The sequence below is a fragment of the Arachis hypogaea genome, chromosome 14 (assembly GCF_003086295.3).
Source record: "Arachis hypogaea cultivar Tifrunner chromosome 14, arahy.Tifrunner.gnm2.J5K5, whole genome shotgun sequence".
Lineage (NCBI taxonomy): Eukaryota > Viridiplantae > Streptophyta > Magnoliopsida > Fabales > Fabaceae > Arachis > Arachis hypogaea.
The window spans coordinates 112,468,598-112,540,686 of record NC_092049.1 but is presented as its reverse complement, the minus strand read 5'-3'; the positions used below and the strand labels follow the sequence as shown (position 1 = coordinate 112,540,686).

General features: G+C 36.5%; 1 protein-coding gene and 2 non-coding genes across 3 annotated transcripts; all 3 read left to right on the top strand.

Annotated features, from left to right (window-relative positions):
- The first annotated feature begins 27,108 nt into the window (after window positions 1–27,108).
- On the top strand, window positions 27,109–27,216 carry LOC112746726 (small nucleolar RNA R71). The gene has a single exon (XR_003174594.1). It is a non-coding gene; the product is annotated as a small nucleolar RNA R71 (small nucleolar RNA).
- A 25,865-nt stretch (window positions 27,217–53,081) lies between these two features.
- LOC112746601 (small nucleolar RNA R71) lies at window positions 53,082–53,189 on the top strand. The gene has a single exon (XR_003174477.1). It is a non-coding gene; the product is annotated as a small nucleolar RNA R71 (small nucleolar RNA).
- Window positions 53,190–61,475: 8,286 nt separating this feature from the next.
- On the top strand, window positions 61,476–64,772 carry LOC112742943 (LRR receptor-like serine/threonine-protein kinase EFR). Its single transcript, XM_072216108.1, has 3 exons — window positions 61,476–63,505; window positions 63,549–64,157; window positions 64,354–64,772. Exons 1-3 carry the CDS (start codon window positions 61,501–61,503, stop codon window positions 64,749–64,751), a joined length of 3,012 nt encoding a protein of 1,003 aa, XP_072072209.1. The 5' UTR covers window positions 61,476–61,500; the 3' UTR covers window positions 64,752–64,772.
- The last annotated feature ends 7,317 nt before the right edge of the window (window positions 64,773–72,089 follow it).

The window sequence follows — 72,089 nt, the reverse complement described above, 5'->3', positions numbered from 1 at the left end:
CTCTCATGGCTCAAGAAAATGGTTGTTAACTAAAAAATGAAACTTCATTTCCATGTTTGAACCAAATCAAAGCCACCAAACCAGTTTTATCTCTTCTTTCTTCTCTACCCTCTCACCCACGTGAAGCATAACTAAAGGAAGCAAGAAAGAGGAAGTCTAATTATGGTTCAAATCAAAAAAGAAAAAGTGGATTACTAAATTCAAGCAAGTCAGAAACTAGAGTTCAGAAAGCTAAGGTTAAATCAAGAGGCAAATCAAAAAAAAAAATTCATCTTGGTGTTTCATTGGTAACTTGAATTTAATATGATGGCAAAAGAAGATGCACTTACTTCTTACAACATTAAGAATGGCATATGTTCTTACTATACCAAGACCACCAGAAGTTGAAGGAGAGGCCATTGCAGAATGAGCCAAACAAAAATGGAACAACTATGACTATATATGCACTGGGCACATACTCAATGGCAAGGATGATGCACTGTTTGATGTCTACCAAAATATTGGGGGTGCAAAAGAACTATGGGATAAATTAGAGGTAGAATATATGGCCGAGAACGCAACAAGTAAGAAATTTCTTGTCACTCGCTTTAATAAATATAATATGGTTGATGGTAGATCTGTCATGGAACAACTACATGAAATTGAGCATATTTAAATAATTTTAAGCAACATAATATGCACATGGATGATACCATTATTGTATCTTTAATTATTGATAAACTCCCTTCATCATGGAAAGAATTCAAGAGAACCAAACATCTCTTGAGAAATTAAGCAATCACCTTCATCTTGAAGAAGTGTATCGTAAACAAGACAATACTAAAGAGCAAAATACTCATACTAATCTTCACGTAATGGAAGATGGAAAATCTAACAAGTCCAACAAGAAAAGATACCGAGATTTTAATAAATCTCAAGGTAACAATGGTAATATCAAAAAGAATAAAAAGAAAAATTGTTTTCATTATAGAAAACAAGGACATTTTAAGAAAGAATGTTGTTTTTTAAAAAAGAAGAAAGAAAAAAATGACACAGCAATCTTATTGCTGTTATTTCTGATATCAACATAATTGAAGACATTAGATCATGGTGGATAGACTCTGGTGCAACTCGACATGTCTGCAAGAATAAAGATTTTTCAAGATATTCAAAGAAGAGAAAGAGACTATTCTGTACATGGAAAATGCATCAACTGTTCAAGTAATGAGCAAAGGAACTGTGGAACTTGAATTCACTTCTGGAAGAGTACTTACTCTTACTGATATATATTCTGTACCTGAAGTCAGAAAAAAATTTAGTTTCTGTACCTTTACTTAATAAGTATGTGTTTAAGTCTGTATTTGAAGGAGACAAATTTAATCTGTCTGAGGGTGGAGTGTTTGTGGGTAAAAAATATCTATGTGAGAATATGTTTAAATTGAATATTGTAAATAATAATAATAATAATAATAATAATAATAATAATAATAATAATAATAATAATAATAATAAAAAAAAAATAATAATAATAATAATAATAATAATAATAATAATAATAATAATAATAATAATAATAATAATAATAATAATAATAATAATAATAATAATAATAATAATAATAATAATAATAATAATAATAATAATAATAATATAATAATAATAATAATAATAATAATAATAATAATAATAATAATAATAATAATAATAATAATTGATAGTTTCAGTGGCTAAGAGAAGGGGGTTGAATCTTAGCCCCTCTTTCACTTGATAATACTTGCTGGTCTTTTAAAATAACTTCTGAAGACTTTTTGATTTTTGTCTCGTACCCAGCCACGAGACTTTTCTTTTTATCTCGTGACCCGACACGAGATATTTTCCACTTTTATCTCTTGTGCAGCAGAAACAGAAATTGAGTAGAAGAGAGAGAAAATTACACCCAGATATATCCTGGTTCAGCTGCTAAGTGCAGTGCAGCCTACATCCAGTCTCCATCACAACAATGATGGAATTTCACTATAATCATCTTTGATTACAGATACAATTCTCCCTAGGAACTACCTTTCCTATCCGGGACAAGTCCAGAATCTAAAACCCCAATCCTGAACTTGACTTGGTTACTGCCAAGCTTTCAATCTACTAAGTACTAATCCAACTTGCAAGGGGATTCCCACAGAATCATGAAACACAACACAGATGTACAAAGGACCTCTAAGGACATCTATGGCTTTTTTTTTAATTTTGCACTCTCTGCCTTTTTCCGCTCTATGGCTTTTTCTTTACAAATCTCACTTTTTCCTTTTTTCCATGAGACTCAAAGACATACAAAATTAAACAGAAAAATTACAAAATGAAAACATTGAAGGAGAATAAATTCTGTTAGCTTAGGTAGCTCTGAGAACTTTGTGCCTTGCACTCTCACTCCTTGCTTCAAACCCTGGCTGTTCACCCTTACTTATAGGAAGAAGCCTCCATGGTTGAAACCAAAGAAACCAAGCTAATCTTCTTCTTCTTCTTCATGCAAACCAGTTCGGCCAGAGAGAGAGGAGAAGTAACCGAATGCAATAACCAACATGCAATTACCTCTGGTTCTTCCTTGGTCACCAACAATCATCAATCCGAGCCTTCCATCTTGCCTTACTCTCCAAGATGAACTCTTAGCCCTTGATGCATGCTTGATGATGACAGCTTCATCTGCTCCAATCTCTGCCTCTTCCATCACGTAGCCACTGTAGCTACCTTCTGTGGTGGTTGAGCAGAATCAGAGTCAAGCCATCCCTCCAAGGATCTTCTTCTCTGACCGAGATCTTTTTCAACCATTTTTGGTATGGAGAAGTCAAGATCTCTTCACCAAATCTTACCATAAGTGATGAGAATCTTAGCCACAGCATACTTTTTGTTTTCTTTTTCCTGCCATTATTGTGATGGTCTTGTTACTTGCATCTTCATCTCTTCGGTAGCTAGCTTTAGCTTCCATGCTTTCTCTGTTGAAATGACCGAAGGAAGAAGAAAGAGTAGAGAGAGAAGAAAGGAAATATTCAATAGATTTGAGCAACAATTAATGCAACAAAGAGGGAGAATAAAAGTAAAACTCAAGTTTCCCACTTCCTTTTGCTGAATAGCGTGTAGAGTCATTAAAGCTATCAAATCAATTTCTCTCTCTCATTTATGTTTCCAATGCTAGCAAATTAAATTTTGAAATCCATCTCACAATAAGAAATGGATTCCGTTGGAAGCATGAAGCAATTTTGCTTTCTTTCTCATTTTGGTTTCGGATCAAGCATTGGAGTATCCAACCAAGATTTGAGTTGGGCTAATGATAATGTGAATTGAATCTAGCCCATCCAAGAATAATAATTTAGCCACACTTCTTTGATTGTTTGTATCAAAGCTAATGATAAAATCTATTGGACTTATTTCACACATTCTGGCCCAACTAACACAACCATGATTTCAGCCATATAAATTCAATACCAAGGCTGAGTATATGAATTGGGCTAGCCAATATTTTTCGACCCAACACCAAAATCTGCATTGCAAAACTATTTATCAATACATATGAATTAGAATCAAATTAATAATTTTGTATTTTAATTAAATCAATAATTTTTGTTCATCATCAAATTAAATTTAGAGTTTTCTAAACTCATCAATCTCCCCCTTGATGACAAATATTATTAAAATTGAAATGGAAAGAAATTAGAGTGTAGAATACTCCCTTTGCAGATTAGTATTTCTTTCCTTTCCAAATGTTACAAGGCTCCCCCTTAATATATGCTATTTTACCAAGGGAAGCTGTATACCTGTAACTTTAAAATCAAGCTTGAGGCTACTATGTTATTCAACAAATTTTGAAATTGTTGAATGCTTGATTTATGAGCAGAATTGGATGACAAACAAAACTCTTTTGTTATCATAAAAGTGATTTTTTTGCTCAAACTCATATAAAACAATTGGGTACAACAAAAAATTGTTGTTTCCTGAAGCTGCTTTTCAAACTATTTTGAAAATATTTTCCAATTAACAAATCAGAGCAAATTAATCATAGCAAGGAAAATATTTATAATCAAGCATGATCATCTCAAACCATAGCAACTATCAAACTTTATGTTTACATCACAGCTTAAAGGAACTGCCAAAAATAAATCCAAAACAACATGCATTTTATCAAGGTAAGGCAAATGTATCACAATCATAACAATCCTCATTTTACCAAGATAAGTCAAAATAAATTACAAACATTAAGCAACAGCAATCAAGGTGGAACAGGTGCATTATCAACATTAAACATATCATCACAACAAGATATTGAAACTTGAAACAAGGGAGATCATGAATCCTCAAAAGGATTTTATCCCTGTTTTGTTAATTTCAATTTTCCTGCACCATTCCTCCCCCTTTTGGCATCAAGGGGCACCTGCAAAAAATGACATAGAAAACAAAATATCCAAAATATACCTAAAATGTTAAAAGTGTATCACCAAGTCATAGGTCCAACAGTATCCAAACAGACAAAATAGAGTATCAAATTGAGCCTAAACATGCCAATATCAAATATAAGAAAAGAAACTGATTAATCATCAGATAAATGGAATTCAGATTCATCATCCTCCTCTGTACTAGCAGCACCCATTACTTCCTCAAGATTCTGTAGCATCAGGCTCACCCTCTCTTGGCACTTCCCCCATGCCCTTTCATTTTCAAATGCTTATTTTTGGGCAGCCTTGTATGAATCCACCATTAATTTAGACATATTAGAAAACTTAGTAAGGATGTCTCTCATGGATTCGGCTGTCTTGGAGTGCTCCGGTGGCCTGCTCTCAAATTCGCTATCTGAGGCTACTGATCTGTTCCCCTTGGTTCCCTTCATAGCTCCTCCTCCTTTGATCATAGATACCTTATTTTCTACAGCTTCATTTAGGAGATTAATTTTAAAATATTCAAAAATACTTGTTAAAAACATGCCATAAGGCAGATTCGCCTTTTTGGTGCTCTTAACTGATTCCCACATGTGTCTGATCATCAGGTAACCAAATGAAATAGGAGTAGATGTAACAAGAGCAAAAATTATGAGAGAGTCAGAAACAGTTACTCTATTATGAAAGCCACTTTGAGGGGTTAGGATGTGAGTGATGATCCTGTGAAGCAGAGAGTTGGTTGGTCCGAGAGCTTTGTGGGTCGGAATTGTGCCGTCCAAGCCAGATAGGTTTTCACAAATGTGTTGCAGGGCAACCTTGTATGTGACTCCAACTTGGGAGTCCCACTTCTCAGTCATATAAGCCCTTGGCCCTGCGTCCGTATAGCCTAGGGCAGTTCCAATTGTCTCAGTGTTCAATGTCATGTAAACCTTCTTGACATAGGAGTGGATTGTGCCATCAATCAGTCACATGTTGGCATAGAACTCACGTACCAAACCGGGGTAGACCAGTTTCTGAATGTGAAGCAGTGGTGTCCATTGAAGAAGTTCAAACATAGGAGCAATGTTGATCCCTTTGTTAGTGAGTGAGTCGAGATTGACTAGATAGGTGGCATAGAGATGGCGCTTTTCCAGAACCTCCTTATGGAATTCATAGGAGGCACATGAGTTGAACCTGGCCGGATCAAAGTGAGAGTGTGGTTTGTTGAACTTGTTCTTGAAGTCTAATGACTCCAGGTTTGCTGGCTCCCTGGTGTTATGCAACACGAACCCTTTTGTCTTCTGAGTACTCCTTCCAGGTGTGGCCTTCTTTGGTGGTGATTGCGGCGGTGATGGAATGGGTGAAGTATGTGATTCTTCTTCTTCCTCCACGGGAACTTTTTCTTTCTTTTTTCTTGAAGATGTCTTCATAGCTATTACCTTCCTCCTCATTGTGTCTATGTGTTTGGATGGTGGTGAGGGAGAGGACGAAGAGGTAGAATGGATATGTATGTGGGTGTGAGATTGAGGAGTGGCAGGTTTTTGAGAGAAGAAAAGTCTTTCACTTTTTCTAGGGGCGGTTTTCTTTTTCATGATAAAGAAAAAAATGGAGGAGTGGAAGAGGAAGAGTTGAAGAGAACCGAATTGAGTGAGGGAGGAGGGAGGTTAGGGATGCAATAAATGTGGAGTGGAGAGAGAATTGGAGGGAGTTTAATGACCATTTATGAGCGGTTATTACCCAAGGGAGATTCTCTTTTATTTGAAATAAACTGAAAAGTGGTTTCCTAGAATCAAGGGATTAGATGAAAGAGAAAGATTTGATTTGACAATAACCACTTCTAATAAGATTTGATGAGACAACAAGAAGAGATTGTGATTTATACAAAGAGAAACTAACAAAACGGTCAGAGCGGGGTCAAAAAAATTTGGTGGGGCCCATAAGGATTAATTTCTGCGCAGTCTCCCCCTTGATCATAGCCCTTCCAACACACCTTGATTTTTATCTCCTGCTTTCCTATGAGACAAAACTAAGTAGAATCAAAATTTCACAAGTCATCAACAGAACTTAAATCAATCATTCCCAAACTTTTTCTCAAAGTGCAGAATCTGTCTTCACAGAGAGGTTTTGTAAAAATGTCAGCAAGTTGGTCTTCAGATTTTACAAATTGAATATCAATAGTACCCTTTTGCACATGTTCTCTAATGAAATGATATTTAATTTCAATGTGCTTGGTTCTTGAGTGCATAACAGGATTTTTTGAGATGTTTATAGCACTTATATTATCACAAAATAAGGGTATACTATTGATTGTTAATTTGTAATCTTCCAACTACGTTTTTAACCAAATTAATTGTGAACAACATGCAGATGCAGAAATATATTCAGCTTCAGCTGTGGATAGAGCCACTATGGCTTGCTTTTTGCTTGACCACATGTTGAGTGAGCTTCCAAGGAAGCAACACATGCCGGAGGTGCTCCTTCTATCCACCCTATCTCCCGCATAATCTGCATCACAAAACCCTACTGCACAAAAGTCATCAGATTTAGGATACCACAAGCCATAATCACTAGTTCCCTTAATGTATCTAATGATGCGCTTAACGGCTGAAAGATGGGATTCTTTTGGGTGACATTGAAACCTTGAGCATACACCCACACTTTGAACAATGTCCGGTCTAGAGGAAGTAAGGTACATAAGTAAACCAATCATTCCTCTATACCTTGTTTCATCCACATCTTTGCCATCATCATCCTTTTCAAGTTTTGTGTTTGGATGCATTAGTGTTCCCATTGGTTTGGAGCTTTCTAGGCCAAATTTTTTGATAAGTTCCTTTGCATATTTTCCTTGGTGAATAAAGGTACCACTAGGAATTTGTTTAATTTGGAGGCCAAGAAAGAAAGTTAGCTCTCCCATTAAACTCATCTCAAACTCACTAGTCATGAGTTTTCCAAACTCTTCACACAAGGACTCATTGGCCGATCCAAACACAATGTCATCCACATAAACTTGAACTAGGAGGATATCATCATTAGATGCTTTAATAAATAAAGTAGTGTCAGTGGTACCCCTTTGAAATTGATTTTCCAACAAGAAGGCACTAAGCCTTTCATACCAAGCTCTTGGAGCTTGTCTAAGACCATAAAGAGCCTTAGAGAGTTTAAAACATGGTTTAGAAATTCTTTATCTTCAAAACCGGGGGGGTTGTGCCACAAACACTTCTCTATCAATAAAGCCATTAAGAAAAGCATATTTTACATCCATTTGAAACATTTTAAAACCTTTATAGGCAGCATAGGCAAGAAGCAACCTAATTGCTTCCATTCTTGCTACCGGAGCAAAAGACTCATCAAAATCTATTCCCTCTTCTTGATCGTAACCTTGGGCCACTAATCTAGCCTTGTTACGAATGACTTTACCATCCTCACTTAACTTATTTTTGAACACCCACTTAGTATCCATAACTTCCTTACCATCCGGATGGGGTACTAGTGTCCAAACCTCATTCTTGTCGAATTGAACAAGCTCTTCTTGCATGGTTTTGACCCATGATGGATCTTCAAGAGCTTGTTTTACATTGTTGGGCTCCTTTTGTGACAAGAGGGCAAGGTTGTTTGGTTTAGATTGCTTTTTGGTTGAGGATCTTGTTGTTACACCTTGAGAGGGATCTCCAATGATGAAGTCATGGGGGTAACCCCTCATAGACTTCCATTCTCTAGGCTTCCAGAGTGGTGTTGAACTTTGATGAGCTTCGGTGGGTCTTACTGTTTCAGTTTCTCTTGCTGGCTCAGGAGACAAAATGGAAATGTCTCCTCCAATCTGACGAGACAAAATTGGACTGGCAGATTCTTCATTTTGAGCAGACTTGGGATTTTTTTCACTGGTTTCTTTATTGACAACATCTTCACAATCTGTATCATCTTCTATCACAGCACTGGGAATTGAATTAGAATCACAAAAAGAGACATGTATAGATTCTTCTATGTTCCTTGAGATAAATCCTATAGGCCTTGTTAGTGGTGGAGTATCCAACAAACATCCCTTCATAGGATTTTGGATCAAATTTACCAAGGTTTTCTTTATTATTAAGTACAAAACATTTGCATCCAAAAACATGAAAATACTTAAGATTTGGAGGGGTTCCTTTCCATAGCTCATAAGATGTTTTCTTCAACCCTTTTCTAATAATTGTCCTATTCAAAATGTAACAAGCTGTATTTACAGCTTCAGCCCATAGAAATTTAGGAATCTCATTCTCACAAAGCATGACCCTAGTAATCTCTTGAAGGCTTTTATTCCTTCTCTCAACCACTCTATTTTGTTGAGGGGTTCTAGGGCATGAAAAGTTATGAGCAATTCCAAAGTCATCACAGAATTTTTCAAAGTCTTGGTTTTCAAATTCTCTTCCGTGATCACTTCTCAAATGGGCAATTTTTAAATCTTTTTCATTCTGAATTTTCTTGCAAAGGGTTGAGAAAGCATGAAAAGCATCATTTTTATGAGCAAGAAAAAGTACCCAATCAAATCTAGAGTAATCATCTACCACCACAAGACCATAGTGATTACCTCCTAAACTTTGAGTTCTTGTTGGACCAAAAAGATCAATGTGTAACATCTCTAATGGCCTTTTGGTTGAGATTCCATCTTTTGATTTAAAAGAGGATTTTACTTGTTTGCCCAATTGGCAAGCATCACAAGTAAGATCCTTATCAAATTTGATATTTGGAATTCCTCTAACTAGATTTTTCTTGACTAGCTTAGAAATTTGGTACATGCTAGCATGACCCAACTTTCTATGCCATAGCCATTTTTTAGATTCAAGAGAAGCAAAGCATGTTACATTTTGTTCTTTCAAGTCTTCAAGAGTCAATCCATACACATTATTGCACCTTTTAGCCTCAAATAAAATATCCCTAGTTTTTTCACAAACAACCAAACACACAAATTTTCTAAAAATAACTTCAAATCCTAAATCACACAATTGGCTTACACTAAGTAAATTATGCTTCAAACCATTTACAAGAAGAACATCATTTATATAAGATGAAAAGCTTTTACCAACTTTTCCAACAGCCACTATTTTTTCTTTAGCATCATCACCAAAAGTGACAAATCCTCCATCATATTTATCAAGCTTTATGAAGAAGGTTGTCGTTCTGGTCATATGCCTAGAGCATCCGCTGTCCATATACCACATATTCTCCTTCCGTTTGGATGCTAGGCACACCTACAAAACAAGCTCAAGTGACCTTAGGTATCCAAATTTTCTTGGATCCTTTCACGTTAAACCATCTCTTATGTCCTAAACCATTATAATAAAAAATAACTTTGTAAACTTTATCACCAATCATCCTCTCACCAAAAAAACATTAAATGGAAAAGTGTCCATTTCGGTTACATAGCCTACAAAACCTTGGAGTTGCTGTTTTGTTAAAGCTTGTTGGGTTTTAAAACCTTGTATTATTAGAAGATGAGGCCATGTTTTCAAAATAAGGTTTCTCAACTGATTTATAGAACCCCAAGCCAGCTTTATCATAAAGAGGTTTTTGACTAGCCAAGATTTGATTCAGATTTTTAGAACTTTGAGTGAACTTGGCTAAGTCCTCTTTAAGCCTTTTGATCTCTTTGAGTAACTCTTCATTTTCCTTAAAACAGTTTACATATGCAACAACAGAATGATCACTTTCACAGTGGTGCACGAAATTGTGATCTCAGGCAACAGCGCCAAAAACTCTGTGCGCACGTCTTAATAAATTGTTTTTCATTCACAACTTCGATACAACTAACCAGCAAGTGCACTGGGTCGTCCAAGTAATAAACCTTACGTGAGTAAGGGTCGATCCCACGGAGATTGTTGGTATGAAGCAAGCTATGGTCACCTTGTAAATCTCAGTCAGGCGGATAATGATTGATTATGGAGTTTTCAAAAATAATACTAATTAAACAGAAAATAAAGATAGAAATACTTATGTATATCACTGGTGAGAATTTTAGATAAGCGCATAGAGATGCTTTCGTTCCTCTGAACCTCTGCTTTCCTGCTGTCTTCATCCAATCAATCCTACTCCTTTCCATGGTTGGCTTTATGTAAGGACATCACCATTGTCAATGGCTACTTTTGATCCTCTCTGGAAAATGGTCCGATGCGCTGTCACTGCATGGCCAATCGTCTGGAGGCATCACCGTTGTCAATGGCTGCATCCCATCTTCTTGTGAAAATGGTCCAAATGCTCTGTCACAGCACGGATAATCATCTGAGGTTCTCGATCATGCTGGAATAGGATTCACCCTCCTCTTGCGTCTGTCACTACGCCCAGCAATCGCGAGTTTGAAGTTCGTCACAGTCATTCAATCCTAGAGTCCTACTCGGAATACCACAGACAAGGTTTAGACTTTTCGGACTCTCATGAATGCCGCCATCAATCTAGCTTATACCACGAAGATTCTGATTAAGAGATCCAAGAGATACTCATTCAATCTAAGGTAGAACGGAAGTGGTTGTCAGGCACGCGTTCATAGGGAATGATGATGATTGTCACGTTCATCACATTCATGTTGAAGTGCGAATGAATATCTTAGAAGCGGAATAAGTTGAGTTGAATAGAAAAATAGTAGTACTTTGCATTAATCTTTGAGGAACAGCAGAGCTCCACACCTTAATCTATGGAGTGTAGAAACTCTACCGTTAAAAATACATAAGTGAAAGGTCCAGGCATGGCCGAATGGCCAGTCCCCAAAACGAGATCATAGGATCAAAAATACAATCCAGGATGTCAAATACAATAGTAAAAGGTCCTATTTATACTAAACTAGTTACTAGGGTATACAGAAGTAAGTAATTGATGCATAAATCCACTTCCGGGGCCCACTTGGTGTGTGCTTGGGCTGAGCTTGAATGTTACACGTGCAGAGGCTCTTTTTGAAGTTGAACGCCAGGTTGTAACGTGTATCTGGCGTTCAACTCTGGTTTGTGACTTGTTTCTGGCATTTAACTCCAGACAGCAGCGTAGAACTGGAGTTCAACGCCCTTTTACATCATCTAAACTTGGCCAAAGTATGGACTATTATATATTGCTGGAAAGATCTGGATGTCTACTTTCCAACGCAATTGGAAGCGCGCCATTTTGAGTTCTGTAGCTCCAGAAAATCCATTTTGAGTGCAGGGAGGTCAGAATCCAACAACATCAGCAATCCTTCTTCTACCTCTAAATCTGATTTTTGCTCAAGTCCCTCAATTTCAGCCAGAAAATACCTGAAATCACAGAAAAACACACAAACTCATAGTAAAGTCCAGAAATGTGAATTTAGCATAAAAACTAATGAAAACATCCCTAAAAGTAACCAGATTCTACTAAAAACATACTAAAAACAATGCCAAAAAGCGTATAAAAACAATGCTTGGCATCTATAGGAACTCAGAGTTCAGATAGTGTTATTGATTCTCCTAGTTCAGTATGATGATTCTTGAACACAGCTATTTTATGAGTCTTGGCCGTGGCCCTAAGCACTTTGTTTTCCAGTATTACCACCGGATACATAAATGCCACAAACACATAATTGGGTGAACCTTTTCAGATTGTGACTCAGCTTTGCTAAAGTCCCCAATTAGAGGTGTCCAGGGTTCTTAAGCACACTCTGTTTTTGCTTTGGACCTTGACTTTAACCGCTCAGTCTTAAGTTTTCACTTGACACCTTCACGCCACAAGCACATGGTTAGGGACAGCTTGGTTTAGCCGCTTAGGCCAGGATTTTATTCCTTTAGGCCCTCCTATCCACTGATGCTCAAAGCCTTGGGATCCTTTTTATTTACCCTTGCCTTTTGGTTTTAAGGGTTATTGGCTTTTTTCTCTTGCCTCTTGGTTTTAAGAGCTTTTGGCTTTTTCTGCTTGCTTTTTCTTTTTATTTTTTTTTTGCCTATTTTTTTTCTGCAAGCTTTGTTCTTTGCTGCTTTTTCTTGCTTCAAGAATTATTTTTATGATTTTTCAGATTATCAAATAACATGTCTCCTAGTCATCATTCTTTCAAGAGCCAACATATTTAACATTCATAAACAACAACTTCAAAAGACATATGCACTGTTCAAGTATTCATTCAGAAAACAAGAAGCATTGTCACCACATCAATATAATTAAACTAAGTTCAAGGATAAATTCGAAACTCATGTACTTCTTGTTCTTTGAATTAAAACATTTTTCATTTAAGAGAGGTGATGGATTCATAGGACATTCATAGCTTTAGGACATAGTTACTAAATACTAATGATCATGTAATGAAGACACAAACATAGATGAGCACTTAACATAGAAAACAAAAAACAGAGAAAGTAAGAACAAGGAATGAGTCCACCTTAGTGATGGTGGCGTTTCTGTTGCACGAATTGTGAATCACACTTTTCACAACTAGTACCACTAGTAATACCGGGACTAGTAGCTTTTTGCTTCCGAACAGTTTTGGCATCTCACTTTATCCATTGAAGCTCAGAGTGATTGGCATCTATAGGAACTTAGAATTCAGATAGTGTTATTGATTCTCCTATTTCAGTATGATGATTCTTGAACACAGCTATTTTATGAGTCTTGGCCGTGGCCCTAAGCACTTTGTTTTCCAGTGTTACTACCGAATACATAAATGCCACAGACACATAATTGGGTGAACCTTTTAGATTGTGACTCAGCTTTGCTAAAGTCCCCAATTAGAGGTGTCCAGGGTTCTTAAGCACACTCTTCTTTTTTGCTTTGGACCTTGACTTTAACCGCTCAGTCTCAAGTTTTCACTTGACACCTTCACGCCACAAGCACATGGTTAGGGACAGCTTGGTTTAGCCGCTTAGGCCAGGATTTTATTCCCTTAGGCCCTCCTATCCACTGATGCTCAAAGCCTTGGGATCCTTTCTATTACCCTTGCCTTTTGGTTTTAAGAGCTTTGGCTTTTTCTGCTTGCTTTCTCTTTCTTTCTCTCTTTTTTTTTCTGCAAGCTTTGTTCTTTGCTGCTTTTTCTTGCTTCAAGAATCATTTTTATGATCTTTCAGATTATCAATAACATGTCTCATGTTCATCATTCTTTCAAGAGCCAACATATTTAACAGTCTTAAACAACAAATTCAAAAGACATATGCACTGTTCAAGCATTCATTCAGAAGACAGAAAGCATTGCCACCACATGTTACTAATTAGAATTTTTTTTATTAAAAACTCAAATTTTATTGCCTCTTATTCAAAAGATCTACTATTTTATTCATGTTTGCTGATGATGAGAAAAATAGACTATAACTTAATTGGAGGTAAAATCAAAATAGACACTAATTACTACTATATGACTCCTAAGGTAAACTCTTATAACGACAACTATCACAGAGTTAAAGCAGAAATTGGAATTTAACAACCTTTGTTCTGGGAAGTGGATGTTCCTCGGATCTGTGGGGTGCTTGGTCCTTCAAGAGATAACTTCTGGCGCTTCAATTCCCTCAAGTCACGCCCTTGCTCTTCCTGTTCTTTAATCAGATAGCAAAGAATTTGACTTTGTTCCTTCTGTTCCTTTATTATTTGTTCCATAGCTTCTTGCATCTTGGTAACTGATGTTTCAAGATACTCCCAATATTCAGATTGAGGGATTTCTGGGAGAAATTCCTGTGTTTTCTTCTTGATGGGGTCATCCTGTGCTTGTTGTTTTTCCATTGATGCTTTGGTGATTGGTTTCTCAATTGAGATATACTCATCTATTCCCATCCTTACTCCAGCGTCCTTGCAGAGCAGAGAATTTAAGCTTGGGTAAGCCAACCTGGCCTCTTTAGAATTTTTATTAGCAATTTTGTAGAATTTAGTTGAAATCAGTTGTTGAACTTCCACTTCTTTTTCCATCGTGATGCAATGGATCATCACTGCTCTTTTAACAGTGACTTCAGAACAGTTGCTGGTGGGCAGCAGAGAATGCCCAATGAAGTCCAGCCATCCTCTGGCGACTAGTTTGAGATCTTCTCTTTTGAGTTGATTTGGGACACCCTTTGTGCTAGTGGTCCACTGGCTCTAGGGATACATATATCCTCTAGAATCTTATCCAGGCCCTTGTCTGTTCTCATCATTCTCCTGTTGAAAGAGTCTGGATCATCTTTCAGCTGAGGTAGCTTTAAGATCTCCCTGATCTTGTCAGGGTTGGTATGAACAATCTTTCCTCTGACCACGGTCCGATATTCATAGAAAGCAGTTCCAGATAGTTTTTGCTTGTCTGTCTGCCACATGTTAGCATAGAACTCCTGGACCATATTTCTTCCCACTTTCGTCTCAGGATTAGCTAGGACCTCCCAATTCCTGATTCGAATTTGCTCCTGGATCTCCGGATATTCGTCTTCTTTCAGATCGAATCTAACTTCCGGGATCACTGATCTTAGACCCATTATTTTGTAATAATGGTCTGAATGTTCTTTAGATAAGAACTTCCCTTGATTCCAAAGTGGTTTTGAAACACTCTCTTTCTTGCCTCTTGAAGTGGGTTGTTTTCCCTTAGGAGCCATGATCTTAGTGATCACGGATAAACACACCAAACTTAGAGGTTTACTTGTCCTCAAGCAAAAGAAAAGAAAGGAGAGGGATAGAAGGAGAGCTAGGTGCAGTTGTTGATGGATGGGGGGGGGGGAGAGGCCGAACCCATATTTAAAGGGAGGGGGTGGGTTCGAAAATTTAGAAAAGATATGATAAAAAAGATTGATTTGGAAAAGATAAGATAGAAGATATGATAAGAGAGGATATAGTTTAAAATTGAAAAGATATGAAAGATTTTTGAAAAAGATAAATCTAGATTTTGAAAAAGATAATGTGGAGATTTGAAAAAGATATTGATGAGTTGAAAAGATTTTTGAAAAAGAGTTGAATTGGATTGAAAAAGAGGATTTGTGCTTATGGATTAAGATACATTTGATATTTTTAAAGTAGGATTTTTAGAAATTAGGGATTTTAGAAATTAGGGATTTTAGAAATCAGGGTTCTTAACATGTTTATGCAAAAAAAATCATGAATTGAAAACATGGAAATTAAAATTAAAATGAAAAATATGAAGAAAAAATGAAATTACCTCATCCCCACCATCCTGGCATTTGAACGCCCAAACGCTGCCTGTTTTAGGCGTTCAACGCCCAAATGCTGCTCTTCTGGGCGTTCAACGCCCAGTTGTTGCCCTTTTCTGGCGTTGAACGCCAGATAGCTATCCTTACTGGCGTTCAGTGCCCAAAACAGGCTCTTACTGGCGTTTTCTTGCCAGTGAGCTCTTTTTCTCTGTTTTGTGTGCAGATTCCTTCTATAACCTTGTGAACTTATGCAATTGATTCTTTACCTTTTTATCAATGAACTTTATATAAACAAATAAAAATAAAAATATGGCAAAATGCTTAGAGGATTGATGCCCCATGGCTGGGTTGCCTCCCAGCAAGCGCTTCTTTATTGTCTTTAGCTGGACCTTGCTGAGCTTTTAGTCTAGCTTCAGCCTTGAGCACTCTTGCTCAACATTGCCTTCAAGATAGTGCTTGATTCTCTGTCCATTGACAATGAATTTCTTATCAGAATTAATATCTTGAAGCTCCACATAACCATATGGTGATACACTTGTAATCACATATGGTCCCCTCCACCGGGACTTCAGTTTCCTGGGGAATAGCTTGAGCCTAGAGTTGAACAACAGAACCTTTTGTCCTGGTTCAAAGATTCTAGATGACATCTTTCTGTCATGGCACTTTTTTTATTTTTCTTTATAAAGCTTGGCATTTTCGAAAGTAGTGAATCTGAATTCCTCTAGTTCATTTAGCTGGAGCAATTTTTTTTCTCCAGCTAATTTGGCATCAAAGTTTAGGAATCTGGTTGCCCAGTAGGCTTTATGTTCCAGTTCCACGGGCAGGTGACATGCCTTACCATAGACCAGTTGGTATGGAGAGGTCCCTATAGGAGTCTTGAATGCTGTTCTGTATGCCCACAGAGCATCATCCAAGCTTCTTGCCCAATCCTTTCTACGGGTATTTACAGTCCGTTCTAGGATTCTTTTTAGCTCTCTGTTAGAGACTTCAGCTTGTCCATTAGTCTGTGGATGATATGGAGTCGCCACCTTGTGGCGAATCCCATACCGGACCATGGCAGAGTAAAGCTTTTTGTTGCAGAAGTGAGTGCCCCCATCACTGATTAGTACTCTAGGGACCCCAAACCTGCTGAAGATATATTTCTGGAGGAACTTCAGCACTGTTTTAGTATCATTGGTGGGTGTGGCAATGGCCTCAACCCATTTTGATACATAGTCAACTGCCACCAGAATATAAGTGTTTGAGAATGATGGTGGGAAAGGTCCCATGAAGTCAATTCCCCATACGTCAAACAACTCAATCTCCAAGATTCCTTGTTGAGGCATGGCGTAACCATGAGGCAGATTACCAGCTCTTTGACAACTGTCACAGTTACGTATAAACTCTCGGGAATCCTTATAGAGTGTGGGCCAATAGAAGCCACATTGGAGGACCTTGGTGGCTGTTTGCTCACCTCCGAAATGGCCTCCATATTGAGATCCATGGCAATGCCATAGGATCCTCTGTGCTTCTTCTCTAGGAACACACCTACCGATTATTCCGTCTGCACATCTCTTAAAGAGATAGGGTTCATCCCACAAGTAGTACTTTGCATCAGTGATTAATTTTTTCTTTTGTTGCCTGTTGTACTCTTTGGGTATGAACCTTGCAGCTTTATAGTTTGCAATATCGGCAAACCATGGTGTTTCCTAAATGGCAAATAAATGCTCATCCGGAAAAGTCTCAGAGATCTCAAGAGAGGGGAGGGACGTCCCTTCTACTGGCTCTATCCGGGACAGATGATCAGCCACTTGGTTCTCTGTCCCTTTTCTGTCTCTTATTTCTATATCAAACTCTTGCAGAAGCAACACCCATCTGATGAGCCTGGGTTTTGAATCATGCTTTGTGAGTAGATATTTAAGAGCAGCATGGTCAGTATACACAATCACTTTTGATCCTACTAAGTATGATCTGAACTTGTCAATGGCATAAACCACTGCAAGTAATTCTTTTTCTGTGGTTGTGTAATTTTTCTGGGCATCATTTAAAATGCGACTAGCATAATAAATGACGTGCAGAAGCTTGTCATGCCTCTGTTCCAATACTGCACCAATGGCGTGATCACTGGCATCACACATTAGCTCAAATGGTAATGTCCAGTCTGGTGCGGAAATAACTGGTGCTGTGACCAGCTTAGCTTTCAGCGTTTCAAACGCCTGCAGACACTCTGTGTCAAACACAAATAGCGTGTCAGCAGCTAGCAGATTACTTAGAGGTTTTGCGATTTTTGAAAAATCCTTTATAAACCTCCTATAGAATCCTGCATGCCCCAGAAAGCTTCTAATTGCCTTAACATTGGCAGGTGGTGGTAATTTTTCAATTACCTCTATTTTTGCTTGATCCACCTCTATTCCCTTGTTTGAGATTTTATGCCCAAGGACAATCCCTTCAGTCACCATGAAGTGACATTTTTCCCAGTTTAAGACTAGGTTGGTCTCTTGGCATCTCTTCAGGACAAGTTTCAGGTGATCAAGACAGGAGCTGAATGAGTCTCCATATACTGAGAAGTCATCCATGAAGATCTCCAGAAATTTTTCCACCATATCAGAGAAAATAGAGAGCATGCATCTCTGGAAGGTTGTAGGTGCATTACACAGCCCAAATGGCATCCTTCTATAAGCAAACACTCCAGATGGACATGTGAATGCTGTTTTCTCTTGATCCTGGGATCTACTGCAATCTGGTTATAGCCTGAGTAGCCATCCAAAAAGCAGTAATAATCATGACCTGCCAGTCTTTCTAGCATCTGGTCTATGAATGGTAAAGGAAAATAATCCTTTCTGGTGGCTGTATTGAGCCTTCTGTAGTCAATACACATGCGCCACCCTGTAACTGTTCTTGTAGGAACCAGTTCATTTTTTTCATTATGGATCACTGTCATGCTTCCCTTTTTTGGGACGACTTGGACAGGACTCACCCAGGGGCTATCAGAAATAGGATAAATAATCCCAGCCTCTAGTAATTTGGTGACCTCTTTCTGCACCACTTCTTTCATGGCTGGATTTAGCCGCCTCTGTGGTTAAAACACTGGTTTAGCATTATTCTCCAATAAGATTTTGTGCATGCATCTAGCTGGGCTTATGCCCTTAAGGTCACCTATGGACCACCCAAGAGCTGTCTTGTGTGTCCTTAGCACTTGAATAAGTGCTTCCTCTTCCTGTGGATTTAAAGCAGAGCTTATGATCACTGGAAAAGTGTCACCTTCTCTCAGAAATACATATTTCAGGGATGGTGGTAATGGTTTGAGCTCGGGTTTAGGAGGGAAGAGGAAATTTCAGAGGCTCTTTCATCTCCTCTGAATTCTCCAAATCAGGCTGAACATCTTTAAAGATGTCTTCCAACTCTGATTCGAGACTCTCAGCCATGTTGATCTCTTCTACCAAAGAGTCAATAAGATCAACTTTCATGCAGTCTTTTGATGTGTCTGGATGCTGCATGGCTTTGATAGCATTCAACTTAAACTCATCATCATTGACTCTCAGGGTTATTTCCCCTTGTTGGACATCAATGAAGGTTCGTCCAGTTGCTAGGAAGGGTCTTCCTAAAATGAGAGTAGCACTTTTGTGCTCCTCCATTTCCAGCACTACAAAGTCAGTGGGAAAGGTGAATGACCCAACTTTGACAATCATGTCTTCAATCATGCCTGATGGGTATTTAATGGAGCTATCAGCAAGTTGGAGACATATCCGGGTTAGTTTAACTTCTTCAGTTAAGCCAAGCTTTCTGATAGTGGATGCAGGTATTAGGTTGATGCTTGCCCCAAGATCGCACAAAGCTGTCTTGGTGCAATTACCTTCTAATATGCATGGTATCAGAAAACTCCCAGGGTCTTTAAGCTTTTTAGGAAAGCTTTTTAGAATGACTGCACTGCATTCTTCAGTGAGGAGAACTCTTTCTGTTTCTCTCCAATCCTTTTTATGACTCAAGATCTCTTTCATGAACTTGGCATAAGAAGGTATTTGCTCAAGTGCCTCTGCAAATGGAATCTTTATTTCAAGAGTCCTGAGATAATCTGCAAAGCGAGCAAATTGCTTATCCTGTTCCTCTTTCCGGAGTTTTTGAGGATAAGGTATCTTGGCTTTATATTCCTCAACCTTAGTTGCTGTAGGTTTATTGCCTACAGAAGTGGTTGAAGAAGCCTTTTTAGAGGGGTTGTCATCAGCACTTGTGTGTGTCTGATCCCTCACTGGCAATTGAGTGCCAGAGTTAGAAGCTGGAGTGATGTGAGACGCCAACTCCTTGTCTGTTCCTGGCGTCTGAACGCCAGAACTGTGCCCATTTTGGGCGTTTAGCGCCAGATCTTGCCCATTTTGGGCGTTCAACGCCAGATCCTTGCTTGTTTCTGGCGTTGAACGCCAGTCCTTGCTTGTTACTGGCGTTGAACGCCAGTCTTGGGTATGATCTGGGCGTTCAGCACCAGCCTTCCACCAGATTGCTGGCGTTTTAACGCCAGAATTACTTTTCCCTGGGCTCTTACTGTCCTCAGGTGAATTTTGGGTGGTTTGCTCATTCCTTAACTCTTTGCTGCCTTGAGGTGGGGTATTTAATGTTTTTCCACTTCTTAATTGAACTGCTTGGCATTCTTCTGTTATTTGTCTTGACAGCTGCTGCTTTGTTTGCTTCAATTGTTCTTCCATATTTATATTAGCCATCCTTGTCTCTTGTAGTTTATCCTTGAATTCGGCTAACTGCTTTGTTAGAAAGTCCAATTGCTGATTGAATTCAGCAGCTTGTTTTACAGGGCTGAGTTCAGCAGCTACTATTTTAACCTCTTCTTTCATGGAAGGGTCACTGCTTAGGTACAGATGTTGATTCCTGGCAACTGTATCAATGAGCTCTTGAGCTTCTTCAATTGTCTTTCTCATGTGGATAGATCCACCAGCTGAGTAATCTAGAGACATCTGAGCTCCTTCTGCAAGCCCATAATAGAAGATGTCTAACTGGACCCACTCTGAAAACATTTCAGAGGGGCATTTTCGTAGCATCTCTCTGTATCTCTCCCAGGGATCATAAAGAGATTCATTATCTCCTTGTTTGAAGCCTTGGATGTCCAGCCTTAGCTGTGTCATCCGTTTTGGGGGAAAGTATTGATTCAGGAATTTTTCTGTCAGCTGTTTCCATGTCCTTATGCTGGCCTTAGGTTGGTTATTTAACCACCTCTTAGCTTGATCTTTTACAGCAAACAGAAACAGTAATAGTCTGTAGACGTCCTGATCTATTTCCTTATCATGTACTGTGTCAGCAGTTTGTAAAAATTGTGCCAGAAACTTTGTAGGTTCTTCCTTTGGAAGACCGGAATACTGGCAGCTTTGCTGCACCATGATAATGAGTTGAGGATTCAACTCAAAGCTACTGACTCCAATGGAGGGTATGCAGATACTACTCCCATATGAAGCAGTAGAGGGGTTAGCATATGACCCCAGAGTCCTCCTGGACTGTTCATTTCCACTTAGATCCATGATGGAGAAAGGGAGATGATGTCAAATAAAAAAATTTATTTTTGTTTATTTATTTATTTATTTATTTCGAAAATGAAATAAATTAAAATAAAATAAACAAAAATGGTTGAAAATTTTCGAAAAAATGAGGAGAGAGAAAGTGGTTAGGAAGTTTTGAAAAGGATATGATGATTTTTGAAAAAGGTTTTAAATTTTGAACAAAAAAATCTAAGTTTTAAAGGTAAATTTCAAAAATTTGCTTTAAAATAGAGAGAAAAGATATTTTTGAATTTAAAGAGGAGAGAGAAAAACAATAAGATAGCACAAGATTTAAAATTTTTAGATCTAATGCTCCTTGTTTTTGAAAATTTTGGAGGGAAAACACCAAGGAACACCAAACTTAAAAATTTTAAGATTAAGACACAAGGAAAACTCAAGAACACTTTGAAGACTCATAAGAACACAAGAACATGAAGAAAGAACACCAACCTTAAAATTTTTAGAAAACCAAACTAAAATTTTCGAAAACCAAAGGAAAATCAACAAGAAAACACCAAACTTAAAGTTTGGCACAAAATTTAATAGAGAAATTATTATTTTTGAAAAAGATTTTAAAAAGAGTATACCAAACTGCCACGGACTTAGACCAACGCTCTAGCCAATTGGACAGTAAATGTAACACTTGTTTTGAAGGAGTATATTTAAAAATTTTCTTTTTTTTTTTTGAAAAAGAAAATAAGGATTCTAAAATTTTAACCAAAAACAATAATAAGAGACTCTAAACCAAAAAGAAAAATTTTTTCCTAATCTAAGCAACAAAATAAACCGTCAGTTGTTCATACACGAACAATCCCCGGCAACGGCACCAAAAACTTGGTGCATGAATTGTGAATCACACTTTTCACAACTAGTACCACTAACCAGCAAGTGCACTGGGTCGTCCAAGTAATACCTTACGTGAGTAAGGGTCGAATCCCACAGAGATTGTTGGTTTGAAGCAAGCTATGGTTATCCTGTAAATCTCAGTTAGGAGGTCAATTATAATTATCAGTTGACTTGCAAATGAACAAGGGAACATAAAATAAATACTTGGTATGTAATAATGGAGAATGTGTTGGAGTTTTGGAGATACTTTGTCTTCTGAATCTCTGCTTTCCTCTGCCTTGTTGTTCACGCACGCACGTTCCTCCTATGGCAAGCTGTGTGTTGGTGGATCACCGTTGTCAATGGCTACCATCCATCCTTCCAGTGAAAAGGATCCAAGTGCGCTGTCACCGCACGGCTAATCATCTGCAGGTTCTCAATCGTACCGGAATAGGATTTACTATCCTTTTGCGTCTGTCACTACGCCCAGCATTCGTGAGTTTGAAGCTCATCACAGCCATTCAATCCCAGAATCCTACTCGAAATACCACAGACAAGGTTTAGACTTTCCGGATTCTCATGAATGCTGCTATCTATCTAGCTTATACCACGGAGATCCTGATTAAGGAATCTAAGAGATATTCATTCAATCTGATGTAGAACGGAGGTGATTGTCAGACACACGTTCATACATTGAGGAAGGTGATGAGTGTCACAGATCATCACCTTCTCCATAATTAGGCGCGAATGGATATCTTAGATAGGAACACGCATGTTTGAATGGAAAACAGAAATACTTGCATTAATTCATCGAGACACAGCAGAGCTCCTCACCCCCAACAATGGAGTTTAGAGACTGATGCCGTCAAAGAGTACAAAGTTCAGATCTAAAAATGTCATGAGATACAAAATAAGTCTCTAAAAGTTGTTTAAATACTCAACTAGTAACCTAGGTTTACAGAAAATGAGTAAACTATGATAGATAGTGCAGAAATCCACTTCTGGGGCCCACTTGGTGTGTGCTGGGGCTGAGACTAAAGCTTTCACGTGCCTGGGGCTGTTTTGGGCGTTCAACGCCAGCTTTGGATCCTATTCTGGCGTTGAACTCCAACTTGCAACTTGTTTCTGGAGCTGGACGCCATAATTGGGCAGAGAGCTGACGTTGAACGCCAGTTTACGTCGTCTATCCTTGAGCAAAGTATGGACTATTATATATTGCTGGAAAGCCCGGGATGTATACTTTCCAACGCAATTGGAAGCACGCCATTTGGAGTTCTGTAGCTCCAGAAAATCCATTTTGAGTGAAGGGAGGTCAGAATCCAACAGCATCAGCAGTCCTTTTTCAGCCTGAATCAGATTTTTGCTCAGCTCCCTCAATTTCAGCCAAAAAATACTTGAAATTACAGAAAAATACACAAACTCATAGTAAAGTCCAGAAATATGAATTTTGCCTAGAAACTAATGGAAATAAACTAAGAACCAACTAAAACATACTAAAATCTATATGAAATTAACCCCAAAAAGCGTATAAAATATCCACTCATCAGTTTCCTTCTTGAGGAACCAATGATGTCCTTGAGCTCTTCTATGTCTCTTTCTTGTCTTTGTTGCTCCTCCATTATTGCTTTTTGATCTTCTCTAATTTCATGAAGGATGATGGAGTGCTCTTGATGTTCCACCCTTAATTGTCCTATGTTGGAACTTAATTTTCTTAAGGAGGTGTTGATTTGCTCCCAATAGTTTTGTGGAGGAAAATGCATTTGAGGCATCTCCGGGATCTCATGGTGATGAGCTTCATGCGTCTCTTGAGCTCCATGAATGGGCTCTCTTGCTTGCTCCATCCTTTTCTTAGTGATGGGCTTCTCTTCCTCAATGGGAATGTCTCCTTCTATGAAAGCTCCAGCTGAGTAACATAGATGGCAAATAAGATGAGGAAAAGCTAGCCTTGCCCCAGGAGAGGGCTTTTCGGCTATTTTGTAGAGTTCAAGAGAGATGACTTTATGAACTTCTACTTCCTCTCCAATCATGATGCTATGAATCATGATGGCCCGATCCACAGTAACTTCGGATCGGTTGCTAGTGGGGATGATGGAGCGTTGTATGAACTCTAACCATCCTCTAGCTACAGGCTTGAGGTCCAGTCTTCTTAGTTGAACCGGCTTGCCTTTGGAGTCAATCTTCCATTGAGCTCCTTCCACACATATGTCTATGAGGACTTGGTCCAACCTTTGATTAAAGTTGACCCTTCTAGTGTAGGGGCGTGCATCTCCTTGCATCATAGGCAAGTTGAACGCCAACCTCACATTTTCTGGACTAAAATCTAAGTATTTCCCCCGAACCATGGTGAGATAATCCTTTGGGTCCGGGTTCTTACTTTGATCATGGTTCCTAGTGATCCATGCATTGGCATAGAACTCTTGAACCATTAGGATGCCGACTTGTTGGATGGGTTTTGTTAGAACTTCCCAACCTCTTCTTTGGATTTCATGTCGGATCTCTGGATACTCATTCTTCTTGAGCTTGAAAGGGACCTCAGGGATCACCTTCTTCTTGGCCACAACATCATAGAAGTGGTCTTTGATGGGCTTTGGAGATAAACCTTTCCATCTCCCATGACTCGAAGGTGGAAGCTTTTGTCTTCCCTTTCCCTTTTCTAGAGGATTCTTCGGTCTTAGGTGCAATCAATGGTAATGGAAAAACAAAAAGCTTATGCTTTTACCACACCAAACTTAAAATATTGCTCGCCCTCGAGCAAGAGAAGAAAGAATAGATGAAGAAGAAGAAGAAAATATGGAGGAGAGGGGGGATAGGTGTATTCGGCCAAGAAGAGAAGAGAGGGTTGTGTTGTGTGAAAATGAGGAGGACTGGAGGGCTATATATAGGGAAGGGGGGGTAAGGTTTCGGCCATATAGGGTGGGTTTGGGTGGGAAATTGATTTTGAATTTTGAAGGTAGGTGGTGTTTATGAGGTAGGTTTATGGGGAAGAGTGGATGGATGTGAGTGGTGGAGTGGTGATAGGGAAGAGAGATTGAGGTGATTGGTGAAGAGTTTTGGGGAAGAGTGTTTATGGGATTATGTGAAAGAGGGGTGAGAAGAAGTGAGTGGAGGTGGGTGGGGATCCTATGGGGTCCACAGATCCTGAGGTGTTCAAGGATTTACAACCTTGCACCAAATTAGGCATGCAAAATGCCCTTGCACACAACTCTGGGCGTTCAGCGCCAGATTGGTGCTTGTTCTGGGCGTTGAACGCCCATTTGTTGCCCATTTCTGGCGTTGAACGCCAGAACCATGCTTGCTCTGGGCGTTCAGCGCCAGCCCTTCTCCAGGGTGCAATTCTGGCGTTCAAACGCCCAGATGCTGCCCATTTTGGGCGTTCAGCGCCAGAACCATGCTCTGTTCTGGCGTTGAACGCCAGCCAGATGCTTCTTACTGGCGTTTAAACGCCAGTAAGGTCTTCCTCCAGGGTGTGATTTTTCTTCTGCTATTTTTTATTCCGTTTTCAATTTTTATATTTATTTTGTGACTCCACATGATCATGAACCTAATAAAACATATAACTAATAGAAATATAGTTAAATAAAAATTGGGTTGCCTCCCAACAAGCGCTTCTTTAATGTCAATAGCTTGACAGTGGGCTCTCATGGAGCCTCACAGATGTTCAGAGCATTGTTGAGACTCCCCAACACCAAACTTAGAGTTTGGATATGGGAGTTCAACACCAAACTTAGAGTTTAGTTGTGGCCTCCCAACACCAAACTTAGAGTTTGACTGTGGGGGCTCTGGTTGACTCTGTTTTGAGAGAAGCTTTTTATGCTTCCTCTCCATGTTTACAGAAGGGTCACCTTGAGTTGTAAACACAAGGGAGTCCTCATTCAATTGAAGGACTAGTTCACCTCTGTCAACATCAATCACAGCTCTTGCTGTGGCTAGGAAGGGTCTTCCAAGGATGATGGATTCATCCTCATCCCTCCCAGTATCTAGGACTATGAAATCAGTAGGGATGTAAAGGCCTTCAACCTTTACTAACACATCCTCTACTTGTCCATAAGCCTGTTTTCTTGAACTGTCTGCCATCTCTAATGAGATTTTAGTAGCTTGCACCCCAAAGATTCCCAGTTTCTCTATTACAGAGAGGGGCATGAGGTTTATCCCTGAACCAAGGTCACACAGAGCCTTATCAAAGATCATGTTGCCTATGGTACAAGGTATTAGGAAATTTCCAGGATCCTGTTTCTTCTGAGGCAATGTCAGTTGATCCAGATCACTCAGTTCATTAGTGAACAGGGGAGGTTCATCTCCCCAAGTCTCATTACCAAATAAATTGGCATTCAGCTTCATGATTGCACCAAGGTACTTGGCAACTTGCTCTTCAGTAACATCCTCATTCTCTTCAGAAGAGGAATACTCATCAGAGCTCATGAATGGCATAAGGAGGTTCAATGGAATCTCTATGGTCTCTAGATGAGCCTTAGATTCCTTTGGTTCTTCAGAGGGAAACTCCTTATTGATCACTGGACGTCCCAGGAGGTCTTCCTCACTGGGATTTACGTCCTCCCCTTCTTCCTTGGATTCGGCCATGATGGTTATATCAATGGCCTTACACTCTCCTTTTGGATTTTCTTCTGTATTGCTTGGGAGAGTACTAGGAGGGATTTCAGTGATCCTTTTACTCAGCTGGCCCACTTGTGCCTCCAAATTTCTAATGGAGGACCTTGTTTCATTCATGAAACTTACAGTGGCCTTAGATAGATCAGAGACTAAGTTTGCTAAATTAGAGGTTTTTTGTTCAGAGTTCTCTGTCTGTTGCTGAGTGGATGATGGAAAAGGTTTACTATTGTTAAACCTATTTCTTCCACCATTATTAAAGCCTTGTTGAGGCTTTGGTTGATCCTTCCACGAGAGATTTGGATGATTTCTCCATGAGGGGTTATAGGTGTTTCCATATGGTTCACCCATGTAATTTACCTCTGCTATTGCAGGGTTCTCAGGATCATAAGCTTCTTCTTCATAAGAAGCCTCTTGAGTACTGTTGGATGCAGCTTGCATTCCATTCAGACTCTGAGAAATCATATTGACTTACTGAGTCAATATTTTATTCTGAGCCAATATGGAATTTAGAGTATCAATTTCAAGAACTCCCTTCTTCTGAGGCGTCCCATTACTCACAGGATTCCTCTCAGAAGTGTACATGAACTAGTTATTAGCAACCATGTCAATGAGTTCTTGAGCTTCTGCAGGCGTTTTCTTTAGGTGAATGGATCCACCTACAGAAGTATCCAATGACATCTTAGCTAATTCAGACAGACCATCATAGAATATATCCAGGATGGTCCATTCTGAAAGCATGTCAGAAGGACACTTTTTGGTCAGTTCCTTGTATCTCTTCCAAGCTTCATAGAGGGATTCACCTTCTTTCTGTCTGAAGGTTTGAACATCCACTCTAAGCTTACTCAGCTTTTGAGGAGGAAAGAACTTGGCTAAGAAAGCCTTGACCAGCTTATCCCAAGAGTTCAGGCTATCCTTAGGTTGAGAATCCAACCATATTCTAGCTCTGTCTCTTACAGCAAACGGGAAAAGCATGAGCCTGTAGACTTCAGGATCTACTCTATTAGTCTTAACAGTATCACAGATCTGCAAGAATTCAGTTAAGAACTGAAAAGTATCTTCAGATGGAAGTCCATAAAACTTGCAGTTCTGCTGCATCAGAGAAACTAATTGGGGTTTCAGCTCAAAATTGTTTGCTCCAATGGTAGGGATGGAGATGCTTCTTCCATGTAAATTGGAATTAGGTGCAGTGAAGTCACCAAGCATCCTCCTTGCATTATTATTATTTTCGGCTGCCATCTCCTCTTCTTGTTCGAAAATTTTTGAAAGGTGCTTGCTGGATTGTTGTAATTTAGCTTCTCTTAGTTTCCTCTTCAGAGTCCTTTCAGATTCTGGATCTTCTTCAACAAGAATATTCTTGTCTTTGCTCCTGCTCATATGAAAAAGAGGGAATAGAAAAATAATAATAATAGGGATCCTTTTTATCCAAGTATAGAGGTTCCCTTATGTAAGTAGAAGAAAAGAAGAAGAAAAGAATGTAATGTAAGGAAAGAAACACAATGGTGAGGAGAGCAGAGATGTGAGATGAAGAGAAGTGTTAGTAGACGAATAAATAAATAGAAGGAAATGAGAGAGAAGGAGAATTTTCGAAAATTATTTTTGAAAAATGGTTAGTGATTTTCGAAAATAGTTTTTGAAAAAGGTTAGTAATTTTCGAAAATTAGGAATAAAATTAAAATCAAAAATTAAAATAATTAGTTAATTAAAAAGAATTTTTGAAAAAGAGGGAAGATATTTTCGAAAATTAGAGAGAGAGAGTTAGTTAGGTAGTTTTGAAAAAGATAAGAAACAAACAAAAAGTTAGTTAGTTAGTTGAAACAAATTTGAAAATCAATTTTGAAAAGATAAGAAGATAGGAAGTTAGAAAAGATATTTGAAAATCAAATTTTTGAAAAAGATATGATTTTGAAAAAGATAAGATAAAAAGATATTTTTGAAAAGATATGATTGAAATTAATTTTGAAAAAGATTTGATTTTTAAAATCACAATTAATGACTTGATTCACAAGAAATCACAAGATATGATTCTAGAACTTAAAGTTTGAATCTTTCTTAACAAGTAAGTAACAAACTTGAAATTTTTGAATCAAAACATTAATTGATGATGTTATTTTCGAAAATTATGTGATAAAGATAAGAAAAAGATTTTTTGAAAAAATATTTTTGGAATTTTCGAAAATAGTTAAGAAAAATGAAAAAGATTTGGTTTTTGAAAAAGATTTTGAAAAAGATAAGATTTTCAAATTGAAAATTTGATTTGACTCATAAAAACAACTAGATTTTTAAAAAGTTTTGAAAAAGTCAACTCAAATTTTCGAAATTTATGAGTGAAAAAGGGAAAGATATTTTTTTATTTTTTGAATTTTTAATGATGAAAGAGAAAAATTAAAACGTCATTTTCATGTTTTTCTCTTTTCTTTTTGAATCAAAACAAGGAATGCATGCAAGAACACTATGGATGTCAAGATGAACACCAAGAACACTTTGAAGATTATGATGAACATCAAGAACATATTTTTAAAAACTTTTAATGCAAAGAAAACATGCAAGACACCAAACTTAGAAATCTTTCATGTTCAGACACTATGAATGCAAAAATACATATGAAAAATAACAAAAGATACAAAACAAGAAAACATCAAGATCAAACAAGAAGACTTACCAAGAACAACTTGAAGATCATGAAGAACACTATGAATGCATGAATTTTCGAAAAATGCAAGATGAACATGCAATTGACACCAAACTTTCAACTTGACTCAAGACTCAAACAAGAAACATGAAATATTTTTGATTTTTTATGATTTTATGATTTTTTTTGTATTTTCTTTTAATTTTTTCGAAAATCATTTTGAAAAAGAAAAATAAGGATTCCAAAATTTTTAATATGAATTCCAGGAATCTTATGCTCTTTAGTCTAAAGCTCCAATCAAAGGGTCAGGCATGGCTTAATAGCCAGCCAAGCTTTAGTATGTAACTCAGACATGACACGCCTGACATACCCTATAGAGGAATTAGACAGGCCTTTACAGCCAGCCAGGCTTCAACATGCTTCATGAAACTCTAGAATTCATTCTTAAAAATTCTGAAGAAAAATATATTTTTGAAAACATTTTTTTTTCGAAAACAAAGGAGAAATTTTTGAAAGATTTTTGAAAAATTTTTGAAAATAAAACAAAAAGAAAATTACCTAATCTGAGCAACAAGATGAACCGTCAGTTGTCCAAACTCGAACAATCCCCGGCAACGGCGCCAAAAACTTGGTGTTGTTGCCGGATCAAACTTGGCACTGATGTTACCGGACCAAAAGCTTGCCGAAAACTTGAACAATCCCCGGCAACGGCGCCAAAAAACTTGGTGCACGAAATTGTGATCTCAGGCAATGGCGCCAAAAACTCTGTGCGCACGTCTTAATAAATTATTTTTCATTCACAACTTCGATACAACTAACCAGCAAGTGCACTGGGTCGTCCAAGTAATAAACCTTACGTGAGTAAGGGTCCCCACAGAGATTGTTGGTATGAAGCAAGCTATGGTCACCTTGTAAATATCAGTCAGGCGGATAATGATTGATATGGAGTTTTTGAAAATAATACTAATTAAACAGAAAATAAAGATAGAAATACTTATGTATATCACTGGTGAGAATTTCAGATAAGCGCATAGAGATGCTTTCGTTCCTCTGAACCTCTGCTTTCCTGCTGTCTTCATCCAATCAATCCTACTCCTTTCCATGGCTGGCTTTATGTAAGGACATCACCATTGTCAATGGCTACTTTTGATCCTCTCTGGAAAATAGTCCGATGCGCTGTCACTGCATGGCCAATCGTCTGGAGGCATCACCGTTGTCAATGGCTGCGTCCCATCCTCTTGTGAAAATGGTCCAAATGCTCTGTCACAGCACGGCTAATCATCTGAGGTTCTCGATCATGCTGGAATAGGATTCACCCTCCTTTTGCGTCTGTCACTACGCCCAGCAATCGCGAGTTTGAAGTTCGTCACAGTCATTCAATCCCAGAGTCCTACTCGGAATACCACAAACAAGGTTTAGACTTTCCGGACTCTCATGAATGCCGCCATCAATCTAGCTTATACCACGAAGATTCTGATTAAGAGATCCAAGAGATACTCATTCAATCTAAGGTAGAACGGAAGTGGTTGTCAGGCACGCGTTCATAGGGAATGATGATGATTGTCACGTTCATCACATTCATGTTGAAGTGCGAATGAATATCTTAGAAGCGGAATAAGTTGAGTTGAATAGAAAAACAGTAGTACTTTGCATTAATCTTTGAGGAACAGCAGAGCTCCACACCTTAATCTATGGAGTGTAGAAACTCTACCGTTAAAAATACATAAGTGAAAGGTCCAGGCATGGCCGAATGGCCAGCCCCCAAAACGAGATCACAGGATCAAAAATACAATCCAGGATGTCAAATACAATAGTAAAAGGTCTTATTTATACTAAACTAGTTACTAGGGTTTACAGAAGTAAGTAATTGATGCATAAATCCACTTCCGGGGCCCACTTGGTGTGTGCTTGGGCTGAGCTTGAATGTTACACGCGCAGAGGCTCTTTCTGGAGTTGAACGCCAGGTTGTAACATGTTTCTGGCGTTCAACTCTGGTTTGTGACTTGTTTCTGGCGTTTAACTCCAGACAGCAGCGTAGAACTGGCGTTCAATGCCCTTTTACGTCATCTAAACTTGGCCAAAGTATGGACTATTATATATTGCTGGAAAGCTCTGGATGTCTACTTTCCAACGAAATTGGAAGCGCGCCATTTTGATTTCTGTAGCTCTAGAAAATCCATTTTGAGTGCAGGGAGGTCAGAATCCAACAGCATCAGCAGTCCTTCTTCTACCTCTGAATCTGATTTTTGCTCAAGTCCCTCAATTTCAGCCAGAAAATACTTGAAATCAGAGAAAAATACACAAACTCATAGTAAAGTCCAGAAATGTTAATTTAGCATAAAAACTAATGAAAACATCCCTAAAAGTAACCAGATTCTACTAAAAACATACTAAAAACAATGCCAAAAAGCGTATAAATTATCCACTCATTACACAGCTCCTAAGTTGGGCTTTTAACTGCTTATTTTCTTTAACAAGTTCACAAGCAGTTTCGACCTCCCTTACTTTTTCTTTAAGAAAACTATTTTCTTCTTTAAGAAAGGTGATTTGTTGTTCAAGTTTTTGATTATCCAGCAAGAAGCATCTTATTTTTCAGAAAGATGATCTATCATAAGATGAAGAGATTCAGTGTCCGGGTTAGGAATGATTACCTATTCAATGTGGTCAGCCATAAGACATGGTTGAACTTGGTTTCAGATTCTTCATCATCTTTAGAATCGTTTTCTAAGTCTTCCCAAGAGGCCATCAGCCATTTCTTCCTTCCCTTCTTTGGCTTTTCTTCTTTCTTCAACTTAGGGCAATCAAATTTGAAATGCCCAATTTCTTTGCAATTATAGCATGTCACCTTGCTGAGATCTTTTCTTTGTTTCCTAGAGCTGCTTCCTTTGCCTCTCTCTTTGAACTTTACCATTTTCCTGAATTTTTTGGCAAACAACACAAATTCATTTTCAGAAGAGTTATCACTGGATTCATCATCCAGGTGGTTAGTAACAGATGTAAAAGCAATTCCTTTCTTTTTTTAATCTTTTTTTCAAATAAGTATTTTCAAAAGCAAGTAGGTTTTCTCTCAAGTCATCATATGTCATGGAATCTAGACCACTACTTTCAGATATGATTAAAGCTTTTGTTTCCCACTCTTTTGTAAGACATCTTAGAACTCTCCTCACAAGCACAGAATCAGGATACGTTATTCCCATAGCATCCAAGCCAACAATGATGATGTTGAATCTTTCAAATATTTCATCTATTGATTCTCCTTCCTTCATTGAGAATATTTTATATTCTCTATTCAACATGTCTATCCTAGTCTTCTTTACTATGGTGGTTCCTTCATGAGTGATTTAGAGTTTGTCCCAGATTTCCTTTGCCGTTGTGCATCGTGATACCCGTCGGTACTCCTCGAAGCTGATAGCGCAGTTGAGCAGGTTGATAGCCTTGGCATTGAGCTCCATCTTCTTTCTGTCTTCTTCAGTCCAGCTGGCTTTTGGTTTGAGTGAGATAACTCCTTCAGCACTTGTAGTGGTTGGAAACTGTGGACCCTCAAGGATGATCTTCTACAATCTGTAATCTACTGCTTACACAAAAATCTTCATTCTCTCCTTCTAATAGGTGTAGTTTTTTCCATTGAAAAGAGGAGGTCTGTTGCTTGACTGTCCTTCTGTCAGGTTGTAGGACACCAGGGTTGAGTCACTGTTCTCTGCCATCTGGATCTTTTCTCCAAGCTGCAAAGCTTGATCTCTTTGAGACCAAGCTCTGATACTAATTGATGGTTTCAGTGGCTAAGAGAAGGGGGGGCTGAATCTTAGCCCCCTCTTTCACTTGATAACACTTGCTGGTCTTTTAAAACAACTTCTGGAGACTTTTTGATTTTTGTCTCGTACCCAGCCACGAGACTTTTCTTTTTATCTCGTGACCTGGCACGAGATATTTTCCAGTTTTATCTCTTGTGCAGCAGAAATAGAAATGGAGTAGAAGAGAGAGAAAATTACACCCAGATATATCCTGGTTCAGCTGCTAAGTGCAGTGCAGCCTACATCCAGTCTCCGTCACAACAATGATGGAATTTCACTATAATCATATTTGATTACAGACACCAATTCTCCCTAGGAACTACCCTTCCTATCCGGAACAAGTCCAGAATCTAAAACCCCAATCTTGAACTTGACTTGGTTACTGCCAAGCTTTCAATATGCTAAGTGCTAACCCAACTTGCAAGAAGATTTCCACAAAATCATGAAACACAACACAGATGTACAAAGGACCTCTAAGGACATCTATGGCTTTTTCTTTTAATTTTGCACTCTCTGCCTTTTTCCGCTCTATGGCTTTTTCTTTACAAACCTCACTGTTTGCCTTTTTTCCATGAGACTCAAGATAGACAAAATTAAACAGAAAAATTACAAAATGAAAATATTGAAGGAGAAGAAATTCTGTTAGCTTAGGTAGCTCTGAGAACTCTGTGCCTTGCACTCTCACTCCTTGCTTCAAACCCTGGCTGTTCACCCTTACTTATAGAAAGAAGCCTCCACGGTTGAAACCAAACAAACCAAGCTAATCTTCTTCTTCTTCATGCAAACCGGTTCGGCCAGAGAAAGATGAGAAGTAACCGAATGCAATAACAAACATGCAATTACTTCTGGTTCTTTCTTGGTCACCAACAGTCATCAATCCGAGCTTTCCATCTTGCCTTGCTCTCTAAGATGAACTCCTAGCCCTTGATGCATGCTTGATGATGATAGCTTCATCTGCTCCAATCTCTGTCTCTTCCATCACGTAGCCACTGTAGCTACCTTCTGTGGTGGTTGAGCAGAATTAGAGTCAAGCCATCCCTCCAAGGACCTTCTTCTCTGACCGAGATCTTCTTCAACCATTTTTGGTATGGAGAAGCCAAGATCTCTTCACCAAATCTTACCATAAGTGATGAGAATCTTAGCCACAACATAGTTTTTGTTTTCTTTTTCTTGCCATCATTGTGATGGTCTTGTTACTTGCATCTTCATCTCTTCGGTAGCTAGCTTTAGCTTCCATGCTTTCTCTGTTGAAATGATCGAAGGAAGAAGAAAGAGTAGAGAGAGAAGAAAGGAAATATTCAATGGATTTGAGCAACAATTAATGTAACAAAGGGAGAGAACAAAAGTAAACTCAAGTTTCCCACTTCCCTTTGCTGAGTAGCGTGTAGAGTCATTAAAACTACCAAATCAATTTCTCTCTCTCATTTATGTTTTCAATACTAGCAAATTAAAATTTGAAATCCATCCCACAATAAGAAATGGAATCTGTTGGAAGTATGAAGCAATTTTGCTTTCTTTCTCGTTTTGGTTTCGGATCAAGCATTGGAGTATCCAACCAAGATTTGAGTTGGGCTAATGATAATGTGAATTGAATCTGGCCCATCCAAGAATAATAATTCAGCCACACTTCTTTGATTGTTTGTATCAAAGCTAATGATAAAATTAATTGGGCTTATTTCACACATTCTGGCCCAACTAACACAACCATGATTTCAGCCATATAAATTTAATACCAAGGCTGAGTATATGAATTGGGCTAGCCAATATTTTTCGGCCCAACACCAAAATCTGCATTGCAAAATTATTTATCAATACATATTAATTAGAATCAAATTAACAATTTTGTATTTTAATTAAATTAATAATATTTGTTCATCATCAAATTAAATTTAGAGTTTTTCAAACTCATCAATAATAATATTTTTGTTTATATTGTTGAGTCCTTTGATTTATGGCACAATTATTTAGGAGATGTTAATTTTTATAAATTAGATGATATGATAAAATATAATCTTATTCCAAAATCAATTAAAAATTCAGATGTATGCACAACTTGTATGTTAACCAAAATAACAAGATTTTCTTTTGAAAGAGTACAAAAAAATTCAAAGTTATTAGAATGAGTACATTCTGATGTATGTGATTTGCATTGTTGGTCTACTATAGGTGAAAAGAATTATTTTATAACTTTTATTGATGATTTTAGTAGATATTATTATATATATTTGATGCATTCTAAAGATGAAGTCTTGGATAAATTTAAGATTTTTAAAACCGAAGTTGAATTGCAACATGAAACCTTTATTAAATGCTTAAGCTCTGACCGTGGAGGAGAATATTATAATCCTAGTTACTTTGAGTCTATTGGTATTATTCATCAAACCATTGCACCATATTCTCCACAACAGAATAGTATTGCTGAAAGAAAAAATAGGGTACTGAAAGAAATAGTTAACGCTATGCTATCTTATTCTGGTCTAGCAAAAAGTTATTGGGGTGAGGCTATGTTAACTGCCTGTTATATTTTAAATAGAATTCATAATAAAAGAAATAAAATAACTCCATATAAATTTTAAAAGAATAAAAATTCTAATCTTAAATATCTTAAAGTTTGGGGCTATAGAGCAATAGTAAAAGTTCCTGAACCTAAAAGAAAGAAATTAGGAGAAAGAGGTATAGAATATATTTTCTTTAAGATATTTAAATAGAATTCCTAATAAAAGGAATAAAATAACTCCATACGAATTTTGAAAGAATAAAAATTCTAATCTTAAATATCTTAAAGTTTGGGGCTATAGAGAAATAGTAAAAGTTCCTGAACCTAAAAGAAAGAAATTAGGAGAAAGAGGTATAGAATATATTTTCTTTTATTGAATCAAGAGATGCAATTTTTTTAGAAGATAGATTAATTTCAATTCCAACACCTAAAAATAAAATTTACTTAAAAATAGAAGAAAATATAAAAAATAAATCCGTTGAAAATATTGAACCTAGAAAAAGTAAAAGAATAAGAAAAACAAAGATTTATGGACCAGATTTCTTTATGTTCCTTGTGAAAGGGACAGGAGAATCAATAGATGGCATTGCACCTATATGCCTTCATATGGAAGGTGATCCAGAAACTTATGAAGAGGCTAAGGTCTTGAGATTCAGATTTTTGGAAAGAAGCAATACAAGATGAAATGGACTCAGTAATGAGAAATAACACTTGAAAATTAGTGGATCTTCATCATGGGTCAAAGGCCATTGGTTCTAAATGGATTTTCAAGAAAAAGTGACTCAAACAACTCCACAACCAAATCATCATCTCATCATCAATATCCAAACTCAAAGGTACCACAATAGAAACAAACACAAGCAAAAACATACAAGGAAAACACAGGTATAGATTACAGTTACAGCAAATAGTTCAGATAGCAGTTAATAACAATTAAGCAATTAGGCAGACCCAAACAAATTCAAACTCAAGCAAAGTATACAAATGCATATGATGAATGCCTATCCTATGGCTGTTGATATCAACTGTCGGTTACGTAGCCATCCTGACATGTTCTCAAGTTCAAAACTACACTATGGGGAGAATCCCCAAGCTGACATGGGGAAGAGAACGCCCCCAAGCTCAAATATATCCATGGGACGAATCCCAAGCTGACATGGGGAGAAGAGACCACACCCCAAGCTGACATGGGAAAAACAATACCCAAGCTGACATGGGAGAAACAATACCCCAAGCTGACATGGGGGAGACAACGCCCCAAGCTCAATATATTCAATAATTTTTCATAATTATCATTTTCATTTCTGATACTAATTCATATCTCATTTTCACGTTCATCCTCATTATCATTCAATTATTCAAAAATCATACTCAAAAATCAATCTTCACTCTCACACTCATTCTCATCATACCACTTGTTACTTTCTTCAATAATTCAAATTCAAAATATAATTCTTTCTTTTCTAAATAAATCAAGCACCAAACGTAAACTTTTTCTTCATAATTCCCAAAAATCAAATTATAAAATCCTTGAAAATCTAAATCTTTTTGAATAACCAATTTTTAAACAAAGTCTCCAATTTTTATAAAAATTTGGGCATCATCTCCTCTAAAATTTGGACTATGCCACCCTTGTGGGTCCCATCAAAACCACATTTTTCAACCCATTCTCAACTAGTTTTCAATATCAAATCCTTTCCAAATCAAACCAAATTTCAACATTATACATCTTCCAGTAATTCAAGGAAAATCAATTCGATAACGACCAACTTAACAAACCAAAATAGCAAATCAAAATAACTAGCTTCCTCAATAATTCAGTAGACCAGTCAAATAAATAATCACAGCCATCCAAATAGTTCAATTCAATTCATAAAACTCATGTAATTATAAAAATATATTTTTCATATTATTATCGATTTATAACAACTCTTAAAAGTAAAATGAATTTAAGAAAACGCCCCTACCTCGATAAGTCGAGTCTCATAACCCAACGCATCATAGAAAAATCCTTTCTCTCAGCCCGCGGTCAACGGAAGCCGCAAATCTCAGCTCAAATCATTCTTGTAGCAACCACAGCAACATTTATGCAACATGCAATATTCAGAACTCGAACCTATGTTACCAAGCCTCAGAGTCTATAACCAAACACAACAGAAAACTAACGCAAGAGTTTTCAAAACTTAATTACTTACTGGAATAGTAAAATGAAGTAGCTGAAAACTCCAAACACGACATGCAAGCACCGATACTCAACCTAAAGCATTAACATTGCAAGGACCTTAGAAACATATCACAGAATAGTGACTAAAAGAAATCAGAACAGGGAAAGGCTTACTGAACCTACGAGTATCCGAGAAAACAGAACGGCGGCGACTCCGTTGATGATGCGGCAACTTGATGTCGCATGCACGGGTACTGAACTCAGCTTGTAAGAACCACAACTCAGCCCTGCATTACCATCATCTCAGTTACTCTAATAGGCTATGACGGAAAACTAATTTCAAAGGTTTCAGAGACGATAAGGCACCCAGGGAAAAATGACTTCATTGGCGGTTTCCGGCAGCAGAGGAGGCGAGGAACGGCGACGAAGGCGCGGCGGTCTCCCTCCCCTGTGCGCACTCTCCCACTCTCTTCCTCGGATCTCCCCCATGGATGACGGCGAATTTGACTTCACGACGAGGACGACGGTGGCACAGGTACAACAGCGGGACGTGACTAGGTGCAGCAGTCCCCAGGCCTGCGACCTGCTCCCTTACTCGCGACCACTCTCTCCTTGCGACTCTGTTCCTGACGGCGACGTGGCGTGGTACGGCACGATGGACGGTGGATGTGGCAAGGCGGCGGTCCTGAGCAACGCGGCGGTGGTGGGCAAGCTCCCTGTGCTGGCGCGGTCTTCTTCCTCTCCTCCCCTTCTCCGCAGCCCCTTCCCCTTTCCCCTTTCTTCTTTCTTTTTCTTTCTTTCTTTCTTTCTTTCTTTTTCTGGTGTTTCTGCGTATGTGTGCTTGTGGGAGTGTGAGGGCCGTGTGTGAGGGGTGAGGGGAGAGGTGAGTGTAGACTGTAGAGTTAGAGTTTTGTGTAGGTTAGTGTTAAATTAAGGTATTAATATAATTTTATAAAATAAATGAAAAGATAGAATAATAATAAAAAATCAAATTAAATATAAAGTATCAATTACTAAAAATACCTTCTAATTACCAATCTTTAAATAATTTTTTTTAGATACCAATTTAGTAAAAATTGGAGATAAGTAAATTAATTCTCCTTTATTTGAAAAAAAAGATTGAAAATCTAAATATTTAAAATTAAGGCATAGAGAATATTCACTATTTTTCAATTATAAGAACTCTAAATAATAAATAAGAATATACTTAACTTATATATAAAAATTTATAAAAATAAAATATTAAATAAATATAATAGATCGTAAATAATTTATTAATAACTTTTTAAAATTGTGGGTCTTACATTAGTTGCTAAGGGATTTGCACAAAAAGAAAGAATTGATTACTTTGATACATATGCACCGGTAGCAAGAATTGCTACAATTAGAGTACTTATAGCGCTTGCTTCCATTTTTAATTTTGTCATTCACCAAATGGATGTTAAAACAACTTTCTTAAATGGTGAATTAGACGAAGAGGTGTATATGAAACAACTAGAAGGATTTATATTTGCTGGTCAAGAAAATAAAGTGTGCAAATTAATTAAGTCCTTATATGGAGTGAAACAAGCTCCTAAGCAATGGCATAAAAAATTTGATGAACTATTTTGTACTAATGGATATAAAATAAATGAATCCGATAAATGTGTGTATAATAAAATTAAAAAATGGTAAAGGTGTTATGATTTGTTTATATGTAGATGATATACTTATTTTTTGTATTGATTTAGAAGAGGTAAAAAAAATTAAACATTTTTTGTCTAGTAATTTTGATATGAAAGATATGAGAGTTGTAGATATAATTGTAGGAATTAAAATTATTAGAGATAGTCATAATTTAGGATTATCTCAATCTCATTATATAGAAAAAATATTAAAAAGGTTTTATGAGTTTGAAGGATATTTGGGTGTACTTTTTTTTATCCAAGTATTAAATTAGTACCCAATACAGGTTCGTCTGTTTCACAAATTGAGTATGCAAAAATAATTGGATGCTTAATGTATGCTATGACCTATACTAGACCAGATATAGTATATGCTTTAGGTCGCTTAAGTTGGTATACAAGCAATCCAAGTAAAGAACATTGGCATATTATTCGAAGAATATTAAAATATTTGAAAGGAACAATAAACTATACTTTGTTGTATAGTGGTGAACCTTCTGTTTTAAAAGGATATACAGATGCCCGTTGGATAAACTATACAGAAGATCATGCATCAACAAGTGGTTGGATCTTTACCCTTGGTAGAGGTGCTGTTTCTTGGGGATCCAAGAAACAAACTTGCATAACGGACTCTACCATGACTGTAGAATTTGTTGCTTTGGCAGCAGCAAGCAAGAAAACTGAATGACTTAGAGATTTATTATATGAAATTTCAGTTTGGCCAAAACCAATAGCACCAATCTCTATACATTATAATAGCCAAGCAACATTATCAAAGGCTTATAGCCAAGTTTATAATGAAAAATTTAGACACATTAGAGTAAGACATAGCTATGTTAAAAATTTTATTGGCAATGGAGTTATATCTATAAATTTTATAAGGTCAGAACAAAATCTTGTAGATCCTTTGACGAAAGGATTGACAAGGAATTTGGTGTTTAAAACATCAAAAGGGTTGGGACTAAAATCCGTATTTTAAATAATTACCAATGGTGAAAATCCAACTCAAACTTGAGTAACATCAAGTCTTGAATTCAATGCGGTAAAGTACACTATTAGAGTAATTGCAAGTACTCATAATTATTTCTTTCATCCCAAGGTAAAAAGTACTTGGAACCATAATGGTATAAAGGAACAGGATGAGCTTTGCTCTTAATAGACCTATAACAAGTATATTATTGCTGAAGTATTTAATTATGGGATAATTTTGATAGAGTCTACCTATATGAGTGTGAACTGAGGCTAGTTCTTGGAGTTAGGATTTTACTTTTAAAACACTCACGAAAGGATATAAGACACAAGGTCATGTAGTATACTAAATATGTCATATTTAATTTAACATCTAAATGATACCGAAATTTTATGTGTTATCAGTGCACGCTTGTTCATATAAGTTAAATGGTTCAAAGCTTGTCTACCATTTTAAATTCAGATGAGTGAATACCACTGGTTACTAGGTAAGGGTTCAAATCGCAAGATACTTCTACTGAAAGCATAAAACTTTCAAAATGATAGGTTTGGAAAAGAATTTTTGAAAATGGTGGGGGATTGTGAGATATATTTTCAAAATATGTGGAAAGCTATTTTGAAGAGTTTACATCTCTTCATAGAGTTGTAACTTATTCAAAGGTTGTAACTATTTGAAAAGTTATGTCTGTTGAAAGGTTGTGACCATTTGAAAAGTTATGAATGTTGAGTATGTAGCTGCATGTTGTATGTACTCCGTACTTATAAATTTTCCTCATTTCATTATTGCTGGATATCCATCTCAACACTTTTTTTATGCGCAAAAGGAAGAATAGAGAATATTATTCTGTAAATTATCATTTAATGTAAGGTGATGAGTCCATATTTGATGGTATATTTTGACTCAATTTGGATGAATTCTAGCACATGAACTCACACTTAAGCACCAAAATAGCATACTTTTGTGTTTTGTCCCTAATTTGATCCTAAATGTGAAAACATGCGATTTTTGCTTGAAATGAGCAATTTAATTCTACTTTTATTCCATTTGATGCCATGACATGTTTGCTGAGTGATTTCAGGCCTTGGAGGCAAGAATGGATAGCCAAAAATGGAAGAAAGCATGTGCAAGGGAGAAAACATGAAAATAACAAGAAAAAGCACACACAACGAAGTGTCCGTGCACACAAGCACCTGTGCGTACGCATAGGCCATCATTCAGCAAAGTGTGTAGACGCACACGTCTGTGCGTCCGCACAGGTCCCTGCACGTGATTTCATTAATGAAACATGTGCTGCGCAAATTTGGGGGGGGGGGCTTTGGCCCATTTTGGAGGACTTGAAGGCTGAATTGAAGTGCTATATGAAGGGAAATCAACACATATCAACACATTAGCTTAGAGGAGCTCACTTAGATAGTTTTAGAGAGTAATTAGGAGTAGGAGTAGGAGTAGTGTAGCATTACTCTCTTAGGGTTTCATTTCCATTTCCATTGTAGCATTTTATAGCAAACTTTGATTTTGGATTTTGCTTCTTTAATTGTAAGTACTCTCAATTTCATCTTTAATTATAGCACTTTTACTTTCACTTTCCTTTGGTTCAAGTTACTTTGTTCATATTTACAAATTTGTGTTTCTTGAAGTTTTGATCAATGAATTTTATGTTTCTTGCTTCCTTTATGTTTGATTACTTGTTTATATTTGGTTTTGTTGATAGTTGGTTATAGTTTTCTATTTTACTTTGTAATTTTCCATGTTTTACTTTCATGCACACAAAGTGTTTGTGAAAATGCCAACTCTAGATTTTGAGTAGATTTTCACACCTTGGCTTGTGATTTGAGTTCTTAGGATACTAGAGTCGTAATGTCCGACATTTAGTGGTAATTCTTGGGTAGTTAGTTGACTCTTGTTTCCATTGACGCTAGCCTTTTATCAACTAGTTTGGTAAGTTGGTTAGGACTTATGGATTAAGGTCAACTACGCTTGCTTGACTTACTCCTCGATGTTTGGGGTTAACTAGGTGAGATTGACTCATCATAATTATCATAGTTATGGTTATGGCAATGATAGGATTCTTAGATCCTCACTCCCAAGTCAAGGCTCTTTTATTGCATTTATAGCATTTTCACTAGTTTTAATCTCATCTCCTTCCTACTTGCATGAATTCCAATTTTGAGTATTGCTTTGTTCTTTTATTCCTTAAGTTCTTTTAATCTTTCATATCTTGAATTCAAAACCCCTCTTTGTCTCCACAACCGAAAGAGTAACATTTCATTTGCATTCCTAGGGAGAAAAACCCGAGGTTGAATTACTCTCGATTTACATGTTTTGTATTGAAATTAACATTTGATTTGAGCATTACTTGTTAGCTTGGAACTATACTTACAACGCCAATCAAAGATTTCCTAGCTTACAGTTTTGCTCTCTCATCATAAGGCTTGACTGTGTTAGTGCATAAACAAGTCAAGTGTTCTTCATTGTATCCTGCAAAAAATTCACCAGTAACCCATTTTGCACACCATTGTATATTAGTTTCAGTATTCACAAAACATATTCACCCTTACCAAACATATTCACCCTTACCCCTGTATCTTCGTAACCTAGGGCAGCGCCAATAGTTTCAGTATTCAAGACAAATTGAGTGTTTTTAACAAAAGAGTGAAGTTCTCCTTTATGAAAAAGTAGGTTCGCATCAAACTCATGCACCAAATTCGAATAAATAGGTTTTCTGATTTTGAAAATGGGAGACCATTTCAAATCATAAAAGTTTTAAAATCAATCCCTTTTTCAAATAAGGCATCAAGATCAACAACATAGGAAGAACAGAGAGTATGATTTGTAAGAATTTGTTTATGAAACTCATAGTCAGCACAGGTTGCAAATAAGTGAGGATCATAGTGAGAATGAGTTTTACCATACTTTTGCTTGAAGTCAAGAGAGTCAAGATTAGGAGGCTCCCTAGTATTTTGAAGAACTGTTCTTTTCGGGCCTCTAGAAGGACAGTTGCTAGGAGCAGAGCGACCGGTGGGGTGAAGAGTGAAACGGCGAGGAGGTAATGGTTGGTCTTCCTCTTCATGCATGGGTCCCTTCCCCTTTCCTCCTGTACCACACAAGGATTCAGCTTCCTTTTGTGTAGAAGATGCTTTTGGATGAATAACTTTTCTTGCCATGGATTCAAATGAGTGGGACAAATGGGAGAAAGATGAATGGGAGTGAATGTGTATGTGTGTATGTGACTAGGGTTGTTTGGAGTAAGGAGGTTTTTTGGGTGGTATGAAGGCTCCTCTGCTTTTTCGGGTTGCAATCTTCTTTCTCATATTGAAAAAAAAATGGTGGAAGAGAAGATAGAGAGCGACGAAGATGGAAAGTGAAAGAGAGAGGTTAGGATTTGATAACCGTCATTAATGCTTAGTTAAAACCTTCTCTTTTAAAGCAAAAACATTTAATGAAATTATTTTCAAAAATTTTGAATTTTAAAATCATGAAATTTAAAAAGACAAGTCATGAGAAATGATAAAAGATTAAGATTTACATGACTTGAAATGGAATGAAGTGATAACCCAATAAGGTTAAATAAAATAAAATTAAAATTTTTTATGATTTAAAATAATGAGTCCATATCATGTGAATAAAGCTTGTCTTACATAGACCCAAAGGTGGGTACAGCTTGCTGGGCTATAAGGCACATATTTTCAGAAATTTTTTGGGTTAGGTACAAGCCTCCTTTTTAAAGATTTCATCACTTGTCCAATTTTGTCTCTCTGTTACCTAAGAGATAGAGCAACACAAATACCAGAAAATCATTATTAAATAACAGAATTAATATCAATCATTCCCAATTCAGTTCTCAGCTTGTAAAATCTTTCTTCACATAGTGGTTTATTAAAAATATCAGCTAGTTTCTCTTCAGATTTAATAAAATGAATATCAATAGTTCCCTTTTGCACATGTTCTCTAATGAAATAATATCTCATTTTAATGTGCTTGGTTCTTGAGTGCAACACAAGATTTTTTGAAATATTTATTGCACTCATATGATCACAAAGTAAGGAAATACTATTAATTTTCAGTTTGTAATCATCAAGTTGAGTTTTAAGCCAAATTAGTTGTGAACAACAAGCAGATGAGGAGATATATTTAGCTTCTGTTGTGGATAAAGCAATAATGGCTTGATTTTTACTTGATCAAACATTCAAAGATCTTCCAAGAAAGCAACACATTTCCGAAGTGATTTTTGTATCCATATGATCACCCGCATAATCTGCATCACAATAACCTACTGCACTAAATTCATTAGTTCTAGGATACCATAAGCCAAGATTAAATGTGCTTTTTATATATCTAATAATTTTTTTTAATGGCTGAAAGATGTGATTCTTTTGGGTGAGATTGAAATCTAGAACATACACTTACACTTTGAACTATGTCTGGCCTAAAGGATGTAAGATACATGAGTAATTCTATCATTCCTTTATACTTAGTTTTATCAACATATGTGCCATTCTCAACCTTGTCAAATTTGGTATTTGGATACATGGGAGTATCCATTGATTTGGAGTTTTCTAAACCAAATTTCTTTATTAATTCCTTGGCATATTTTTCTTGGTAAATAAAAATGCCACTAGGAGTTTGTTTGATTTGAAGTCCAAGAAAGAATGTTAATTCTCCCATCAAACTCATTTCAAACTCACTAGTAATTAAGTTTCCAAACTCTTCACACAAGGATTCATTTGCCGATCCAAACACAATATCATCCAAATAAATTTGAACAAGTAAGAAATCATTATTAGATTCTTTGATAAATAAAGTAGTATCCGTAGTTTTCCTTAGAAAATTATTTTATAACAAGAAGGTACTAAGTCTTTCATACCAAGCTCTTGGAGCTTGCCTTAGACCATAAAGAGCCTTGGTTAGCTTAAAAACATGATTTAAAAATTTTTTGTTTTCAAAACCGGGAAGTTAGGCTACAAATACTTCTCTATCAATAAATCCATTCAAAAAGGCACATTTGACATCCATTTAAAATATTTTAAAACCTTTGTGGATAGCTTGGGATGGATCTCCAATGATGAACTTATGTGGATAGTTCTTCAAGAACTTCCACTCCCTAGGCTTTTGGGATGAGGATTTAGCTTGGCTTTGACTTGGTTTAGCATTATTCATCAATCTGATTTCTCTGGCATCATCAGGAGACAAAATAGAAATGTCTCATTTGTTCTGAGGAGCAAATGCAGAACTAACATTCTCCAAAGAGGGATCTGAGTTGACATTTTCTTGATTCACTTGAGGGCTTTCCTCAGCTTCATTTCCTACGTCATCATCTAAAACAACACTTGGAATGAAGTTAGTATCGTAAAAGATACATGTATGGATTCCTCAATAGTTCTATGTTCTTTGAAGTAAATTCTGTAAGCTTTACTTGTAGTTGAGTATCCTACAAACATACCTTCATAAGACTTTGGATCAAAATTTTTAAGATTATCTTTGTTATTTAAAACAAAATATTTGCATCCAAATATGTGAAAGTATTTGAGATCTGGAGGGATTTCTTTCCATAACTCATAAAGAATTTTCTTTAAATGCTTTCTAATGATGGTTCTATTTAAAAGGTAGCAAGCTGTGTTTACAACCTCTACCCATAAGAATTTTGGAACCTCATTTTTACAAAACATTGCTTTAGTAATTTCTTGGAGACTTTGATTTCTCCTTTTAACAACCCCATTTTGTTGGAGAGTTCTAGAACATGAGAAGTTATGAGAAATTCTAAACTTATCACAAAAATTTTCAAAATCTTGATTCTCAAATTCTTTACCATAATCACTTCTTATATGGGCAATTTTTAAATCCTTTTCATTTTGAATTCTTTTACAAAGAGAAGAAAAGGCATTAAAAGCATTATTTTTGTGAGCCAAAAAGAGAACCAATCCAAATCTAGAATAGTCATAAACTACTATCAAGCCATAATGCTTACCTCCCAAACTTTGAGTTCTAGTGGGACCAAAGAGATCAATGTGTAACATTTCTAATGACCTTTTGGTAGAGATTCCATCTTTGGGCGTAAAAGAAGATTTCATTTATTTGCCCAATTGACAAACATCACAAGTGAAGTCCTTGTCAAATTTTATTTTGGAAATTCTTCTAACTAAATTTTTCTTAATAAGTTTTAAAATTTAGTACATGCTAACATGTCTCAATTTCTTATGCCAAAGCCAGTTTTCAGATTTCATGGAGGTAAAACAAGTTACTTTTTGATCTTTTAAATCCTCTAGAGTGATTCTATACACATTGTTGCATCTTTTTACTTTAAACAAAATTTTACAAAATTTTTCACAAATGATTAAGCAGTCCAATCTTCTAAATAACCAAATATCCAAGATCACATAATTGGCTAATGCTTAGCAAGTTATGTTTCAAACCTTCAAAAAGAAAAACATCATTTATAAAGGATGAGAAATTTTTACCCACTTTTCCTATGGCTACTATCTTTCCTTTGCCATTGTTGCTGAAAGTTACAAACCCTCCATCATACGCATTTAGTTTGATTAAGAATGTAGACTTTCTGGTCATATGCCTAGAGCATTTGTTGTCCGAATACCACATGTTGTCCTTCCTTTTGGATGCTAGGCAAACCTACAAAAATTCTCAAGTGACCTTAGATATCCAAATCTTTTTGGATTCTTTAATGTCAAACCATCTCTTTTGTCCAAGACCATTGTAGTTGCCAATTATTTTGTATATTTTATCTCCAATCATTTCTTCACTTATGAAACATTGAATAGGAAAATGACCATTCCAATTGCATAAATGACAAAATCTTTTTGGTTGCTGTTTTTTCATATTTGTTGGGTTTTGAAATTTTATGTCATTCGAAGTGGAAGCCACATTTGAAAAAGTAGATTTTTCAATAAACATTTCAGATTTCTTATAAAAATCCAAACCAACTTCATCATAAAGAGGTTTTTGACTATGCAAGAGTTGATTCAGATTTTCAAAACTTTGAGCAAAGTTGGCTAGATCCTCTTTTAGGCTTTTTACCTCTTTGTGAAACCTTTCATTTTCTTCAAAAAACTTTAAATATGCAATCACAGAATGCTATTTCTCACAGCCCTTAATTTTAGCCTTAAGCCGCTTGTTTTCTTCAACAAGATCAACAACGGTTTTGGCTTTCTGGTGCACGAAATTGTGATCTCAGGCAACGGCGCCAAAAACTCTGTATGCACGTCTTAATAACTTGTTTTTCATTCACAACTTCGATACAACTAACCAGCAAGTGCACTGGGTCGTCCAAGTAATAAACCTTACGTGAGTAAGGATCGATCCCACGGAGATTGTTGGTATGAAGCAAGCTATGGTCACCTTGTAAATCTCAGTCAGGCTGATATCAAATGGTTATGGAGTTTTCGAAAATAAATAATAAAATAAGGATAGAAATACTTATGTAAATCATTGGTGAGAATTTCAGATAAGCGTGTAGAGATGCATTCGTTCCTCTGAACTTCTGCTTTCCTACTGTCTTCATCCAATCAATCCTACTCCTTTCCATGGCTAGCTTTATGTAAGGACATCACCATTGTCAATGGCTACTTTTGATCCTCTCTGGAAAATGGTCCGATGCGCTGTCACTGCATGGCTAATCGTCTGGAGGCATCACTGTGGTCAATGGCTGCATCCTATCCTCTTGTGAAAATGGTCCGATGCGCTGTCACTGCACAGCTAATCATCTGAGGTTCTCGATCATGCTGGAATAGGATTTACTATCCTTTTGCGTCTGTCACTACGCCCAGCACTCGCGAGTTTGAAGTTCGTCACAGTCATTCAATCATAGAGTCCTACTCGGAATACCTCAGACAAGGTTTAGACTTTTCGGACTCTCATGAATGCCACCATCAATCTAGCTTATACCACGAAGATTCTGATTAAGAGATCCAAGAGATACTCATTCAATCGAAGGTAGAACGGAAGTGGTTGTCAGGCACGCGTTCGTGGGGGAATGATGATGATTGTCACGTTCATCACATTCATGTTGAAGTGTGAATGAATATCTTAGAAGCGGAATAAGTTAAATTGAATAGAAAAACAGTAGTACTTTGCATTAATCTTTGAGGAACAGCAGAGCTCCACACCTTAATCTATGGAGTGCAGAAACTCTACCGTATGAAAAATACATAAGTGAATAGAGGGTAAGCATGGCCGAGTGGCCAGCCTCCCATGGAGGTCTAGAGATCTAAAAATGATCAAAAGATACAATCCAGGATGATCCAAAGATGAACTAAAAATCATAAGATGTCTAATACAATAGTAAAAAGTCCTATTTATACTAAACTAGTTACTAGGGTTTACAGAGATAAGTAATTGATGTATAAATCCACTTCCAGGGCCCACTTGGTGTGTGCTTGGGCTGAGCTTGAATGTTACACGTGCAGAGGCTCTTTATGGAGTTGAACGCCAGGTTGTAACGTGTTTCTGGCGTTCAACTCTGGTTTGTGACGTGTTTCTGGCGTTTAACTCCAGACAGCAGCGTAGAACTGGCGTTCGACGCCCTTTTACGTCATCTAAACTCGGCCAAAGTATGGACTATTATATATTGCTGGAAAGCCCTGGATGTCTACTTTCCAACGCAATTGAAAGTGCGCCATTTTGAGGTCTGTAGCTCCAGAAAATCCACTTTGAGTGCAGGGAGGTCAGAATCCAACAGCATCAGCAGTCCTTCTTCAACCTCTGAATCTGATTTTTGCTCAAGTCCCTCAATTTCAGCCAGAAAATACCTGAAATCACAGAAAAATACACAAACTCATAGTAAAGTCCAGAAATGTGAATTTTGCATAAAAACTAATGAAAACATCCCTAAAAGTAACCAGATTCTACTTAAAATATACTAAAAATAATGCCAAAAAGCGTATAAATTATCCGCTCATCACAACACCAAACTTAAATTGTTGCTTGTCCCCAAGCAACTGAAAATTAAATAGGATAAAAAGAAGAGAATATACTATAAATTCCAAACTATCAATGAAACATAGCTCCAATCAGATGAGCGGGACTTGTAGCTTTTTGCCTCTTGAATAGTTTTGGCATCTCACTTTATCCGTTGAAGTTCAGAATGATTGGCATCTATAGGAACTCAGAGTTCAGATAGTGTTATTGATTCTCCTAGTTCAGTATGATGATTATTGAACACAGCTATTTTATGAGTCTTGGCCGTGGCCCTAAGCACTTTGTTTTCCAGTATTACCACCGGATACATAAATGCCACAAACACATAACTGGGTGAACCTTTTCAGATTGTGACTCAGCTTTGCTAAAGTCCCCAATTAGAGGTGTCCAGGGTTCTTAAGCACACTCTTTTTTTGCTTTGGACCTTGACTTTAACCGCTCAGTCTCAAGTTTTCACTTGACACCTTCACGCCACAAGCACATGGTTAGCGACAGCTTGGTTTAGCCGCTTAGGCCAGGATTTTATTCCTTTAGGCCCTCCTATCCACTGATGCTCAAAGCCTTGGCATCCTTTTTATTTGCCCTTGCCTTTTGGTTTTAAGGGTTATTGGCTTTTTGCTCTTGCCTCTTGGTTTTAAGAGCTTTTGGCTTTTTCTGCTTGCTTTTTCTCTCTTTTTTTTTCGTCATTTTTTTTTTCTGCAAGCTTTGTTCTTTGCTGCTTTTTCTTGCTTCAAGAATCATTTTTTTATGATTTTTCAGATTATCAAATAACATATCTCCTTGTCATCATTCTTTCAAGAGCCAACATATTTAACATTCTTAAACAACCACTTCAAAATACATATGCACTGTTCAAGCATTCATTCAGAAAACAAGAAGCATTGTCACCACATCAATATAATTAAACTAAGTTCAAGGATAAATTCGAAACTCATGTACTTCTTGTTCTTTTGAATTAAAACATTTTTCTTTTAAGAGAGGTGATGGATTCATAGGACATTCATAACTTTAAGAAAATGTTACCAAATACTAATGATCATGTAATGAAGACACAAACATGGATAAGCACTTAACATAGAAAAGGAAAAACAGAGAATTTAAGAACAAGGAATGAGTCCACCTTAGTGATGGTGGCGTTTCCTTCTTGAGGAACCAATGATGTCCTTGAGCTCTTCTATGTCTCTTCCTTGTCTTTGTTGCTCCTCCCTCATTGCTTTTTGATCTTCTCTTATTTCATGAAGGATGATGGAGTGCTCTTGATGTTCCACCCTTAATTGTCCCATGTTGGAACTTAATTCTCCTAGGGAGGTGTTGATTTGCTCCCAAAATTTCTGTGGAGGAAAGTGCATCCCTTGAGGTATCTCAGGGGTTTCTTGATGATGAGCTTCTTCATGTGCCTGTTGAGATCTATGAATGTGCTCTCTTGTTTGCTCCATCCTTTTCTTAGTGATGGGCTTGTGAGATGAATCTTTCCATCTCCCATGGTTCAGAGGTGGAAGCAATTGTCTTCCCTTTCCTCTTTCTTGAGGTTTCTCTGGCCTTATGTGCCATTAATGGTTATGGAAAAACAAAAAAAGCTATGCTTTTACCACACCAAACTTAGAATATTGCTCGCTCTCGAGCAAAGGAAGAAAGAATAGAAGAAGAAGAAGAAGATATGGAGGAGATGGAGGGATGTGTGTATTCGGCCATATGGATGGGATTGGGTGGGGAAGAGATGTTGAATTTTGAAGGTGGGTGGGTGTATGGATGTGAGTGGTAAATGGAAAACAGAAGGAATGACCATGAATGGAGAGAGAGAGGGTGAGGAGAAGTGAGTGGAGGTAGGTGGGGATCTTGTGGGGTCCACAGATCCTGAGGTGTTCAAGGATTTACAACCTTGCACCAAATTAGGCATCCAAAATGCCCTTGCACACAACTCTGGGCGTTCAACGCCAGATTGGTGCTTGTTCTGGGCGTTGAACGCCCATTTGTTGCCCATTTCTGGCGTTGAACGCCAGAACCATGCTTGTTCTGGGCGTTCAGCGCCAGCTCTTCTCCAGGGTGCAATTCTGGCGTTCAAATGCCCAGATGCTGCCCATTTTGGGTGTTCAGTGCCAGAACCATGCTCTGTTTTGGCATTGAACGCCAGCCAGATGCTTCTTACTGGCGTTTAAACGCCAGTAAGGTCTTCCTCTAGGGTGTGATTTTTCTTCTGCTGTTTTTGATTCCGTTTTCAATTTTTATATTTATTTTGTGACTCCACATGATCATGAACCTAATAAAACATGAAAAATAATGAAAATAAAAATTAGATAAATAAAAATTGGGTTGCCTCCTAACAAGCACTTCTTTAATGTCAATAGCTTGACAGTGGGCTCTCATGGAGCCTCACAGATGTTCAGAGCATTGTTGAGACTTTCCAACACCAAACTTAGAGTTTGGATATGGGAGTTCAACACCAAACTTAGAGTTTGGTTGTGGCCTCCCAACACCAAACTTAGAGTTTGACTGTGGGGGCTCTGGTTGACTATGTTTTAAGAGAAGCTTTTTATGCTCCCTCTCCATGTTTACAGAAGGATGACCTTGAGTTGCAAACACAAGGGAGTCCTCATTAAATTGAAGGACTAGTTCACCTCTATCAACATCAATCACAGCTCTTGCTGTGGCTAGGAAGGGTCTTCCAAGGATGATGGATTCATCATCATTCTTCCCAGTATCCAGGACTATGAAATCAGCAGGGATGTAAAGGCCTTCAACCTTTACTAACACGTCCTCTACTTGTCCATAAGCCTGTTTTCTAGAATTGTCTGCCATCTCTAATGAGATTTTAGCAGCTTGCACCCCAAAGATTCCCAGTTTCTCTATTACAGAGAGGGGCATGAGGTTTATCCCTGACCCAAGGTCACATAGAGCCTTCTCAAAGGTCATGGTGCCTATGGTACAAGTTATTAGGAACTTTCTAGGATCCTGTTTCTTCTGAGGCAATGTCAGTTGATCCAGATCACTTAGTTCATTGGTGAACAAGGGAGGTTCATCTTCCCAAGTCTCAATACCAAATAATTTGGCATTCAGCTTCATGATTGCACCAAGGTACTTGGTAACTTGCTCTTCAGTAACATCCTCATTCTCTTCAGAAGAAGAATACTCATCAAAGCTCATGAAGGGCATAAGGAGGTTTAATGGAATCTCTATGGTCTCTAGATGAGCCTCAGATTCCTTTGGTTCCTCAAAGGGAACCTCCTCATTGATCACTGGACATCCCAGGAGGTCTTCCTCCTTGGGATTCACGTCCTCTCCTTCTCTTACAGGTTCGGCCATGGTAATCAATTCAATGGCCTTGCACTCTCCTTTTGGATTTTCTTCTGTATTGCTTGGGAGAGTTTTAGGAGGGATTTCAGTGATCCTTTTACTCAGCTGGCCCACTTGTGCCTCCAAATTCCTAATTGAGGATCTTGTTTCATTCATGAAACTTACAGTGGCCTTGGATAGATCAGAGACTAAGTTTGCTAAATTAGAGGTATTTTGTTCAGAGTTCTCTGTCTGTTGCTGAGTAGATGATGGAAAAGGTTTATTATTGTTAAACCTGTTTCTTCCACCATTATTAAAGCCTTGTTGAGGTTTTTGCTGATCCTTCCATGAGAAATTTGGATGATTTCTCCATGATGAGTTATAGGTGTTTCCATAAGGTTCACCTAAGTAATTTACCTCTGCTATTGCAGGGTTCTCAGGATCATATGCCTCTTTTTCAGAAGGTGCCTCTTGAGTACTGTTGGATGCAGCTTGCATTCCATTCAGACTCTGAGAAATCATATTGACTTGCTGAGTCAATATTTTATTCTGGGCCGATATGGCATTCAGAGTATCAATTTCAAGAACTCCCTTCTTCATAGGCGTCCCATTACTCACAGGATTCCTCTCAGAAGTGTACATAAACTGGTTATTAGCAACCATGTCAATGAGTTCTTGAGCTTCTGCAGGCGTTTTCTTTAGGTGAATGGATCCACCTGCAGAAGTATCCAATGACATCTTTGATAGCTCAGATAAACTATCATAGAATATATCCAGGATGGTCCATTCTGAAAGCATGTCAGAAGGACACTTTTTGGTCAGTCCTTTGTATCTCTCCCAAGCTTCATAGAGGGATTCACCTTCTTTCTGCTTGAAGGTTTGAACATCCACTCTAAGCTTGCTCAGCTTTTGAGGAGGAAAGAACTTGGCTAAGAAAGTCGTGACCAGCTTATCCCAAGAGTTCAGGCTATCTTTGGGTTGAGAGTCCAACCACACTCTAGCTCTGTCTCTTACAGCAAAAGGGAAAAGCATGAGCCTGTAGACTTCAGGATCTACTCCATTAGTCTTAATAGTATCATATATCTGCAAGAATTTAGTTAAGAACTGAAAGGGATCTTCAGATGGAAGTCCATGAAACTTGCAGTTTTGTTGCATCAGAGAAACTAGCTGAGGTTTCAGCTCAAAATTGTTTGCTCCAATGGTAGGGATGGAGATGCTTCTTCCATGTAAATTGGAATTACGTGCAGTAAAGTCACCAAGCATCCTCCTTGCATTATTATTATTTTCGGCTGCCATCTCCTCTTCTTGTTCGAAAATTTCTGAAAGGTGCTTGCTGGATTGTTGTAATTTAGCTTCTCTTAGTTTTCTCTTCAGAGTCCTTTCAGGTTCTGGATCTGCTTCAACAAGAATATTCTTGTCTTTGCTCCTGCTCATATGAAAAAGAGGGAACAGAAAAATAATAATAATAGGGATCCTTTTTGCCCAAGTATAGAGGTTTCCTTATGTGAGTAGAAGAAAAGAAGAAGAAAATCTGAACTCAGAGAGAGAGGGTTCGGATTTTTGGTGAGATAAAGTGTTAGTAGATGAATAAATGAATAGAAGGAGATAAGAGAGAAGGAGGATTTTCGAAAATTATTTTTGAAAAAGAGTTAGTGATTTTCGAAAATAGTTTTTGAAAAAGGTTAGTAATTTTCGAAAATTAAAATCAAAAATTAAAATAATTAGTTAATTAAAAAGAAATTTTGAAAAAGAGGGAAGATATTTTCGAAAATTAGAGAGAGAGAGTTAGTTAGGTAGTTTTGAAAAAGATAAGATAAAGAGATATTTTTGAAAAGATATGATTGAAATTAGTTTTGAAAAAGATTTGATTTTTAAAATCACAATTAATGACTTGATTCACAAGAAATCACAAGATATAATTCTAGAGCTTAAAGTTTGAATCTTTCTTAACAAGTAAGTAACAAACTTGAAATTTTTGAATCAAAACATTAATTGGTGATGTTATTTTCGAAAATTTGATATAAAAATAAGAAAAAGATTTTGAAAATATTTTGAAAAAGATTTTTGAAATTTTTGAAAATAATAAAAAATGGAAAAGATATGATTTTTGAAAAAGATAAGATTTTTAAATTGAAAATTTGATTTGACTCATAAGAAACAACTAAATTTTAAAAATTTTTGAAAAAGTCAACTCAATTTTTCGAATTTTATGAGAGAAAAAGGGAAAAATATTTTTTTGATTTTTTTGAATTTTTTATGATGAGAGAGAAAAACAATGAAAATGATGCAATGCATGGAATTTTTAGATCAAAACAATGAATGCATGCAAGAATGCTATGAATGTCAAGATGAACACCAAGAACACTTTGAATGTCAAGATGAACATCAAGAACTTATTTTTGAAAAAATTTTTTGATGCAAAGAAAACATGCAAGACACCAAACTTAGAAATCTTTCATGTTTAGACTCTAACAAACGAAAAATGCATATGAAAAACAAGAAAATATGAATATCAAACAAGAAGACTTACCAAGAACAACTTGAAGATCATGAAGAACACATGCATGAATGCAATTTTCGAAAAATGCAAGATGAATATGCAATTGACACCAAACTTGAAAATTGACTCAAGACTCAAACAAGAAACACAAAAAATTTTTTTTGATTTTTTTATGATTTTATGATTTTTTTGTATTTTCTTTTAATTTTTTCGAAAATCATTTGAAAAAGAAAAAATAAGGATTCCAAAATTTTTAATATGAATTCCAGGAATCTTCAATTCTTAGTCTAAAGCTCCAATCTGAGGGTTAGACATGGCTTAATAGCCAGTCAAGCTTTAGAAGATATTGCTACTTTCCATGTATAGAGCAACTAAGTGTGTGAGAATCTCTTGTGATGATAAGTTGAAACTCCAGTCCAAAAGATTAGACATGGCTTATAGCCAGCCAGGATTCAACAAATCATCATAAAACACTAGAATTCATTCTTAAAAATTCTGAAGAAAAATATATTTTTGAAAACATTTTTTTTTTCGAAACAAAGGAGAAATTTTTGAAAGATTTTTGAAAAATTTTTGAAAATAAAACAAAAAGAAAATTACCTAATCTGAGCAACAAGATGAATCGTCAGTTGTCCAAACTCGAACAATCTCCGGCAACGGTGCCAAAAACTTGGTGCACGAAATTGTGATCTCAGGCAACGGCGCCAAAAACTCTGTATGCACATCTTAATAACTTGTTTTTCATTCACAACTTCGATACAACTAACCAGCAAGTGCACTGGGTCGTCCAAGTAATAAACCTTACGTGAGTAAGGGTCGATCCCACAAAGATTGTTGGTATGAAGCAAGCTATGGTCACCTTGTAAATCTCAGTCAGGCGGATATCAAATGGTTATGGAGTTTTTGAAAATAAATAATAAAATAAGGATAGAAATACTTATGTAAATCATTGGTGAGAATTTCAGATAAGCGTGTAGAGATGCATTCGTTCCTCTGAACTTCTGCTTTCCTGCTGTCTTCATCCAATCAATCCTACTCCTTTCCATTGCTGGCTTTATGTAAGGACATCACCATTGTCAATGGCTACTTTTGATCCTCTCTGGAAAATGGTCCGATGCGCTGTCACTGCATGGCTAATCGTCTGGAGGCATCACCGTGGTCAATGGCTGCATCCTATCCTCTTGTGAAAATGGTCCGATGCGCTGTCACTGCACAGCTAATCATCTGAGGTTCTCAATCATGCTGGAATAGGATTTACTATCCTTTTGCGTCTGTCACTACGCCCAGCACTCGCGAGTTTGAAGTTCGTCACAGTCATTCAATCCCAGAGTCCTACTCGGAATACCACAGACAAGGTTTAGACTTTCCGGACTCTCATGAATGCCGCCATCAATCTAGCTTATACCACGAAGATTCTGATTAAGAGATCCAAGAGATACTCATTCAATCGAACGTAGAACGGAAGTGGTTGTCAGGCACGCGTTCGTAGGGGAATGATGATGATTGTCACGTTCATCACATTCATGTTGAAGTGAGAATGAATATCTTAGAAGCGGAATAATTTGAATTGAATAGAAAAACAGTAGTACTTTGCATTAATCTTTGAGGAACAGCAGAGCTCCACACCTTAATCTATGGAGTGCAGAAACTCTACCGTATGAAAAATACATAAGTGAATAGAGGGTAAGCATGGTCGAGTGGCCAGCCTCCCATGGAGGTCTAGAGATCTAAAAATGATCAAAAGATACAATCCAGGATGATCCAAAGATAAACTAAAAATCACAAGATGTCTAATACAATAGTAAAAAGTCCTATTTATACTAAACTAGTTACTAGGGTTTACAGAGATAAGTAATTGATGCATAAATCCACTTCCGGGGCCCACTTGGTGTGTGCTTGGGCTGAGCTTGAATGTTACACGTGCAGAGGCTCTTTCTGGAGTTGAACTCCAGGTTGTAACGTATTTTTGGCGTTCAACTCTGGTTTGTGACGTGTTTCTGGCGTTTAACTCCAGACAGCAGCGTAGAACTGGCGTTCAATGCCCTTTTATGTCGTCTAAACTCGGCCAAAGTATGGACTATTATATATTGCTGGAAAGCCCTGGATGTTTACTTTTCAACGCAATTGGAAACGTGCCATTTTGAGTTCTGTAGCTCCAGAAAATCTACTTTGAGTGCAGGGAGGTCAGAATCCAACAGCATCAGCAGTCCTTCTTCAACCTCTGAATCTGATTTTTGCTCAAGTCCCTCAATTTCAGCCAGAAAATACCTGAAATCATAGAAAAACACATAGACTCATAGTAAAGTCCAGAAATGTGAATTTAGCATAAAAACTAATGAAAACATCCCTAAAAGTAACCAGATTCTACTAAAAACATACTAAAAACAATGCCAAAAAGCGTATAAATTATCCGCTCATCACTTTCCTTAATTTGTCTTTGAGAAAAGCATTTTCTGCCTTAGAAAGTCATTCTGAGATTCAAGTTTATGATTTTCATTTAAGAAGCATCTTAGTTTTTCAGTGAGATGATCAATCATAAGATAAAGATCTCCAGTAGAAGGTTCAATGAAAATTATCTCATCCATTTGATCGGCCATGAGACAGGTTTGGGATTTGCTTTCTGATTCTTTCTCATCTTCTGAATCATTTTCCAGATCTTCCCAAGAGGCCATTATTCCCTTCTTCTTTTCCTTCTTCATCTTATCTTCCTTCTTCAATTTTGGATAGTCAAACTTATAATGTCTAGGTTCTTTACAGTGGTAGATGATCTTGCTTAAGTCCCTTTTTTGTTTTCTTGAGTTGCCTCCGATCCTTTGCTTTGTTCCTTTTACTTCATCATTGTCTTGAATTTCTTATCAAACATAACAAACTCATCGTCAAATAAATTATCACTGGATTCATCATCCAGGGACTTAGTGACTGATTTGAGAGTAATTCCTTTTATTTTTTGAGTCATTTTTCAAATAAGTAGTTTCAAAAGCAAGTAAATGTCCTCTCAGATCATTATATGTCATTTGATCAATGCTACTACTTTCAACTATAACTATAGCTTTAGTTTTTCACTCTTTTGTGAGACTTCTTAGAACTTTTCTCACTAGCATAGGTTCAGGGTGAGTGATTCCTATAGCATCCAAGCCATTGATGATGACGTTGAATCTTTCAAACACTTCATCAATTGTTTCTCCTTTCTTCATAGAGAATATTTTGTACTCTTTGCTCATCATGTCTATTACGGTCCGCTTGACTAGGGTATGTCCTTCATGAGTGACTTGAAGCTTGCCTCAGATTTCCTTTACTGTTTTGCATCTAGATACCCTTCGAAATTTCTTGAAGCTGATAGCACAGTTAAGCAAGTTGACAGCTTTGGTGTTGAGCTCTATTTTCTTTTTATCTTCATCATTCCATTCGGCTTCAGTCTTAGGAGTGACTACTCCATCTGCTCCAATTTCGGTTGGAACTTAGGGACCATTAACGATGATCTTTTAGATGTTGCAATCAACAGATTGAACAAAGATCTTCATTCTCTCTTTCCAGTAGTTTGTAATTATTTTCATTGAAAAATAAATGTCTGTTACTGGATTGTCCTTCAGTCAGAGTATAGACCACCACATTAGAACCACTGTTGTTTGTCATCAGTACTTTTTCTCCAAGCTGCAAAGCTTGATATCTTTGAGATCAAGCTCTGATACCAATTGAAGGTTATTAGTGGCTAAAAGAAGGGGGGTTGAATCTTATCTTTTTTTTCTGCTGAATATTGATTTTTCTTTTTCAAAGACACTTTAGGAGATATTTTTACTTTTGTCTCGTAACAATTTGAGAGACATTTTCATTTTGTCTCCTAAGTAACAGAAACAGACATGAAGCAGAGAAGAAAAAATAACACCAGATATATCCTGGTTCAGCTACCTAGTGCAATGTAGCCTACAACCAGTCTCCATCAACACTATGATAGAATTTTACTATCTCTTTTTTTAAGATTACAAATACCAATGCTTCCCTAGGATCTACCCAATCCTATATGGGACAAATCCAGATTCTAAACCTAATCTGAATTTGACTAGACCTCAATCTAGTTTCAATAGCAAAGTGCTAACCCAACTTGTAAGAGAATCGCCACAGGATCATGACACAAAACAGAAAGATGTACAAAGAACCTCTGAGACATCTTATGACTTTTTGTCACTATTTAACTCACTGTCTTTTACCTCTCATTGGCTTTTTCTTACAAATCTTACCATATTTGTCTTTTACTATGAGACTCAGACATATTAAACTGAGAAAAATAAAATACTAAATGAACAACATGAAGGAGAAGAACTCTAACAGCTTGGGTAGCTATGAGAGTGAACTTTTGCTTTTCACTTACTCTCCTTAGCTTCAATCTTTGGCCGTTCACCCTTAATATAGAAGAGTGAAGCTTCCAAGGTTGAATCACGTTCAACCTTAACACTGTCTTCTCCTTTAATATCAGAGACTAGCAGCGACTTCATCAGAGAGGAGAGAGAGAAATGAACATGTTGCATGCAACTCACCTATTCTCTCTCATCCTTTTTCTTCTAAATTCTTCAATCTTGACCATTGAGCTTGACTTTGGCTCCAAGTTTTGATTCTGAACGTTGATGTGCTTCTGAACCAAGATGGCTTCACGTTCTCCATTGTTGCTTCTTCCATGCTTGTGACCTTGTGGCTTTCTTCTTGGTTCCTCGGTGAAGCACAAATGAAGAAAGAAACTTTTGATGTGCTTTGACCGAGAGAGTCTAGCTACTTGACCGAAGTCCTTCTTCTTTACTTTGATTTAGCAACAATCTTTTTGTTTTTTCTCAAAACCTATTTTCTATAGTTTCCATTTTCTTCTTTCTTCTTCTTTAAATGAGTGATGTGACCGAAGCAAGAGAGAGAAGGGAGAGAAGAGAGAAGTGATGGCTTTCGGTGGAAGTTTTAAAAAATTAATTGAATTAAATTTTGAGTTACAGTTACCAAGAGTGGGAGTAACCGAAAGGGGCTTTGAAAAACTTGAGCCTATTTGGTTTTCTTTCTTTTTCAAGCCACTAAATTTAAAACAAATTGGTATAAAATTAAACTTATTTAATGATCAAGATAGACTTGTTTAATTGGACCAATATAAAACTTAATTTTCTTTCCTATACACTAAACTTAAATACATCAAATAAATAATCAATAATACTTTAATTAACATTTTAATAATATTTAATCATAATTTTAATATTAATTTTTCAAACTCAACACATATATACTTATACTGAAAGAAATCATGAGTTCATAAAACAATTTGTCATATATGGTCGTACGAGAAATTATTATATCTTGGCTCTTGACATAATTTTAATGAGTAAGATATAATTCTATTTAATCCATCGAATATTTTGCCACATATATTATCATATATGAAAGTAATATCATAAAATAATTCAAATGAGCAAAATATCATACTCATTTAGAATATTTTAATTAAAAAAATGAAATTTGAAGGCTGAAAACACCATGAAAATATTGAGAATTATTTGTGTATATTCATAAATTAGTGAAATTAAAAATAGATGAATTTTATTTATTTTTGATTTACCATTATATATATATATAATGTTATAAAGTCCAAGTGAGTTCATATATTAGGAATTACTTCTAGATCAATATTTGAGAAGAAAATGATGATCAAGCATGTAATATTTATAAAAAATATGTAAGAATATTTGTATATAATGTAGTCTTTACTATTGTTTGGTTACCACGTATTTGTGGTATTTATATATGTCGCTTTACATGCTTTTTACTTCTAAAATAATTAGCCCTGGAATAATTAAACATTTCAAAACAAAATAATTAACAACTCAACATACAGTAGCAAAACAATAAAAATACAATGTTCGATATTTGGTATTCTAACTGGAACTTTAGTGCTTTTTTTTTTTACAAATATTTTATATCTTAAACACTCCAATAATTATATTATAAATTTTTAAATTTTTAATTTCTTGTAAATTTATTTATTTGTTTTAAAAAAATTACATTTGAGTATTTAATTTTGGTTTAAATATCATTATATTATTTTTAGAACAATATTTTATGGCCAAAAAATATTATTATTTTTGGATAGTACTTGACAAGCAATAATTTATACTTATATTTATAGAAATTTTACATAAAAAATATATAATTTATATTTATATTTACTAGATATAAATAAATACAGTTTATACTCACATTTTTTAAAATTTGAACACAAATTAGTAAAACTTATTTGTTAAAGAGAATTCAATATTTGTACGGATTAAAATAATGGCAAAAATATTAAAAATTGCTGCCCAAAAAAATTTGTTATTTCTATGTTAAAATCTTGGCCCTCAACAATTTCTTTCAAGCTCCTAGTTCGAGCCCCATTTGTCAACTAGATATGCTAAACTTCCACTCGTCTCAAGTCAATATGTCAAGTTGTCAACTATGAAATTTTCCACTAAGACAATAATGGAAGCTGGACTTTAAACAAAAATTTGGTTTGATAATGATATGTCTGAATTTTAGAGTTTATTTTCAAATCCATATATAATCAATTTATCTTTAGTGATATACTTTTCATTCAAGAATATAAGTTAGCGATGGAAATAGTACTATATATATCCCATATAAGATCAAATACTTAGCAGTTAGAACAATATGCAACCTTCTAGCTACCTTGTTTTCTCTCCTTCAAACATGTCATCACATTTGTTATGTCTTTTCTTTTTTCTCTTCACTTCAAACGCTGTTGCCTCTGCCTTAGGAAATGAGAGTGACCATCTTGCACTGATCAAATTCAAAGATTCAATATCTAGTGACCCTTTTGGAGTGTTATCCACTTGGAACAGCTCAACCCACTTTTGCAACTGGCAGGGAGTCAAATGTGGCAGCAAACATCAGAGAGTCACAAAACTGACTTTAGATTTATACAATTTGCAAGGGTCAATATCACCGTATGTTGGCAACCTTTCCTTTCTTAGAGTCTTGAGCCTTCAGCTCAATAACTTCCATGGTCATGTTCCGCAAACAATAAGCCGTTTGTTTCGACTGAGGGCACTTGCTTTATATAGTAACAATTTAGTTGGGGAGTTTCCCATTGGTGCCACGAACTGTTCTAAATTAAAAACATTGATGTTAGACCACAATCATTTTAGCGGCCACATACCAGTGGAGATTGGGTTTCTTGGGAATCTTGAAAGATTGTTTCTTGTTTCAAACAATTTTTCAGGACCAATCCCATTATCAATGTGGAATTTATCTTCTCTTGTTCTTCTTAGTGCAGCTTATAATAATTTGGAGGGAAATATACCTGACGAAATAGGCCATTTGAAGGACTTAGTTAATATTTCACTGGGAGTTAATAAAATGTCTGGTAAGATTCCACACTCGCTTTACAATTTGTCATCACTCTCTGTCTTAACACTTTCATTCAATCAACTTGAGGGTTCTCTTCCAAGCAACATGTTCTCCAACCTCTCAAATCTCAGGATCATTGAACTGGCTGGGAACCAATTTTCAGGTCCTATACCAACATCCATCACAACTGCATTTGGCCTTCAAGAAGTTGATTTTTCTATCAACAATTTTGTTGGACAAGTCCCAAATCTAGGAAGCCTTCGAAATCTCTCAGTTCTAGATTTAGGTACAAATGATTTTGGAGGGAATTCATCTATTAATGAGTGGGAGTTCATAAAGTCTTTGATAAACTGTAGTAAGCTGCAAGAGTTTGGTTTCGAGTACAATAATTTTGTAGGTCATTTGCCAAATTTCATAGGCAATTTGTCCACCAAGATCAGCCAACTAGCATTTGGTGGAAATCAGATTTCCGAGCAAATTCCTACAGAATTAGGCAATCTTGTTAACTTAATTTCCTTGACAATGGAGAACAACCACCTAACTGAGTCCATTCCAACTTCTTTTGGTAACTTTCAAAAGTTGCAATATTTGGATATGAACAGTAACAAATTTTCAGGAGAAATACCCGCTATCATAGGTAACCTAAGCCAGTTGTCTGAGTTAGATTTGTCACATAATATGTTAAATGGAAACATTCCTTCAGCCATTGGAAATTGCAAGAGATTACAAAGTCTAGATTTTTCATATAACAACCTTAGTGGAATCATACCATCACAAGTATTTGAAATTCCATCTTTGTCAATCTTGTTGAATATTTCACACAACTCATTAAGTGGTAGTTTACCAAGTGAAATAGGCCTGCTTAAAAGTATTGGTACACTAGATGTTTCTGAGAATCATCTGTCCAATAAGATTCCGGAAGCAATAGGAGAATGTGAGAGTTTGGAGTACCTTTATTTGCAGGGGAATTCCTTTCATGGAATCATACCACCTTCTCTGGCTTCTCTAAAAGGTCTTCAACACTTAGACCTATCGCAGAATCAGTTGTCCGGAACAATTCCACAAGAACTGCAGAACATTTCTGTTTTGGTATACTTCAATGCTTCTTTTAACATGTTGGAGGGTGAGGTACCAATGAATGGCGTGTTCCGAAACACAACTGAAGTTTCATTGAGCGGCAATCGCAAGCTTTGTGGAGGGATCGCAAGCTTAAGGCTTCCACCGTGTCCTTCAAAAGCTACAAAAAAGAGAAAACATCATGGATTCAAGATTTGGATGATAGTTATCATACCATCTTCAGTTGTGTTTCTTCTTTTGCTTTCATCAATTCTTGCACTCTTTTCTAGAAGAAGAAGACAAAGAAAAGCATCTGTATAATGCAACAAATGAGAAAGTGCCCAGAGTATCATATCAGAACCTATATAATGCAACAAATGGGTTCTCAAATGAGAACTTAATAGGATCCGGTGGTTATAGCTCTGTGTATAAAGCAATACTTGATTCTGCAGAAGAAGTTGTTGCTGTAAAGGTTCTAAACCTTCAACTGAAAGGAGCTCACAAAAGTTTCACGGCTGAATGCAATGCTTTAAGAAATATCAGGCACAGAAATCTAGCGAAGATTGTAACATGTTGCTCTAGTGTGGATTACAAGGGAAATGATTTTAAGGCTCTGGTTTACGAGTACATGTCGAATGGAAGCTTAGACAAATGGTTGCATCCCAATAGAGAAAGTTCGAACAAACTAAGAACGCTAAACCTGCCGCAGAGATTACAAGTTATTATGGGCATTGCCTGCGCATTGCATTATCTTCACTATGAATGTGAGCAGCCTGTTATTCATTGCGATTTGAAGCCGAGCAATGTCCTTCTTGAAGATAACATGGATGCTCAAGTGAGTGATTTCGGTTTAGCAAGACTTATCCCAGTGGTTGATGGCAACTCTCAAAACCAAACCAGCACCAGTGGAATCAAAGGAACAATAGGTTATGCTCCTCCAGGTAATTTCTTTAAGGAAAAAATGCAATTAATCCCTTAGTTCAGTAGTTTAGAGTGTAAAGTGCAAATGAGTGAACGCTCACAAATTTAATTGCATTTTTCTTCTTGTCTAATATTGTTGTCACTCGAGATTCACTAAATATCCATTTATTTTCATCCTTTGTATCTCTTACTTTTTTTTTCTAAAATGCATCGTAGAATATGGAACAAGTTCTCAAGTGTCAATAGAAGGTGACATATATAGCTTTGGCATTCTTGTTTTGGAGATGCTAACCGGGAAAATACCAACAGAAGAAATGTTCAAAGATGGGTGTAGCCTCCACAACTATGTCCGTGATGCATGTCCAGATAATATCTTGGAGATTGTTGATACAACTCTGCTGTCATTGATAGGTGAAGAAATTCAAGCACCAACAGGTGTAGAAGAAAATAATCATATTGAGAATGAAGGACATTTGCAGAGTAATGTTGAGAACTGCTTATTCTCATTATTCAAGATTGGTCTTGCTTGTTCTGTGGACTCACCAAGAGAAAGGATGAACATGATGGAAGTCAATAGAGAACTCAACATTATCAAAAATAATTTTCATGCTTGAGTGTTCAATGTTAATTATGGATTACTTATGTGACACAATCTGTTGGTTAACAGTTCAGGCAGTTTGTTGAAACTGTCCTGAACAATTTAGTATTTCAATATTGTTTTTAATGTTTAAGTCAAACAAAATCCTGTGAGTATTGTATGTCATGAATAATTCTTGATTTGTTCAACAAGTCATGCTAGCTTTTTATGCAAGCAAATATGAAAGAGTGCAATTGTGAAACAATTTTTGTCTTAATTTCTTCTCATGTATATCGACCATGCTATAAAATACATATAAATACACATTGAAATTATATTAAACTACACATATATTTATATACAAATACATTGATAATTAATTTTACGCTAAACTTGACTTTAAACTAAACACCTGCGCTATGAAGTTTGGAGTCAGAAAATACACTATATCTGCATACACCTGCAGTAAATTTCCAACTTAGAATGATTCCCTTGTTTCAGTTTTTGCACCGGCAATCATAAGCATTCAGTTAATCATAAAATGCTTCTTGTGCAACTGCATTTAAATTATTTCACATTTAATTTTTCTTTTTGAAAAAAGGAGTTGTTCCGTAATAATAGAGTTAACTAATATCAAAATTTTCTTTCATTTCTAAAAAAACAAAAATCTAGAAAACTAACTCTATATACAATCTGTTAGGTTTAAAAAAATAATGATTTAATTAATGATAACTAAATATTATTATTAGACTAAAAATCTAATTAAATATGTAATTAATTTGTTAATTGTGCAAAAATTAATAAAAAGCAAAACAGACCTATTAACAAATTTTAGGCTGATAAATTTTAAGGAAATAGTTACTGATCATACCAATACTTTCCCATCAAAATACAAAACAAGCTTAAGACTAGAAATTAGTTTTTTATTTTATTGTTTCATTATATTTATTTGATATACTTGAATTTTAATTTATTTGAACATTGTATTATTTATTTTAAATAAAAAAATTTTATTATTTATGAATTGACCACTAATTGTGTAAGAAAATTTAAATTTAAAATTAAAATTGACCATTTATTTCAAATTAAAAAAAATTAACATTACCGTCAGAATTACCGTAGGAATAATCCGATAGTAATAGTGTGCTAAACAACATTTTTTGGTGCCAACAATACTGTTGGAAAAATCTACCAGTAACTAATTAGTTTTTCGAACTGATAATCCATCAAGATGATAAAATTTCGACAGTAAACATTTACTTACGAGGTTAATATCGTCTGTTTTTTTCGACGGTAAATCCAATGGTTTTCGGCATTTTTCTTGTAGTGATTCTGGATCATCTCCCTCTACTCTGACAAACCTGGTGATGTCACAGGTTGCGGATGCATTGGGCTATACGTTCATCATTGTCCCAAACCCCAACTACATCCATGTGTCTACGGTGGCAACGCCTTCTCCATCCGCTCAGCAGTCTACTGACTCAACGATGCCCCCCCTCGGTGACGGACACCGCGGTGCTGAAATCCTCTCACGGTAGCTTGCCAGCTGATACCCCTCCACCACCTCCCATCGTACGGATTAGGATCTGGCTTGATGGTGGAATGGCGTAAGTACTACTTTAAGTCTCGTATATGCTGAAAGTGTTTGATAACTCATGATTAGTGATTCTTGATTATTGATTCTAGTTTTAGTGGATATAGGTTGTAGATTTGAATTGCTAAAAATGTTTAATATATCGTGATTAGTGATTCTGATAGTTGATTGTAGTTTTTGTGGATTTATGGTTGTAAGATTGAATTGTTGAAAGTGTTTTGATATATCTTGTTTATTGATTCTTGATTATTGATTCTAGTTTAGTAGATTTATTGGATTTATGGAATTTGCTTCTTGATTATTGATTGTTGATTGTTGTTCATTGATTGTTGACAATTGGTGTTTTTTAAGTTAATTGTTGATGGATAGAGTTTGTAGCGCATTCCAGTTATAGACGAAACTCTGCCAAAATTTGTAAAAAAATCTTTATATATTATGGTTATTTCCTTCTGAAATTTTAATTTATGTTGCCATATTGGTTTGTTTATGAATTGTTCATAGATTTGTGCCAAACAACAATGCATGTACTCAGGAGATGACCAACGTCATTAAGCTGATGTACGACCATCCATGGTCGAGTTACAAAAAGATCCCGTCTGAGACCAGAAAGCGGTGATTTCAGAAGTGGACGATAAGAACTTAATATAGTCAAACCTTCTTAACTAGTCTATATCTTCTATTTTGTTTAATATGATATATTTTGATTAATGAATTTTAAAGTTTCTTTGTATAGATGAACTTTATATGGGACAAGGTGCACGATATCATCGTTAGGAAGATATACGACTATCGTATGGGTAGGCGACTGTAACAGATATTGGAGGATGTACGTGAGAGGCACAACCACCTCACTTCCTGACTCCACCCAGAAATTAAGAAGGTCTGTACATTCACTGGGAGACCGATGAGGGGTTTACGCATCAACGTCTCACAAACAGAGCTAACAGGGCATCGGTCAGGTCGTCCAAGTATACCGGTGATCAGCAACCTTCATGAAGACTAAGGTCAGCTGGTATGTGGCTTCTCTAATTTTGTTATTAATTTAGTTATATTCTTTGACATATCATTAGTAGGCATCCTAACAACTTATTTCAATGCAACATGTATAGTCAAATTCGTTGGATCACGATGCGACCTTGGCGGAGACCTTCAAGTACACCCATACTTTGAAGGAGAACATAGAGAGATTTGCTTATCAGCGGCCTGCGGATTATTATGTGAGTAAACATCTGATCTTCTGATATAAAATTTTCAATTAACTGTACAACTATCGTCCTAATTATAATAATATGTGTTACACAAGAGTCCTACACACAGAGACCGGAGGCCGCAACTTACCAATCTCAGCAAAGTGAGAAGGACGCCAGTGGTGCTATTGTTTCAGTCGTCGATCTCGATGCAATTTGGCGCAAGGCCGCCTCAGCTCCGTACAAAAACCGCGTATATGGGTTGGGGTTGTTCTTCGTCGGCAGTCTCCGCACCTCCACGTTGATGCCATTGTCTACCTCTGCCACCAGTCGAGCCGTTGATCCTGAAGAAGGCATTGATTTGAGGCTATAGGTGCAGGAGCTCGCCCGGAGCCTTCACGAATAGGTCAGGAGCTGACTGAGACTCGGGAGAGGTATCAGGAGATCCTCACATGCTTGACGGACACGGATGATCTTAGGCTGGAGTGGAGGGAGAATTAATAACTTATATATAGCTTTATTCCCTAAAATGCATCGTAGAATATGCAACAAGTTCTCAAGTGTCAATAGAAGGTGAGATATATAGCTTTGGCATTCTTGTTTTGGAGATGCTAACCGGGAAAACACCAACAGAAAAAATGTTCAAAGATGGGTGTAGCCTCCACAACTATGTTCGTGATGCATGTCCAGATAATACCTTGGAGATTGTTGATGCAACTCTGCTCTCATTGATAGGTGAAGAAATTCAAGCACCAAAAGGTGTAGAAGAAAATAATCATATTGAGAATGCAGGACATTTGCAGAGTAATGTTGAGAAGTGCTTATTCTCATTGTTTAAGATTGGTCTTGCTTGTTCAGTGGACTCACCAAGAGAAAGGATGAATATGATGGAAGCCAACAGAGAACTCAACATTATCAAAATTGCTTTTCCATGCTTGAGTGTTCAAAGTGCATTGATCACTTATGCTTGTTTTGGAGTTTTAGTGCTCTTTAATTAAAAGCAAAAGAAAAAGCTTGTATGGAGTTTTAGTACTCTTTAATAAAAAGAGAGAGAAGAATCGGCATTAAATTATTAAGGAGAAAGAAAAAAATCGGCATTAAAATTTTATTTGGCTAATTTTTTTGTTTTAATTTGAATTTATTTTATTTTTAAATTGATATTAAATTATTACAATATGACAAAAATAAAAATTTAAAATAATTAAAAGGGCAAAATATTCTTATTATTTTAAATAAACGTTCTTGTATTAATTTTTTAAAGAAGTTAAATATGATCTTTAAGTATGTCAACAAAAGAGATAGATATATGTAATCTTTTAAATTAATAACATTAGAGGATATATATAGATACATAATATCTGAAAAGATTAATAAATCTTACCTAAAAAAATATAGTTAGAGATATCTTTTGCTTAAGATAATAAAAATAATACGAATATGTTTATTTTTATTAAATTAAATTATTAATTTAAAATATATCTATCTTTAAATTTTAAATAAAAAATTTTATAATTTTAAAATTTAAATATGTGAATAAAATTAGATTAATAAAAATATACGAATACGATTCAAATTGTATAGAAATAGGAGCAATTTTATCTGTGAATAAATTCATTATTTTCAATGAACAAAAGAAGATAGTATATAAAATAAATTTTATGAGATAAATTATAATTTTAAACAAATAATTAAAATAAATAAAATATAAAATTATTAATTAATTTGATTTTATGAACTAATTTAATAACCTTAATAACTTATATACTAATAGAGCATATTAAATTTCTTATAGTAATTATAAATTACGGAAAAGCTTTGCATACAAGTCATTGGCTTGTATGCTTTACAAGTTCATTAAGCAATAAAACAAAAAAAACGCGCTGCTACACATACGTTGTATACACGCGCTATATAAGATCCCGCGTATATCTAACTACCAAATTTAAAAGATTTGTTTCCTTCTTCGTTTTCGTTATTTGGAGATTTGCTTGTTCGGCTTCCCTCCTTCTTCTCCATCGTTCTTTTCCTCTCCTTTTCTCATTGGTATGTTCTTCGTTTACGTTACTTTCCTCTCTCTGTGCAACTCGAGCTTCGTTTTCTATTTTGATTTGTTGTTTTCTGAAATCAAAGTTTGAACTCGTTTTGAAGATAATGGATCATTCAACCTCAGATTGTCAGCTGAATCCAGGCGAAGTGGATTATGAATTTGAATCTAACGAAGTTCCTGAGGTTTGATTTACATAGGATTAGTATGAATTTTCTTGCAGTAATTTGTATAGCATTGTGTAGTTGAAAAATTGTTGAACATCGACTGTGAAACTAACACGTTAACATGAATCTGTCGATTCAATGTATTAGTTTTGATTAATTATCTGAAATTTATAGCAGACGCTCGGGTGTAGATCAGGTCTTTTTTGGGTGTATTTTTGCTAGAAGTGTGGGTGTATTTACACTTTACTGGTTTTTTGTTATTTTAATTGAGTTGTTGTTGTTCAGGTGTATTATATCAGACATGATTGGGTGTGTTTTTAGTTTTTGGCATGGTGTATTCTGCAGCATGTGTATTTACAGTTTATGGCTTTATTGTCATTTTAGTTGAGATGTTGTGGTTCGGGTATATCATATTAGACATGATTGGGTGTATTTGAATCATATCTATGGGTGTATTTGAATCATATCTATGGGTGTATTTACAGTTTTTGACATGGTGTAATGTGCAGCCTCTCTCGGTTGTTGATGACGAGCTTGTTCCGAAGGTTGGAATGACCTTTACCACCCTTGAAGATGCTGGAAAATTTTACAGGAACTACGTCAAGGCTGCAGGTTTCTCTACAAGAGTTCGGTGCACAAATAGGAAGGGAAACGAGATTAAGAATCAACTGATTACATGTAGCAGAGAGAGAAAATGGAAATCTAAAATATCTCCGACCGAGAAGACCAATCCAACAGCCGGTCTAAACTGTCCTGCAAGAATTTATATACACACATTGAAGGATGTCGGTGCTTGGATCATTTCAAAGGTTGTGCTGGATCATTCACACCCCTGCTGTCTAAGTAAAACAGAGATGCTCAAACAGCACAGGGAACTAAGCATGTCCATTCGTCGTACAATAGAGAATAACGAGGAGGCCGGTATCAGACCAAGCAAAACCTACCAATCATTTGTTGCGGCTGCCGGGGGTCACCGCGAGTTAAATTTTATCAAAAAGGACGTGAGAAATTACATTACCAGGGAAGTGCGGAATGTTTCCGAACAAGAAGATGCAAAGGAATTCGGGAAATATTTGTTAAGAATGAAAGAGAAGAATCAGAATTTCTTTTTTGAGCTCCAACTCGAGGAGGATCAATCGATTAAGCTGGCTTTTTGGGCCGATGCAAGAAGCAGAGCTGCTTTTGAGTATTTCGGAGACGTCATTTCATTCGACACCACCTACAATACAAACAGGTAACAAACTGCCCCTGTTTATGATGCTAAATTAATGTATTTTTACGAATCCACAGCAGAGGTGTATATTGGCTGTTTCTTTGGGTGTATACGAAGCATTCGTTTGGGTGTACCTAATGATTTTACATTCTGCACTATGGTAATTTGTTTCAGGTATAATTTGGTCTGTGGTTCTTTTGTCGGGGTGAATCACCACGGTCAGTCAACACTTCTCAGATGCTCTTTGATGAAGAACGAAGAAATTGAATCATTCAAATGGTTATTTCAATGCTGGCTTCGTTGCATGGGAGGAAACGCTCCAAAAGGGTTTCTCACCGATCAGTGCGCATCAATGAAAAGGGCTTTAGAGGCCTGTATGCCAACAACAATTCACCGTTGGTGTATTTGGCACATCATGAAGAAGATTCCAAGCAAATTAAACGGGTACAAAGGACATGCCGATATTGAACAAGAAATGAGCCAAGTTGTTTGGAACTCTCATAGCAAAGACTCATTCGATAGGAATTGGAATGATTTTCTGCTGAATTTTGGTCTTGCGGACAACAAGTGGCTTTCAGGTAATGTCTTTTTAAAATCTGCAACAGAGGTGTAAATTGCATGTTTTCTCGGGTGTATTTATAGTCTGTGTTTGGGTGTATTCTGCAGATCTGTACGAAGACCGTCACATATGGGTTCCTATCTATCTGGATCACCACTTCTGGGCAGGGATGAGAAGCACACAAACGAGCGAGAGCATGCATTCATTTTTTAACAAGTATATCACCCGGAACAGCTCGCTTATTCAGTTTGTCAAACAATACGATAATTGCCTCGGAAGCAGGGAGCAAGCAGAGAGAGAATCAGATGCTGCAGATTTTCATACGGTCATACCGTGTGCAACCAAATCCTCCATTGAAGCTCAGTTTCAAGATGCGTACACTCATCAAAAGTTTAGGGAAGTCCAAGCGCAATTTAGAGGAAAGGCGAATTGCATCACCAGATTAACGAATTCCGCTCTAGGCTATTCAGTATACGAAGTCGGAGAACAAGTTTCCAGCTCAATATTCAACAAGTTTGTGGTTACTTACGACTCAGTTGCAGCCGAGGTAAAATGCCAATGCTTATTATTCGAGTCGAGAGGGATACTGTGCTGTCACGCACCAAGCGTGT

Bases quoted from the DNA above. Each gene is read 5' to 3' on its own strand.
- LOC112742943 (XM_072216108.1), top strand. From the start codon at position 61,501: ATGTCATCACATTTGTTATGTCTTTTCTTTTTTCTCTTCACTTCAAAC. The intron at 63,506-63,548 runs GAAGAAGAAGAC...ATGCAACAAATG, and splicing joins AATTCTTGCACTCTTTTCTA to AGAAAGTGCCCAGAGTATCA. The intron at 64,158-64,353 runs GTAATTTCTTTA...AATGCATCGTAG, and splicing joins AATAGGTTATGCTCCTCCAG to AATATGGAACAAGTTCTCAA.